Here is a 72,089-nt window from a genome sequence, read left to right as displayed (position 1 = left end):
ATCCTGTATTATCAAAATGAATCCCATGTTATCACTGTTGACTGAAAACAAGCTGAATGGATCTAACTTTAATAAGTGGAATGAGAACATTAACATTGCTCTCATAGGAGAAAGTGCCTTGTTTGTTTTAACTGAAGCCGTCACCTGAAGTGCCTGGGGACAATGCTTCCAAAGCTGTGAAAGAAAAGTATGAGCGTTGGCAGAAAGCAAATGACAAAGCTCTATACTTTATGCTTTCTAGCATGGTTGACACCCTCAAAACTCGGTTTTCTAAAACCGAGAAGGCTGCTGAAGTTATGACGAAGTTAAATGAGCTATTCGGTAAGGCATCACTTCAGTCACGCTTTGACGCGACTAAGAAGTACATTAATGCACGGATGGAACCTCATCAAAACGTGCGTGACCATGTTCTCCTCATGTCAAGTTATTTCCAAGAAGCCCAGGATCATGGTGCTGAAATGGACAGTGCTACTCAAGTAAGCCTTATCTTGAATAGCCTGACTCCAGCATTTTTACCATACACATCAAATTATGTCATGAATAAGAAGGAAATTGACTTTCATGAATTAGTCAATGACCTTCAAACTTATGAAAATTTGATTGGAGGACCCAAGAAGAAAGGGAGTAAACCTCACAATCCTGGGAATGGTAATGGGACGATGAAACTTGAAGCAAATGTTGCCTCTGCTTCGAAGCCCAAATCGAAGAAGAAGTGGAAGAACACCAAGAAGCGAACAAAAGCCATGAAGAATAAAAAGGCTGCTCCTTCTGGTGATGCTACACTTAAAGGAAAGCGTTTCTACTGCAATGAAAAAGGTCATTGGAAACCCTAATGTCCTAAACTTCTTGCAAAGAAACAAGGTATTTCTATTTATAAACTTTAAGAGTTTTAGTGAATTATTATCTAATTGGATTTATGATTCTGGACTAACTTTGTTTATTTGTTTTCTTCTTCTTATAGGCCAAGCTACTTGAACTCAGATGAGTTGGATCGGAAAGCTGGACCAAGGGTGAAATCGTCCAGATGAAGATGAAGCTCTTCAATTTTTCTTTTTTTTGAATTAATTGTTTTATTTTAGAGACAATTTGGATTTCAAATTTTAGTTAGGGATATTTATCCCTGTTTTTCTCATATTGTTGCAATACATTTTTTTTAAGTTATTATTTATAAAGTTTCTTTATTTTCGAAATTCACCATTGCAATTTATGAGATTGAGCTTCATTTATTTTATCTTTATCAATTACCACATTATATTTATATGTTTGTATGTGTGAGTGTTTTTATTATTGATGCAAATTCTATAATATTTACAACTCTTCATAGAGTTATATTAAATAAACACTAGAAACTATTTCTATGTTTATTAATAATTGTTAATTCTAATACAATTATTAAGAATTTGATTAATAAAAGGATCTATTGATCTGATAGGGGTGGAGAAAAGTTATGAAAACTATGCAGTTCAACGATCTTTTATATCTAATGAACTCTGGATAGTATTCAACTCCACATAAACTCTATCACACTTAGAGAATCATGATCTTTACAACCTTTAGGGGTGGATCATAATCTCTATATACTTAGGGGTGGAGGTTATCCACAAGTACCCTATATGTATATTCTTAGGGGTGGAGTCTATTCCACAATTCCCTATGTGACACATATTTTCTTTAAACATGGAAGTAATATAATGAGTTAGCTGTTATCAATATAAATTCTTGATCTTGATTGTATGTTCCATTTCGATTTTACTGTTGTAGGTAAAAGTTTGATGCCTATAAAGGTTCTTTGATAATGTATCACACTACCTTAATTGAGTGGGAGAATTTTAAAATTCTTTACCCATCTTCATTAGGTTGACACTTGTGATAGGAACTTAAGAACACTACTGAAAAGCAAATCTAACCATTCATGTGGATAGATATAACTTATCAGAATTATGAAAATAAGATAAAAGAACTCTAGTTCAGTCTATTCAAATGACTTGAGCCAAGAATTCTTAATCCTCATAACATTTTATGGTATCTTAATTTTGATTACTTAATCTCTGGCAAGTATTTTTCACTTCAAATACTAGTCTTCTATGTTGATGATTTAGTCTTAAAAGAAACTTAAAGTTTCAGACTAATACAATAAGTCACAACTAGATAACTCTCCAAACAATAAGAGGTTAAAAGCATTATTTAACCAGACATCTACTATTGAGTGGGAGCTATCTGAGATGTAATCAAATAAGGAACATTAGAAGATATTCAAGAAAGATTTATGAAAGTGATCTATATGTTAGATATTAAGGAAATGTATATCAGTTATCCTTGTATCTACCCCAACTCATTCGAATTCTTGAGATGGTGGTTACTATAGGGGTGGAGGAGTTATTCTATAATAATTCAAGCTCTACCAAAGAAGATTTATAACTTTGTAAATTCGAAATTACCAGAAAGTTATTTTACTGAAGAAAAGTCTACGCTGTATTATCTCAATTCCATATTTTAAAATATGAGAGATATGTCTTCTATTTATTCAGATGTACTTTAAAACAGTAAGGATTTCAGTATCCCTTGAGGAGTAAAGCATATAGTAAAGGATGTTTCATATTGTATTTATGAACTAGTTTCCAGAAGTTTGGGTGGATTCAAATATACTACACTTGATCTGAAGATCAAGACATCAGATTGATTTATTTACACAGCTTGTTTTATGTTAGTGCAAGTGGGAGTTTGTTGGGTTTTGTGCCCTAAATAAAATTCTTTACAATCTGATTAGTTATCATTATAAGAAATTTGAAGTGATTTATGTTTGCATGAATTTTACATGCTAATGGTTTAATATGTTTATTACATTTACACACAAAATCAGTTAAGTTCAGATCATATGTTTATTCACAATTACAGTATCGTCAACACAATGGAATGTGATTGTGATTATATGAATCAAAAGACTAAGTCCCTATTTCATTAGTGTTTTGGATTTACACTAATGTGATAATCAGCGATTATGTGTACTTACACTTTGAGTAAGTGTTATGTTCTTTCCAGGACATTGGTAAAGTATACTAGTTTCGAATGTATGGAGTATACATTGGACTGGACCGATATTGCAACTTAGTTAAGATATTATAAACTTACCGTCATATCTTTCCAAGTCAATATTAGTAGTTGATCTTAAGATTAAAAGAATCTAAATCCTGATATGCTTAGGCTCAACTCAGGAGTGCTATTCATGTTCTTTGATTTATTAGTTAAGCCTACTTTTGGGTCAGGGTGATACGTATATTTTGGGAACATGATAGTATGATTGAGTGGGAGTGCTGAACATAAATATGGAATCTATAGCTTCTACTGGTGTATAAAAGTCAAGTGATGATTCCCTTCGAGCTTAGCTAAATAGAAGTAAATGGATGAGCTCTTGTTTAAGTGACTAATTCTTAGATCACTAAACATCATTTACAGGTAGCTAAGTGTTTTAAGGTACAAAATACGTTGAGGGGTGAGTGTTGGAAATTTATTTTACCAGGATCTTAGATCTACTCATAAGTATGTTGTTTAAACACCCTAAATATGAACTTTCTAAAACGATAAATTAAACACATATAAAGTTAAGAAAACCTTACATTGATGCAGCGGAATTAATGTCTCCTTCCGCTCAGATCTCTAACCCTTGTATCCTTTCTGTAGCAGAGTATAATCAAGATCTGAGCCCGAATGTCCTTCTTCTTCAAGTTTGATCCTTCACAGTCTTCCAATCTATGATTGAGTTACTGCTTGCTGTGTGTAGGCACTTACTCTTTCACTAGGGTAAAAATTGATGAAGGGAAAAGAAGAGAGAGGGTTTCGGCCAGGTATAGAAAGTGGGGAAGGCTTAGTTTTTCTGAAGAGAGAAATTTCTGTTAGAAAAGGTTATTGAAAACTTATGAAAGCATGTATTGTGACTGAGCCATCACTTTCTATATATAGGCAACTACTAGGTTTAGGTTAGGAATTATTTGGCATTAAAATAATGAAAATATTAATTTGAAAAACCATCAATAAGTGGCCGGCCATGGTGTTATAGTGGGCCCCACTTGATTTTGCAGTTTTATCAAATTTTATCTCTATTTTCTCAAAAAACGCCAATTTTCCAATTCTAACCTTTTAAATGCCAAAACTAATTATTTAATAACTAAAATAGATTATTAAATAATATTGTCATTTAATTTAATTATTAATTAGACATATAAAGTCCATTAATAAATAAATAAACCTAGAAACTCTTTTCTTTACAATTTCACCCATGCTTAGTGAAAATTCATGAAATTAGACATAGTCTAACTTTAGAATTATAATTGATCAATCACGAATCAATTAATGAGTCTTACAAGCAGAATGTTCTCAACTAGAATGGGGACCATGGATCTATATGCTGAGCTTCCAATAAGTGAACCAAATTTACCAAGTAAATTCCTACTTATTAATTCTTCGTTGAATCCACCCTTAGAACTTAGAATTGCACTCTCAGACTCATATATAGCATATTGTATGTTCCACGATATCAATACACTATCTCATTTAACCATTGTTATAATCTTATTGTGATTTAAAGATCCTCTATATAGATGATCTACATCGAGATGAGATTTCTTTACCGTTCTCACCCCTCAATGTATTTTGCCCCTTAAAACACTTAGCTACCTGTAAATGGTGTTTAGTGGTCTAATAATTAGTTAGTTAAACAAGAGCTCATCCATTTACTTCTATTTGCTAAGCTCGAAGGGAATCTGTTGGAAATTATTTTACCAGGATCTTAGATCTACTCACAAGTATGTTTATTAACATCCTAAATAAGAACTTTCTAAAACGATGAAATTAAACACATATAAAGTTTAAGAAACCTTACATTGGGTGCAGCGGAATAATATGACTCCTTCCGTTCAGATATCTAGCCCTTAATTCCTTTCTGTAGCAGAGCATTATCAATATCTGAACCTGGATCTCTTTCTCTGAATCTTTGATGCTGAAACTCCTTTGCTGATGATCTTTCTTCACGATCTTCCTCACTATGATTGAGGTATCACTTGATGTGTGTGGGCACTACTCTAATCACTAAGGATTTCAAAATATTGAAGTAGAAGAGAGGGAGTGGTCAGCCAGATAGGGAGAGAGAAGGCTCAGTTTTTCTGATTCAGAAAGTGTCAGGAAAAAGTCTTATTTTTCTGAAGCCTTCACTATCTATTTATAGCATTCCACTAGGGTTAGATTTGAATTATATGGCATTAAAATAATGAAAAAATCAACTTAAAATACTACAATAGGTGGTCGGCCATACACTAATGGATTGGGCCTTGCTTTTTGCAATTTTGCAATTTTAACACCTTTTGTATCTGATTTTCTCAAAAATGCCAATTTCCTAATTCAACCATTTAAATGCCAATTCTAACTATTTAATAACTATAAATAATTATTAAATAATATTGTCATTTATCATATTTATTAATTGAACCATACAAAGTATCATAATTAACAAATATGCCCCTATAAACTCTTTCTTTACAATTTCGCCCTTACTTAGTGAAAATTTCACAAATAGACATAGTCTAATTTGAGAATTATAATTGATTAATCAAAACCAATTACATGAGTCTTACAAGCAATATTATCTCAACTAGTGGGGGGACCATGGGTCTATATAACCGAGCTTCCAATAAGTAGATCAAGAATTTAGCACTAAAATTCACTAACTTATTAATTCTTCGTTGAATCCACGCATAGAACTTAGAATTGCACTCTCAGTATATAGAATGCTCTATATGTTCCACCATATAGACACATCATTAGTTATCCATTGTTATAATCCTAATTTGATCAATTATCCTCTATATGAATGATCTACACAGTAAAGGGATTAAATTACCGTAACACCCTACTATGTATTTTATCCTTAAAACACTTGACCCCGTATAAATGATATTTCAGCTTATGTGAAATGAGATCTCCACCATTTATTTTCGTTTGGTCAAGCTCGAAGGAGATCATCCTTTGCTTACTATTCGCCAGATAGAAGCTATAGATTCCATGTTTATGCTAGCGCTCCCACTCAATTGCCTTTCTTTTGTGTTCCCAAAAAGTACGTATCACCCTGACCTAAAGGTAGGCTTAACTAACAATTCAAGGAACACGAATAGCCTTTCAAGATTGAGCCTAATCATAACAGGATTAAGATCATTTGATCTAGGATCAACTAGGCGATATTGACTTGAATAGATTTTACGGTAAGTTTAATTAAATCTAAGTCAAAGTTCAATATCGGTCCCTTCCGATGCATACTCCATGCATCCAACCTGAGCTTTACTTTAACCAATGCTCTGGAAAGAACATAGCACTTCTCCAAATGCAAGTAAACTCTGTTGTAGATTATCATATCAGTAAAACCCTGTGTCTGATAAATCTAGGAAAACTTTATTCACATAGTCATGTTTACTTTCCAATGTGTTGACGGCACAATAAACAGGATCAAGTATGTGAAAAGGGTTTCAGATGAATTTATACATTATGTACATATAATCATGAAATAAATCATGTGAACCATGCAACATTAAATGTTATTTCTGATCTATATTAATAAGGAAATCTGATTATATTGAAATGAGTTTTATTTAGGGCATAAAACCCAACAGAATTGTAACACCCTAACTATCTTAGGCGTATTACGTGATTTTTAAACGTACTGTGCAGCTCGTTGCTAATCAACGAGGTTTATGGAAAAACGTGATTAATTAAAATTTTGCTTTTTAATTAAACTTATAAACCATATTATAAAAGTCTCGGGATCTCGATTTATAAAATCATTTACAAACGTTTTAACTGTTTAACTTTTGCATCAAAATAAAGTCGTCTAACGACCAGTTACAAAAAAAACTCAGCCTTGCTGTCCCGAGGATCGTACGCTCCAGGCCTAACCGCCCCGACATGTACAATCTCATAAGCTCGCTCACGGTCCATCAGCTATAGCCTTGCCTTTACCTACACATGAACATAAACTGTGAGTCGACGGACTCAGTAAGAAAAGCATAATAATATCATACATAACTAACTGCCGTGTCCAACACGATACTGAGTCCCGCTACTGCCATGTCCAACATGGTACTGAGCCACTACTGCCATGTCCAACATGGTACTGAGTTTTGAACGTTCAGAGGGACGGTACTATTGACAAGTATCCTCTGATCGGTCGAACCGGTCATACTCCGGCTGCTGGTCATACTCCGGCTGTCACCAGACGGGATAGGTCAATAGCACTGAACCACCAACCAAATGTCAGCCTGATCGGTCGAACCGGTCATACTCCGGCTGCTGGTCATACTCCAGCCTGTACCGACGTGACAGGGTTGGATGGTTCTGTAACGCCCCGATTTTCCGAGACGTCACACTAGCTAGTCCGTTTAAAACCATTTAAGATAAAGACAATAAAAGACTTCTTTAATGAAAAATAACTAAGCATGAGATCTCATTATTTTTAAAACAAAACATTTATTTATTCATAACCTTAAAATATAAAGCTTTACAAAAACTATTTGAATCATAATCTTAAATGAAATATTTTTAAACCAAAACATCGTGACAATCCCCTAACATGTAATCCATGCCTCGAGCTCGCCACCCTCACTGTATAGTTTTGCCTTTACCTGCACACAGAGTACCCGTGAGCTAACGCCTAGTAAGAAGAGCTATGTAGGACATAACCCCCCCAACTTGATAACATAGTCATAAGTATAACAATATCACAACATCAAACCAATTCATACCATACTAGCATACATATACCAACATATCATATCACATACTATTCTCAAATACAATATAACATCATATCACAATGTAATCTTAATGCATGCTATACTCACACATATAACACATAGTATTTTATCGCACATTGTCCTCACATACGATAATCTACTCCCACTCATGTTGATCAGACATGAAGTGTAACTTGCCCTGCCTTGTGCTGTTCTCACACTCGGCATCCAATAGGGCAATCCCTTTTCACAAGTTGTACTCACCCATGAAAGGATAACCTGCAAGTAAACCCATACAAGCAGCCAAAAATATATCCTGCAGTGCTATGCTCACACCAGCAGCAGAAAACCTATCCAATAAGTGCTATCCTCACACAAACAGTCAAAAGCCTTATCACTATCACACACTAATAACATTAGCATAAAACAACAATCTACCATAGAATAAAACATGTAAATACAAACCCATAATACAGTTGTATGTTTCAACATACACCCTGTGCACAGATGTCCACTCTTCTTACCACAGTTATTAAGAACACCTTCTTGCTACTCCAAGCACCTCAATGAATTTTCTTGTTGAGGACAAGATCCTCAAATCCCGCTGCTTAAGACTTGTTATCTCGTCACTACTACCTATAACAACACATGGTTCAAGGCCCTAACATTAAAATTCGTACTCTAACAGTACAGCAGAAAGATCACTATTTTTGACCAACAACTATACTAATTCAGTGAAAGTTGTCTTCATAAAAATTATAGAAAATTTCATTATCTTTCCAATGATGTAAAGATCATTAAAAATGGCTTAAAACTGAGGGAGTTATGATTGTTTTACTGAAACTATTTCTGAGAAGGAATATGGAGTAACGAATTACACAACTTAGCAAAAATACAAACTTTTGACATTGAATGGTTTAGAACTAGAAGATAACATCTTCATCAAAGTTTTAGGAAATTAAATTCCCTTTCCAATGATACCAAAATCTTTGAAATTGGAATTATATTCAAAGAGATATTACAATTTTACCAAAACAGTTTTGCAAGAACAAGATTCAAGAAACGAATCACATGATATTGAATAAAACTAACTTTTTGACATAGTATGACTTCTAATTAACAAAAAGTTTCTTCATAAAACTTATGGGAAATCGAATAAGCTTTCCAACGATATAAAAATCTCTAAAAACGGATCAATATCAAGAGAGATATCATCACTTTACTGAAACTTGTTTTTCTGAAAACGAAAAAATATAATAGATCCGAACCCTAGATAACATTTAGCATTATTGAGCAAGAAAATATTTCATACCTCTTCACATATTTCTATTCGATGTCTCAAGCCCGCAAGCCTTGATTATAAATCCAAAACTTTAAGAATGAAGGTAGAAAATAAGAAGAATTGTGGAAGGTTTGAGAGGAGCAAACATGAAGAAGAATGAGGCTTTGACTAATTGGTTTGGAGAGGAAAAATAAAACTATGATAGTTTAGGGTTTGATAAAAAGATTATGAGATATCGTATTCTGATAGGTTTAGGTTAACTAAAAATAATAATATATAATAAAATGCTAAAATATTATTAAATCAACAAATATCTAAATTTTTAAATTTTAAAAGTAAGCCATTTATTTCGTAACTTTAGGCTCAGTTTTCACCTAGAAAAATTCCGAATTATGATATAACTATTTCTACAAAATTTATAGATCTTTGAATTATCTTTCCAACGCCACTGGAATCACCTCAATCGGAGCTCTAAAACTCTAGATATGATCATTTTAGTAAAACAGTTTTTAATCCTGCGAATTTATCAAAACCTACGAATTTTTGTGACATTAATTCCATTATAATGTTATTTAATGCACTCATACAATAGATTAAACCCACTAAATAATCTATAAAACTCTAATAGACTTTCATATTGGGCTTTAATTGAGTAATTAACCTAATTCGTAGAAACACCATAATTTTACCTTGACACTTACTTTAATTTCAACTATGTTTAGAAATCTATCAATACTATTCTAAGCAATAGTCTCTATTCACTATTAGTAGAAATAAATGAATATTTATTCTCACACAAATTGTATAACAAATAAAATTTAAAATATATGTATATTTTTACCGGGTATTACATTCTACCCTCCTTAAAGAAATTTCGTCCTCGAAATTTAACTACCAAATACACGAGGGACTTCATGTTTGTCACCACTGACTACATGACCTCCTTATCTACCTTATGGGCCCAACAAATATGTACTTAACTTTTTATCTTATTGGTCAAACTACAACACATATAACATATACAGTCTAATTTAAGTATTATTATTCCTTTATATATTACTTAAATAACAAACATACTCCATCACAATACTTACATATACGTGCAATAAATACATAAATTTTGCAATAACATGCTCGTAATTTTATATATAAAAAAAAAACTCTTCTCTTATGAACATCCTTATATGCCACTTGAAAACACATTATACAATACAAAAATAACAAACAACAAGGAGTAGGGTAGGAGAACTTATGCAAACTTCTCTTTAATTGTTCCCATTCTTTCATTGAATGTTATTTTTTTTTTTTAACTTAATTTCCTCCATAAAGCTACAATTCCGTTATTATAGTTACGTAGCATAATTATTAAGAATGTTGCCCTACACATAACGATCCAATATATCATCAACAAACCGATGTCATTCAAACAGACCACATGTCTTCTACAAATTACATGAACTACATGTAAGCTAAAGATCGTTAAAGGTCTTCTTACACATGCGAGCTAGCCAATATATAGGCTTAGAAGCATACAAGTTAACATACTCTCAAGAATGAGCTACATGCATATCACTATAAAAGAAACATTTACTAATCCATCCAACTAATGAAATATGAATAAAATTTACTATCAAAATCACTCTTTCTAAGAATAACTCGAGAACGAAAATCGCTTAATCCAATTCTCATATATATTTTTCTTTACTCGCTTAATCATATACCATTTATTTGTACTAAACGAAACCATTACATATATGTAGGGATCACAACCCTAACATCATACTCATAGCACAATCATAGCAATAACATATAAAAATTATTTCAATCATATCATGTCTTTACCATAACATTGGCATATCATAGCCATTACTTACATAACCTGGGCCTAGCCTGGCCTTACAATATCCTGGGCCTAATCTGCCCATATAATAACCTGGGCCTATGTAGCCCTACCATTGTTATAGGATAGGGTATCTCTACATTCAACAGTAACATCACTGTATCATACCCCACTATAACAATGTCATACACGACTCAGTAAAATGCAGGGTAGGGTATCTCTACATTCAACGGCCTTATCCCGTATCATACCCCACCATGGTCCCCCACTTTACCTGAGACGTTAGCATACAACATACAACATATAACATGCAACATACAAATACATCATACAACACACAACCTGAAACATACAAATACAACATACAACATATACAAGTCATACAACCATAATCTATGTATCAATTCACAAATTCATATTGTGTCCATACCACACATTCTCAGTACCATATACATATTCATAAAAACAAATCATAAGTCATATTTCAATACATAAAGAATTTAAATTTATGCAGATAAACACATACAAAACTATCTAATTTCCTTACGAATCACGGGGCTACTAACTGTCACAATCTATTCTTCTATTATAACCTTAATGATTAGATTTCACCCTTAACCAAAATTCAACTTAATTATTTATAACGTCCCCGCTTCAAGCCTCCATTGGGTTCTTACACCCACGGAATGAATGGCTCTTATACACGAGTACGCCACTCTGGCTGCTTCATGGATCGATGACTGACCCTACAGACCAACACGAGTGTTTCCAGCGTGCTTTGTCCTCACTCGCACGCTTCCTGGGAAAACTTCCCAGGAGGTCACCCATCCTGAAATTGCTCCCAGGTCAAGCACGCTTAACTGTGGAGTTCTTTCGTGATGGGCTACCGAAAAACAAGATGCACCTTGTTGATATAGGTAGTACCAATCAATCCATTTAAGCTCTCTTCAACTGTGTAGTCCCATACCTACACAGTCTCTGAATCATCCCACTTGACCTTCCCCAGGCGGTGTGGGATTGTACAGCTTACCCGGTATTTCCCCTTACGGATCACGGGACTACTGACTGTCACAATCTATTCTTCTATTATAACCTTAATGATTAGATTTCACCCTTAACCAAAATTCAACTTAATTATTTCTAATAAAAGAGTAGTGCTTAAAATTATCTATCCATTAACACTTAAAAAAAATAAACTTAAGAACGTACCAATAGTTATATATGTCTAATTTATTAAACCTGAAACATACACTCTCGTTAGAAATACTAATATAACAACTAAATTCTGTTTTTTTTTCCTAACATACTCTATTCCAATCTGCTTATAACACAATTCCTTTTGAAAAACACTCTTCTTATGCTCCTTATTTATGAAAATAAGTACAACTTATCAAAAATCAAACTTAAATTACGTAATATAGCAATACCTTGATTTTTTTTTCCAAAAATATCTCATAGATCGAATCCTACCCATAAAATTTTAAGACATATTCTTCTAAACACAAAGAAAACTTCTAGTTACACTAAAGATGTAACGCAACATAAAATATGTAAGACTAACATGAATAGATTAACTAAAACTTACAGTACAGTGAGTCGAGCTCGTCTCGTGGTAATGAACTTTACATGTTAGGGTCAACCACATCCTTTAGGACCGTATTGCTCTGATACCATATTGTAACGCCCCGATTTTCCGAGACGTCACACTAGCTAGTCCGTTTAAAACCATTTAAGATAAAGACAATAAAAGACTTCTTTAATGAAAAATAACTAAGCATGAGATCTCATTATTTTTAAAACAAAACATTTATTTATTCATAACCTTAAAATATAAAGCTTTACAAAAACTATTTGAATCATAATCTTAAATGAAATATTTTTAAACCAAAACATCGTGACAATCCCCTAACATGTAATCCATGCCTCGAGCTCGCCACCCTCACTGTATAGTTTTGCCTTTACCTGCACACAGAGTACCCGTGAGCTAACGCCTAGTAAGAAGAGCTATGTAGGACATAACCCCCCCAACTTGATAACATAGTCATAAGTATAACAATATCACAACATCAAACCAATTCATACCATACTAGCATACATATACCAACATATCATATCACATACTATTCTCAAATACAATATAACATCATATCACAATGTAATCTTAATGCATGCTATACTCACACATATAACACATAGTATTTTATCGCACATTGTCCTCACATACGATAATCTACTCCCACTCATGTTGATCAGACATGAAGTGTAACTTGCCCTGCCTTGTGCTGTTCTCACACTCGGCATCCAATAGGGCAATCCCTTTTCACAAGTTGTACTCACCCATGAAAGGATAACCTGCAAGTAAACCCATACAAGCGACCAAAAATATATCTGCCGGTGCTATGCTCACACCGGCGAGAAAACCTATCCAATAAGTGCTATCCTCACACAAACAGTCAAAAGCCTTATCACTATCACACACTAATAACATTAGCATAAAACAACAATCTACCATAGAATAAAACATGTAAATACAAACCCATAATACAGTTGTATGTTTCAACATACACCCTGTGCACAGATGTCCACTCTTCTTACCACAGTTATTAAGAACACCTTCTTGCTACTCCAAGCACCTCAATGAATTTTCTTGTTGAGGACAAGATCCTCAAATCCCGCTGCTTAAGACTTGTTATCTCGTCACTACTACCTATAACAACACATGGTTCAAGGCCCTAACATTAAAATTCGTACTCTAACAGTACAGCAGAAAGATCACTATTTTTGACCAACAACTATACTAATTCAGTGAAAGTTGTCTTCATAAAAATTATAGAAAATTTCATTATCTTTCCAATGATGTAAAGATCATTAAAAATGGCTTAAAACTGAGGGAGTTATGATTGTTTTACTGAAACTATTTCTGAGAAGGAATATGGAGTAACGAATTACACAACTTAGCAAAAATACAAACTTTTGACATTGAATGGTTTAGAACTAGAAGATAACATCTTCATCAAAGTTTTAGGAAATTAAATTCCCTTTCCAATGATACCAAAATCTTTGAAATTGGAATTATATTCAAAGAGATATTACAATTTTACCAAAACAGTTTTGCAAGAACAAGATTCAAGAAACGAATCACATGATATTGAATAAAACTAACTTTTTGACATAGTATGACTTCTAATTAACAAAAAGTTTCTTCATAAAACTTATGGGAAATCGAATAAGCTTTCCAACGATATAAAAATCTCTAAAAACGGATCAATATCAAGAGAGATATCATCACTTTACTGAAACTTGTTTTTCTGAAAACGAAAAAATATAATAGATCCGAACCCTAGATAACATTTAGCATTATTGAGCAAGAAAATATTTCATACCTCTTCACATATTTCTATTCGATGTCTCAAGCCCGCAAGCCTTGATTATAAATCCAAAACTTTAAGAATGAAGGTAGAAAATAAGAAGAATTGTGGAAGGTTTGAGAGGAGCAAACATGAAGAAGAATGAGGCTTTGACTAATTGGTTTGGAGAGGAAAAATAAAACTATGATAGTTTAGGGTTTGATAAAAAGATTATGAGATATCGTATTCTGATAGGTTTAGGTTAACTAAAAATAATAATATATAATAAAATGCTAAAATATTATTAAATCAACAAATATCTAAATTTTTAAATTTTAAAAGTAAGCCATTTATTTCGTAACTTTAGGCTCAGTTTTCACCTAGAAAAATTCCGAATTATGATATAACTATTTCTACAAAATTTATAGATCTTTGAATTATCTTTCCAACGCCACTGGAATCACCTCAATCGGAGCTCTAAAACTCTAGATATGATCATTTTAGTAAAACAGTTTTTAATCCTGCGAATTTATCAAAACCTACGAATTTTTGTGACATTAATTCCATTATAATGTTATTTAATGCACTCATACAATAGATTAAACCCACTAAATAATCTATAAAACTCTAATAGACTTTCATATTGGGCTTTAATTGAGTAATTAACCTAATTCGTAGAAACACCATAATTTTACCTTGACACTTACTTTAATTTCAACTATGTTTAGAAATCTATCAATACTATTCTAAGCAATAGTCTCTATTCACTATTAGTAGAAATAAATGAATATTTATTCTCACACAAATTGTATAACAAATAAAATTTAAAATATATGTATATTTTTACCGGGTATTACAGGTTCGAAGCCTATATACATAACTAATGTAATCTAGCAGGCTTCCTACATGCACGCTAAACATGTAATCTACATATGCATACTGTTATACTAATCTTACCTGGATTCCGATTTCAGGTGTGCCGGTCAACCTGACTGGAACTGAAGCTGAGCGGCGGATTACTGGCTCCTAAACCATAAAAATCACAACGCTATAAGTGACACGCTAAATCACTTCCCGGGGACTAAAACTTGGAACTAAAAGTTTCCCTATCGATAAAAAGCATGGCAATACCCCTAAAAACATAAAAACGAGGAAAACTAGGGTTCTGAAAAATCCCCCAACCGGTAGACCGGTTGCCCAACCGGAATTCCGGTTCTGGGAAATTCAGGACCCCCATCCGGAATTCCGAATGCACAACCGGAATTCCGGTTCCTCGCAAGCAGCAACTACAAAAATTCATAACTCGACCAATTCAACCCCAATTGGTACCAAACTTTCCAGACCTGCTCTAAACACCCCAAAGAACAAATCTAAGGCCTCAAAACCACCCAGAAAACACATACACAAAAATCACCATTGGAGCTCAAGCTTTGAGTTCCAAACTCAAGCTCGAGCAAGTCCACCTAAACATGCATTCCCCTAGCTTAATTCTACTCAATCTAGCATAATATCACCTCTGAAAACTATTAGAAACAACAGCAACATCACAGAACAGATTCACAATATTTTCCTTCCAAAAACCACATTTTTGCATAGAAAACTCAAAGCTTTGAACAACCTAACTAACATCAATTAAACATGCTTTGAACCTCAGAAAATAACAACCAAACACAGCAATAATAACAGCCACAAAAGCATGCATTTTACTCAACTTTTTCATCATCTTTTTCATAATTTTAAGGAAGAAATCAAGAGAGCTAACCTAGCTTGGAAAAATGCTTAGATTTGGATGAGAATCCACTTGAAAATTTGAGCAAAAACCCAGCTCCAAGCACCCACATGCACAGCCGAAATGGAGAGGAAAAAGGGAGCTTTTCTTTTTCATAGTTTACTTCTTATTTTTGTTAAGTGTTGAAAATGAAAGAAAATAAAAGAATGAAGCCACTTAACTATTTTATTTCAGCCATTAAAACACATAAAATAACTATTTAAATTCAAATAAACAATTCACATAAGACAAAACACTAATGGGGCAAAAAGACCATTTTGCCCCTTCACCATAAAATCATGAAAATCATACTAAAGGGGTATTTTTGGGACATTCTAAATTCCCGGCCATTCCCGACATTCCCAATGTCTAAAACCCGTCCCCAAACTACTAACATACTAAGTTGTGATTTCTACTGAGCCAAACGCCGAGTTCCAAAATACCGGGCACCGGAAATGCAAAATATGAAAAACTACTGATAACATAATCATGCATTTCTGAATTCCATAAATAACAGTAATAAATTATTTAAATAGCTATAAATAATTTCGTAATTAAACATAAACAACTGCTAATTTCCAAATTAACTAAGCGGGCTTTACAAGAATCATCACTTGACTTCTATACACCAGTAGAAGCTATAGATTCCATATTTATGTTCAGCACTCCCACTCAATCATACTATCATGTTCCCAAAATATACGTATCACCCTGACCCAAAAGTAGGCTTAACTAATAAATCAAAGAACGTGAATAGCACTCCTGAGTTGAGCCTAAGCATATCAGGATTTAGATTCTTTTAATCTTAAGATCAACTACTGATATTGACTTGGAAAGATATGTATAACGGTAAGTTTGTAATATCTTAACTTAGTTGCAATATCGGTCCAGTCCAATGTATACTCCATACATTCGAAACTAGTATACTTTACTAATGTAAAATCGAAATGGAACATACAATCAAGATCAAGAATTTATATTGATAACAGCTAACTCATTATATTACTTCCATGTTTAAAGAAGATATGTGTTACATAGGGAATTGTGGAATGGACTCCACTCCTAAGAATATACATATAGGGTACTATGGATAACCTCCACCCCTAAGTATATAGAGATTATGATCCACCCTAAAGGTTGTAAAGATCATTATTCTCTTAGTGTGATAGAGTTTATGTGGAGTTGAATACTATCTAGAGTTCATTAGATATAAAAGATCGTTGAACTGCATAGTTTTCTTAACTTTTCTCTACTCCTATCAGATCAAAAGATCCTTTTATTAAACAAATTCTTAATAATTGTATTAGAATGAACAATTATTAATAAACATAGAAATAGTTTCTAGTGTTTATTTAATATAACTCGATGAAGAGTTGTAAATATTATAGAATTTGCATCAATAATAAAAACACTTACACATACAAACATATAAATATAATGTGGTAATTATTGATGAAGATAAAATAAATGAAGCTCAATCTCATAAATTGCAATAGTGAATTTCGAAAATAAAAGAATTCTTTATTAATAAAATAAAAAAAAAATGTATTGCAACAATATGAGAAAAACAGGGATAAATATCCCTAACTAAAATTTGAAATCCAAATTGTCTTTAAACTAAAACAATTAATTCAAAAATAAATTGAAGAGCTTCATCTTCATCTGGACGATTTCACCCTTTGGTCCAGCTTTCTGATCCAACTTAATTGAGTTCAAGTAGCTTGGCCTATAAGAAGAAGAAAACAAATAAACAAAGTTAGTCCAGAATCATAAATCCAATTGGATAATAATTCACTAAAACTCTTAAAGTTTATAAATGCAAATACCTTGTTTCTTTGCAAGAAGTTTAGGACATTGGGGTTTCCAATGACCTTTCTCATTGCAGTAGAAACACTTTCCTTTAAGTGTAGCATCACCAGAAGGAGCAGCCTTTTTATTCTTCATGGCTTTTGTTCGCTTCTTGGTGTTGTTCCACTTCTTCTTCGATTTGGGCTTCGAAGCAGAGGCAACATTTGCTTCAGGTTTCATCGTCCCATTACCATTCCCAGGATTATGAGGTTTGCTCCCTTTCTTCTTGGGTCCTCCAATCAAATTTTCATAAGTTTGAAGGTCATTGAGTAATTCATGAAAGTCAATTTCCTTCTTATTCATGACATAATTTGAAGTGTATGGTAGAAATGCTGGAGTTAGGCTATTCAAGATAAGACTTACTTGAGTAGCACTATCCATTTCAGCACCATGATCCTGAGCTTCTTGGAAATAACTTGACATTAGGAGAACATGGTCATGCACGTTTTGATGAGATTCCATCCGTGCATTAATGTACTTCTTAGTCGCGTCAAAGCGTGACTGAAGTGATGCCTTACCGAATAGCTCATTTAACTTCGTCATAACTTCAGCAGCCTTCTCAGTTTTAGAAAACCGAGTTTTGAGGGTGTCAGCCATGCTAGAAAGCATAAAGTATAGCTTTGTCATTTGCTTTCTGCCAACGCTCATACTTTTCTTTCACAGCTTTGGATGCATTATCCCTAGGCACTTCAGGTGACGGCTCAGTTAAAACAAACAAGGCACTTTCTCCTATGAGAACAATATTAATGTTCTCATTCCACTTATTAAAGTTAGTTCCATTCAGCTTGTTTTCAGTCAACAGTAATAATATGGGATTCATTTTGATAATACAGGATACTACAAAATAATAGAAATCAACAAATAGAAATTAATAATGGTTTAACACAAAATCAATTCAGAAATTATAAGCACATAGCAAGTAGGAATGATATGAGAAAATACTTAAAAAAATTCAATCCTAAATAATTTCCAAGGTTTTTCAACAAACTGATATCAGTGTCCCGTTTAGGCGAGAGTCAAAGCTACCATCCATTGAATAGAGTTGTCAGCTCATCTAAAATGTTAAACATTCTAGCAACCTTTTATTCGATCAAGATTGGAATCCAGCGTTGTCCCGTTTAGGCGAGAGTCAAGGCTATTCTATCTTATGAGCTACTACCATTGTTTCGCAATTTGCAAGTCAAATATGGTCGCCACCATTAGGGTGATCCATACCATATAAAACACTTACAAACTACTTATCATTTGAGATTAAACGGTGCGAAATTGCTAATAAACGTTCCTCCATTAGGGAGGATTACTCACTAAAACAAACGCGGTGTAAAACGCACAATGGAGATCGAATATCTTAATAATAATAAAGTTCATTCTTTAAAATGTATTTTCTTTATTATTCTAATAAATAAATTCTCATTAAATTCGAAATTTAGAATTGAAATTCTAAAGGAAGAATTTAATATAATATTTATAAAATTATACTTAGATGGTGATTGAAATAAAATTAATTATTTCAATCTTAGTAATAATCTTAAATATAAATATTAAGGAAATTAATTTAAGTTGAATTAAATTAAATAATTAGAAACTTAAAAATTTCCTTTGAGAATATATTTATTGAGTTCGAAAATTTAAAGTATATAAAAAATACAATTTTCGAAAATAATAAAAATAGAAAAGAAATACTTCAAGCAAAAATATCACCTATCTAGATTTTCTTTTGACTAATTAATTCAATTTCTAATATTATATATATATATTTTTTAAAATTCATTTATTTTAAATTAATTAATTAAATGAAAAAATCATTGATTGTAGTTGGTCCAAGAATTAATTAAAATAAATAATTAATTTACAACTCAATCTATTTTTCAAAATTAAAAATTCGAAAAATATTGCATAAATAAAATGAAATGTTCGAAATTGATTAAGAAAATAAAGAAAAAATATATATTGAAAATTATTTAAATTTAAGTTGAAAAATTAAATTTCAACTTAAAATAATTTTCTATTTTATTAAGTGTCATGAAAAATCAATAAATATTTAAGTATCATGATGAAAATCAACTTAGATATTTAGATTTTTCAAGTTAATTAAATGTGTTAAATTCAAGAAATAATAATTAAGTGTAGAGAAGGCTTAATTATTTATTTCTAGTTTAATACTAGGAAAAATATACTTAATAAAATTGTACCAAAATTAATTATTTAAATAATTAATTTCACAAAGTATAATATTTTCCTATTTAAATATTAGAAATAATAAGTAGTCTAGAAATTACTATCTAGAAAATATCTTATTTGACTAAGTATCTTTTCAACAAAAATTTGAAAAATATCTAATTTAAGTTATATAGAAAAAATCTAAAACTTAAATAATTTCAAATTTACATTTAATTAAATATCAAAAATTAAGTTATAACCACTTAATTTGAAGATATCTTTCTAAGTTAATATTCGAAAAGATATTAACTTAAAAAATATCTTAAGAATCTTTAATAACTAATTCCTAGGATTCCTCAACTTAATTTAAAATTTAAATCAAATATTAAAATTTAAGTTAGATAAGAAAAATCAGTTGATATAACTAATTTATAACTTAAATAGGAATATTTAATTAAATAAGCTCTAGAAAGAATCTAGTTAGTTAAAATTCTATATTTAATTAAATACAAGAAAAATACAAATAGTTTGTCTAGAAATAATATCTAAACTAAAAGTGTTTTTCTTAAAATTAACTTTAAAATATTAAAATAAAAATAAATTTCATATATTTTAAAAGTTAATTATGTTGCTAATTCAATTTTATTAGGTCAAACTAATATAATTAACCTAGTACAGTTACTTAAATTAGGCAAATGGGCCTTCACAATTGGGGTAGTTCATGTGAGGGGGTGTTGGGTTCAGTATGTCGTACCCACTTCTATGGCTCTCAACTCTCACACAAGGCCCAAAAGAGAGGAATTTAACCTTAAAATAAATAACTGTTATTAATTGAATAGGTCCAATAACTAAATGGACCTAAATAAAATCTATCATGGTGTGACATTTTATTTAGCAACAACTTATATGCATCTATATTAAAACAAAATAAACATATAGGCTCACACAGGCACACTTTAGATGGATCCTATCATGTTGCTAGGTCATACACAGATGAAAGAAGATTGTAAAATTTACATGTTACAAATTATTAACTTGACCAAGGGAGCCATCAGATCATTAGATCTGGCAAAAAGTAACCATGGCTATTTGCAATCAAGTAATAATAGGTTTTGAAAACTTACATACAAGCTAAAACCACATACTCCTGCAACAAGGTTAGCTGGATAGTTGGAAGTAGGATTTATTTAATTTTAAATAAATAATTTCGAAAAAAATAAATAATTAAATAAATAAAAAAAATAAAATTTAATTTTCGAAAAAATGAAATTAAAATAAAATAAATATTATTTTCGAAATTAAAAAAAATTATTAATTTAAATTTCGAAATTATTTAAAAAAAATATTTAAAATTAAACCTACAATTTTGAAAAATTAGGTTTCAACCAACCTAAATATCATTTCAAAATTTGCTAACTACTTTTAAAATTTAAATGTTATTTTATAAATAAAGATAAATGAAATATCTTTTTCAGATTTTTAAATTTAATTTAAATAAATGAAATAACAAAATTTAAAAGTTAGCAAAATATCTTACATCAATTTAAAATTACATGATTATAATTATCTTATTTTAAATTTAAATAAGGTCAAAATATTTAAAAAAAAATTAATTTTAAAATAGTTAAAATCTGACCTTAAATTTAAAAATAAGATAAGGTATAATCAAATTTAAAAATAAGATAGATTATTAAGCAAAAAGATAGATATTTACGAATTTCAAATTCAAATTACACTAATATCTGGAATTAAATTTAAAAAATATTAAATTAATTCATAATGATAATTATAATTGAATTAGGAATAGTAAATATATAAATACAAAACTACACAAAAAATCGGAAGTTAATTCCATGAAAAAACATGAAAAATCAAAGAAAAACGAAAAAATTGCGAGTTGTACGGACAGTTTTCGCGATCGCAGGAAAATTTCAGCACAACTCCGATTTTTTCGAATCTTCAAAAAATCATAACTAATTCAAATTAAATCGAAATTGAGTTCTGTAAAAAAGTAACTTGCTTAATTTTTTTTCATACTATCCAATAAAAATAATTCCAGAAACAGAATCGCAATTATTTTTCACGAAAATTTACAAACACCAATCAATCATCAAATAACACTCAATACAACATGATACCATCCAAAAACAAACAAACAATCGTTTTAAAGTCCAAATTTCATGAAAGTAAATCAAATACCATGGCTCTGAGGCCAGTTGTTAGAAATTTATTTTACCAGGATCTTAGATCTACTCACAAGTATGTTGTTTAAACACCCTAAATATGAACTTTCTAAAACGATAAATTAAACACATATAAAGTTAAGAAAAGCTTATATTGATGCAGCGGAATTAATGTCTCCTTCCCCCTTGTATCCTTTCTGTAGCAGAGTATAATCAAGATCTGAGCCCGAATGTCCTTCTTCTTCAAGTTTGATCCTTCACAGTCTTCCAATCTATGATTGAATTACTGCTTGCTGTGTGTGGGCACTTACTCTTTCACTAGGGTCGAAATTGATGAAGGGAAAAGAAGAGAGAGGGTTTCGGCAAGGTATAGAAAGTGGGGAAGGCTCAATTTTTCTGAAGAGAGAAATTTCTGTCAGAAAAGGTTATTGAAAACTTATGAAAGCATGTATTGTGACTGAGCCATCACTTTCTATTTATAGGCAACTATTAGGTTTAGGTTAGGAATTATTTGGCATTAAAATAATGAAAATATTAATTTGAAAAACCATCAATAAGTGGCCGACCATGGTGTTATAGTGGGCCCCACTTAATTTTACAGTTTTATCAAATTTTATCTCTATTTTCTCAAAAAACGCCAATTTTCTAATTTTAACCTTTTAAATGCCAAAACTAATTATTTAATAACTAAAATAGATTATTAAATAATATTGTCATTTAATTTAATTATTAATTAGACATATAAAGTCCATTAATAAATAAATAAACCTAGAAACTCTTTTCTTTACAATTTCACCCATGCTTAGTGAAAATTCATGAAATTAGACATAGTCTAACTTTAGAATTATAATTGATCAATCACAAATCAATTAATGAGTCTTACAAGCAGAATGTTCTCAACTAGAATGGGGACCATGGATCTATATGCTGAGCTTCCAATAAGTGAACCAAATTTACCAAGTAAATTCCTACTTATTAATTCTTCGTTGAATCCACTCTTAGAACTTAGAATTGCACTCTCAGACTTATATAGAGCATATTGTATGTTCCACGATATCAATACACTATCTCATTTAACCATTGTTATAATCTTATTGTGATTTAAAGATCCTCTATATAGATGATCTACATCGAGATGGGATTTCTTTACCGTTCTCACCCCTCAATGTATTTTGCCCCTTAAAACACTTAGCTACCTGTAAATGGTGTTTAGTGATCTAATAATTAGTCAGTTAAACAAGAGCTCATCCATTTACTTCTATTTGCTAAGCTCGAAGGGAATCATCACTTGACTTCTATACACCAATAGAAGCTATAGATTCCATATTTATGTTCAGCACTCCCACTCAATCATACTATCATGTTCCCAAAATATACGTGTAACGTCCCCGCTTCAAGCCTCCATTGGGTCCTTACACCCACAAACTAATGGCTCTTATACACGAGTACGCCACTCTGGCTGCTTCATGGACTGATGACTGACCCTACAGACCAACACGAGTGTTTTCAGCGTGCTTTGTCCTCATTCACACGCTTCCTGGGAAAGCTTCCCAGGAGGTCACCCATCCTAAAATTGCCCCAGGCCAAGCACGCTTAACTGTGGAGTTCTTTCGAGATGGGCTACCGAAAAACAAGATGCACCTTGTTGACATAGGTAGTACCAATCAATCCATTTAAGCTCTCTTCAACTGTGTAGTCCCATACCTACACAACCTCAGAATCATCACACTAGACCTTCCCCAGGCGATGTGGGATTGCACAGCTTACCCGGTGTTTCCCTTTACGGATCACGGGACTACTGACTGTCACAATGACCTTCCCCAAGCAATGTGGGATTGCACAGCTTACCCGGTATTTCCCCTTACGGATCACGGGACTACTGACTGTCACAATCAGCCCCCCTTACGGGGTCTGACGTCCTCGTCGACCACACTTCCGGCTGGGTCTAAGCTCTGATACCATTTGTAACGTTCCCGCTTCAAGCCTCCATTGGGTCCTTACACCCACAGACTAATGGCTCTTATACACGAGTACGCCACTCTGGCTGCTTCATGGACTGATGACTGACCATACAGACCAACACGAGTGTTTTCAGCGTGCTTTGTCCTCACTCACACGCTTCCTGGGAAAACTTCCCAGGAGGTCACCCATCCTAAAATTGCCCCAGGCCAAGCACGCTTAACTGTGGAGTTCTTTCGAGATGGGCTACCGAAAAATAAGATGCACCTTGTTGACATAGGTAGTACCAATCAATCCATTTAAGCTCTCTTCAACTATGTAGTCCCATACCTACACAACCTCAGAATCATCACACTAGACCTTCCCCAGGCGATGTGGGATTGCACAGCTTACCCGGTATTTCCCTTTACGGATCACGGGACTACTGACTGTCACAATGACCTTCCCAAGCAGTGTGGGATTGCACAGCTTACCCGGTATTTCCCCTTAAGGATCACGGGACTACTGACTGTCACAATACGTATCACCCTGACCCAAAAGTAGGCTTAACTAATAAATCAAAGAACATGAATAGCACTCCTGAGTTGAGCCTAAGCATATCAGGATTTAGATTCTTTTAATCTTAAGATCAACTAGTGATATTGACTTGGAAAGATATGTATAACGGTAAGTTTGTAATATCTTAACTTAGTTGCAATATCGGTCCAGTCCAATGTATACTCCATACATTCGAAACTAGTATACTTTACTAATGTCCTGGAAAGAACATAACACTTACTCCAAGTGTAAGTACACATCATCGCTGATTATCACATTAGTGTAAATCCAATAACACTGATGAAACAGGGACCAAGTCTTTTGATTCATATGATCACAATCACATTCCACTGTGTTGACGATACTGTAATTGTGAATAAACATATGATCTGGATTTAACTGATTCTGTGTGTAAATGTAATAAACATATTTAAACCATTAGCATGTCAAATTCATGCAAACATTAATCACTTCTAATTTCTTATATTGATAACTAATCAGATTGTAAAGAGTTTTATTTAGGGCATAAAACCCAACAGTGAGAATGGTAAAATTATCCCATCTCGATGTAAATCATCTATATAGAGGATCTTTGATCACAATAAGATTATAACAATGGTTAAATGAGATAGCATATCTATATCGTGGAACATATAATATGCTCTATATAAGTCTGAGAGTGCAATTCTAAGTTCTAAGAGTGGGTTCAACGAGGAATTAATAAGTAGGAATTTACCTAGTAAATTCGGTTCACTTATTGGAAGCTCAACATATAGATCCATGGTCCCCATTCTAGTTGAGACTATACTGCTTGTAAGACTCAATAATTGATTTGTGATTAATCAATTATAATTCTAAAGTTAGACTATGTCTAATTTGTGAATTTTCACTAAGCAGGGGTGAAATTGTAAAGAAAAGAGATTCTAGGTTTATTTATTAATTAATAGACTTTATATGTCTAATTAATAATTAAATTAAATGACAATATTATTTAATAATCTATTTTAGTTATTAAATAATTAGTTTTGGCATTTAAAAGGTTAGAATTGGAAAATTGGCGTTTTTAAGAAAATAGAAATAAAAATTGTGAAAAATGCAAAAACCTAGTGAGGCCCATTACACACCTTGGCCGGCCACTTAAGCAAGATTTTCCAATTAATATTTTCATTATTTTAATGCCAAATAATTACTAACCTAAACCTAGTAGTTGCCTATAAATAGAAAGTGATGGCTCAGTCAATTAACAAGTTTTTCAATGCTTTTTGTCAGAAAATCAGAAAATCAACTTTTTCAGAAAAACTGAGCCTTCCCTCTCTCTCTATAGCCGAACCAACCTCTCTCTCTTTTCCTCTTCTAAATTTCGAAACCCTCAGTGATAGAGTAGTGCCCACACACAACAAGTGGTACCTCAATCATAGATTGGAAGACTGTGAATGATCACACAAAGAGAAGGACATTCGCGCTCAGATCTTGATAATACTTTGCGACAGAAAGGATACAAGGGTTAGAGATCTGAGTGGAAGGAGATATTATTCCGCTGCAACCAATGTAAGGTTTTCTTAACTTTATATGTGTTTATTTATCGTTTTAGAAAGTTCATATTTAGGGTATTAAACAACATACTTGTGAGTAGATCTAAGATCCTAGTAAAATAAATTCCAACAGAAAGAAAGATACAACCTAAAAAATTACAAGCCAAAACAGGTACTTCAATATGAATATTTTCTTTGAATTTTTTTTTTCTTGAAAGAGATCCTATCCAAAAAGAATAATTATTATAAATTAAAGTAAGATAAAAAATATGTAAGAATGTTAATAATATATATAAAAACAAGAGTTAGAATATATACCTTTGTGTTTCTTTTGTCTCTTTCAATACAAAATCAAATATCAATATAGTCTATAAGTTTGTAATAATGATGGAATTGAATGAGAGCTCTTAAATAATGGTAATTGCTAAAGGAGAATGAAAATGAGTAAGAAAATGGAAGAAGAATAAATGAAGTTAGTGAAAAATAAAAGAGAAGGATATATATATATATACATTATATTTATTTATTTATCTAAACAATACATCCCTAACGGCTAATTAATAAAAAATAAATAAATTTTGAATAATATTTGTGTAGTCTAATTAGATTTCATTTTCTCCACAAAATAGGTACTATTTAAGTATTAAAAGATAATAAAAAAATAAAATAATAATAATTGGAGGTTACTTATAGTAGTGCCTCAACCGTGTATACTATCTCATTATTATGATTTGATTTGTTCTTTTTAGTTTGAAAATATCAAAGTAAATATATATTTATATAATATGAGCATATAAGTAAAAAAGAAGGGCCTTTTTCATTCATGGGCCTTGGGCAGTTGCCCTTCTTGCCCATAGCTTGGGCCGGCACTGCTCGTGAGTATGTTCAAGGAATGAAAACGACTTCAAAGCAATATTTTATATGAGCATTGAGATCTTCGCAAACAAGCCGTGGCATCCCATTTTTATATATAAATGTATTTATACATAAGAATGTTAGAATTTGGGATAAGGTTGCTTCTTAAAATTAATTAGTAATATGAGTAGTAGTCCATTCATCTTATATATGGTAATTTATTTTTGTACATTAGCAATGTAGGATTAACTCTAATACACCATCCTCACGTTTGGGTCTAAAAAGTTTGAGTATAACGAACAACCTTTAAGAGACTACAAGACCGAACGTGATATTTGAAAGAATCTCACAAGATCAAATATCAAGAAATTTGTAAATTTTGAAATAGGTCAAGAACCCCAACACTTAACACTGGTACGTATGGATCGAAAAGTCCCAAATAAAGATTAAAAGCATAAACTTTTTAAGAACTTTTGTGTAATTTTTTCTTTCTAAAATTAAGTTTTTGATTCCACGGCCAATCAAGCCTAAATAAATTTGTAATGTAATAACGTGTGATGTTGCCACATATTATTTATTCTTTTTTATTTTTCAGCATGATCTCAAAATTCTGCCCTACTTTTATAAGTACCACAGTTGCCATAATGTCATTGGTCAGACAATCTCAAAAAAAAAAAAAAAAAATAAAAAATCGGAGTATTGATTCTTCGAAATGGGAACGAAGTGCAGTTGTGTTGTGTTTGACAAATCCAAAATAATAATTTTCAATTAATAACTTTTGACAAATCCAAAATAATAATTTTTGGAAAATTCTACAATGCACCCCCTTAAAATGGATATATTGATGTACCTCTATCTGTTTTAGCATCTGAAATAATTTTTTAGTCAAATTTTTTCTCATGGTCATGTATGTTATAGTTATTTAAGACATCCTGTAAAATTTTAAGAAATTCGGAAAAGTTTAACACGCCGAAAATTATGTTCAAACAGTATGTTGCACGCGTGACTATTTTATTTTATACGCGTGTAAAATAGACTGTTTGAACATTGTTTTCTATATTGTAAATTATTCCGAATTTTTCAAAATTTTGTAGGATATCTTAAATAGCTATAATGTACATGAATATGAAAAAAAATTAGACTAAAAAATTTTTCTAGATACCGAAACAAGTTAAGGGTGCATCAGTACATCTCTTTTAAGGGGGTGCATTGTAGAATCATCCATAATTTTTAATGGCTTACACAAAAAGTTCATAGTAAATTATTACAATAGTTATTACTTTCTAAAAGGAATCATATCATTAAAGAGAGAGAGAGAGAACTGGCACTTAGTAAATGCCAAACTCGGAAGTGATTCAAGTGAACAGTGTGAATTGTTGATTAAGAATGGCTGAGCAAAGAAAGCAAGAAGAAGAAGTGGAGGAGGTTGAGGTTGAGGTCATTCATGCATGGTCTCCTCCAAGATCTCTCAGTACCAGCCTTATGTACTCTTTCAACCAGGTTCACCTTCCATTCTTTCATTTTAATCTCCTTTTGGATTCCCATTGTTCGGAAAAACAACTTTATCATTTTGTGCAGATGGTTTTTGTTTTTTTGAAAAATAATTTGAGTAACCAAAGTAGGAATTTTGTTTTTACTGTCTTCCTGGTAAGATTTCAATTTCTGGGTGAAATCTACGAGGTTGGGGCACGATTGTATGTATTGATGTCAGAACGTAGAGATAACAGAAATGATCTACACTACACTAGTGTTGATTCGATTCTGTACCAAACCAAGTATAGTGGTGAATGCTTGAATTTAAAGTAGTACACACCTGCCTTCGAATTTGGATTTAATCAATGCTGTTCTTTTAACAGGAGTCTTTGTGTGTGTGTGTGTGTCTCTCTCTCTCTCATTAGAATTAGAGAATAGATTGATAGTTGTGAAATTGGGATTTGATATAATTTGCGAACCATTATCAAAGTTTGTATTTCTAATTGAAGTATCATTTATTGCTCTAAAGTAATGTTTTTTATTTTGTGATACTAATGAGTTGTATAGATTAATTTATTATGATGCTTATAGCAGTAGTACTCTTCCAGTAGTTCTTGAATGCCAATCACGATGTAAATCGCTAGTCAAGCTTTTTAATTTACCATAGAAACAATTTCTTTTACCAGTGGGTTTTTTCTAGTTTACCTTACTTCCGACATGATATCTTGATATTCCTTTATTATTGTTGAAAACTTAGTGATTATAAGATAATGTACGCTACCGTTGTTTTGTTTTGGATTTACTCAGAGAGATGATACAGAAGTGCTTGATGAACCCCTGTATGCAAATTTTATTCGGGTCACAGGCTATGATAGGCCCTACAGAGAGGAACTACTATCAACAATGGTATGCAGCTAACTCTCCATCTCTTTTTGTTTCTCATCATAACAACATATTATTAGGCTATCTAATTCTGTCTCAATTATATGATATCTCTTTGTGTTTCCATCATAATACCTTATGTTAAAATTTGCTCTACAAGCCCCCCTCCCATTTAGACTTGCAGCTTGCTTCATCTGTTATTCTAGCTTCATTTTTCATTAGACATAAGTTCATAACTTATTGCTTTTTATTTTTCACCCCAACAGGAATCTGATGGAAATAAAGTTATAGATGATATCCTTTTTAGTCCTGGAAAAAAGAAGTACAGGTACTGTAAGGTAAGGAAATATAGGTTTTAAGTATTTAGATGAAAACCTGAAGCTGCTTATCTAATGTTTAAATTTTCTGCAGCAAATAGCAAAGCATTTGGTGTCTGGTTTATCAAGTGATTTAATAAAGAAAGGAAAGCACTTCATACTGATACGCAATCCACTTGATATTTTGGTGAGCTTTTAGGTTTTCTGTTGTTTTTTTTTTTTTTCAATTGATATTTTACTGTTAATGTCTACTCATTTTTTTAATCCTCACTTACTGTGGTTTACTGATTGCTTAATCTGATGCTTTTTCAGCCATCCTTTGACAAGGTTGTGCCACCATCATTTAACGAGTTAGGTTTTGGAAGCCTGATCAGTATATACGGTGAGCTTTCAGCGTTGGGAAGGCCTCCACCAATCATTGATGCAGCTGAGCTTGAAGCGAATCCTGAGGTTTTAAGCTACCTAAATTATTCTATCTCGAAAATTCCGTGCAGAAAGCATAGCAATATGGCAGATAGATAGCTTATGAACTTATCTGTTTTCAAGATGCTTTGTCATATAGATATCTATTAACAAATATTGCAACAATGATAAAAGAATGTGTTTTTCTAGCGATATAGTTCTCTTGGATCTAAGTAATTTTAACTTTCAGCCATACATAAAGAAAACAATATTACACTCTTGAACTTAGAAGTTGCAAGGCTCACCGGGTTCTGTTTTTTCTAAGAAAACTTTAACTGAATATTTTGAGCTCGGTGATTTTCTCAGGTATTGTCTAATATTTTTGTTACACCAATCTTGTTTTTATGTAGGTTACATTACGTGGTCTTTGTGAAGAATTGGATATTCCTTTTCAAGCCTCAATGCTTAAGTATGTTCTGTAAATTTTCCGCTTAATATATAACATAAATTTGCTGTTTCTACTTTATAGAACAACTGTGTTCTGCACTCAGTAGCTTGTCCATGAAATAAATATCAATTTAATTTTTTTTTTCAGATGGGAAGCTGGCCCAAAACCAGTAGATGGCATTTGGGCTCCGTGGTGGTACAAAAGTGTACATAAATCAACTGGATTTGAACGAGTTAGGAAGTATCCTGTGGTATGCTGTTTGTGTTTCTTAGCCAATGGTTCAAACATGTTGAAATACAAATTGTCATTATCTATTGAAGTATTAATAATGTTATATTTTTCTTATTTTTGTCATTTTAAATTACTTCCATGTGCTTATAAAATCAAAGCAATATTTTCTTTTGATGTTAATTTGTAATTTCCATGTTTTCGTTAATGCAGTTCGACATTTTCTTTCTTGTAAATCAATTGTTTATACCTGCTTAGATCTTTAGTGGTTTAATGCATCTTTTTTGTGGTGCTTATCAGGGTTTTGAATAGCAACTTAAGTGTTTAGGAAGAATGGTGCCTTTGACTGAGCTTATTCTATATTCTTATTTCTCAGCCTTTTCCCCTGTCTCTGTATGATGTATTGGAGCAAACTCTACCTCTGTACAATTGGCTTCGGCGTCATTCGAAGCACACATCACATTTGCTAAAGTCCCCCTTGCCTCCTCCTGATCTTCCTAATCCTGAAAATGCAAAGCTATTTGCATGGGTTGGTGATGAGATTCTACCACGAGAAAGTGCGAAGGTACCTTAAGATGAGTCGTGTTGTAACCAACTGTTGAATAGTTAAAAGATCTATTATGTGCTAATGTCTAGAGACTTATCCATTTCGTCACCAATACAAGGTTTCTGTGTTCGACTCTGTTGTCCAAGGAGGTGATTCAGCTTGGGAGGGACTCCGAGTTTACGATGGAAAGATATTTAAGCTTGAAGAGCATTTAGATAGGTCAGCGAAGAAAATTGGCTTTGATACAAATGCATGTATAAAATGTATATTTAACATTAGTTCGGCTGTATCTTGGGTCAGAATTGCAGTATGCAATAAGTATGAAATCAAATAATCGTTAGTAAAGGGAAACTAAACAATTTGGTCCATTTTACTACTGTAATTTATGTTCTAATCAATTAGAATTGTGAATTTCATGAGAGTTCACTGCTAAAATTGAAGAATGTTCCCAGGGCATTTCAGCAGAGCACTGTGATACTTATATGTAACAAACATGAATTTCTTTCTTATTAAGCACGTGTAGATATTTTTGTATAATTTAATGATGATTCAATCTATACCATTTCATTATAAACGTCTCATGAAAATTGATTTAAGTTTACATTCAACAGGTTGTTTGACTCGGCAAAGGCTTTAGCTTTCGAGAATGTGCCTAGTCGTGAAGAGGTAAGAATGACTAGAATTGATATATGGCTTGGATAAAAGACGTATGCTTCCTATAGTTTGCACAACTCAAGCATATATATATATTTAATTCATAGATAACATATAAATATGCTTCATGTTTGGGCTTAATAAAAAGGAATTTCGCTTCATTTATTTTTTTCCTTAAGTTTGAGAGGAGTTGTCCCAGTAGAGTATGAATGTATAATTGCAGGTCAAAGAAGCCATCTTCAGAACTCTTATTCGGAATGGTATGTTTGATAATACACACATCAGGCTAAGTCTAACGCGTGGCAAGAAGGTATGCTGAGAAATTCCCACCCCTTTTATATTTCTCCAGCTCTGTATGCACATGAGTTGATAAGCCAGATTTACCATTTGAATATCATTCTCTTACTATGATTATCAACATACTAATTAATAATAATTCTTATCATCGTTGTTGCTGTCATCATTCATTGCTGTCATTTTTTTTGAATTCACTAAGTAAAACTACTACAATAGTTCCACTTCTTGGAAGGTTTATCAGGTGCATTAAGAGGGTTGTCAGCATTAAACCTGTAGAGTTTTATACACTTAAGTTAGATATCTTTTGACCATGAAATTAAATGGGAGTGGTAAGTAAAGAACTCCCACTCTGAAATTGCTTCCTTATTCATTTCTCTGCTTTACCTATGGATGGTCATAGGATGAGTACATTCACTTGATCCTTGACTCGTTTTACACCTCTGAGTGGCACAAAGGCATCATTTTTAACTGATCTAAAAATCTTGTCTAGCTTATGTTTCTTTAGGACTCACTCAGTCTACATATGTCTTTAATGATGATATTTATGTCTTTTTCAGGTTACTTCTGGCATGAGTCCAGCATTCAATCTCTATGGTTGCAACCTTATAGGTAAGTCGATATTTTATTTTTGTGTCACTTAATAGTTAATAGTTAACCTTTTAGTAATTTCCATATACACGTGTATTAGACTTCTGATTATACTTCCATCAGTATTTCCCTTCAAAATGGGTTATAACTGTTCAGCTGACTATGAGAAATCGTTCTTCTCTGTCTCAAAATTTTCCTATTTGCTCCCTTCTCCTTCTGACATTTGGTACGGTCACCAATTAAAGGAAGTTTGTTTCAATGCTTCACAAACTAATATTTTTCAAATGCTCTTTATTGGAGTTCGTTCCATTGTTAATGGATTGTGCAAATACAAAAGAGAAGCTGTTTGTAATTGTGATACATCATTTTCTGTGCTTAGTGCTTTTTTTTTTTTTATTAAACTTGCAGTACTTCCTGAATGGAAACCCCCTGTCTATGATAATACACATGGTATAACTCTGGTCACAGCTTCTACTCGTCGTAATTCACCAAATGTAAGATGCTACTTTCTGCTTCCTATTTGACGTAGCTTTGTTTTTCAGTAAATAAGAAAGAAAAAAATTACATGCCACTTGATGCTAAGTGATTGGTTGAGTGGTGAGTGTTTTAGTGGTGGGGGTTCAAATTCACGAAACTAATTTCTACTGTTAGAGCATAACATAGTTGCAAGGTCTGCTTAGAGCTGTTGGTGTAGAAAGTTTTTTTTTTCTCATACCATCTTATTGTTTGGGAGCCTTCAAGAGAAAGTTTTAGGCTTCAGACTGTGACAATAATGCATAATTTAATACCAGCGGAATAAGCATCTACGTCTGATATAAATAAGTGGGTAAGTGTGCAAATGGGAGATCTGGTGACTCCAGAATCATATTTCTAAAATGTTGGAATGTCTCTGTTCTACTCCTCTGTTTTATTTAATGCCTGACCAGAAAATTATTCGTCTCTGCATTTGTGGGTTTTCTTTCTTTGATTTTGGTGGGGTGGAACAACAAATTTAGATGCTAGGAATTGAATTGATAATACCAAGCTGGTGACTATTAAAGTTATGAGGAAAAATTGATCATAGAACTTCAAAAGCAGTCCAATAGTCAGTAGTGGATGTCAGATTAAATACAGAAGTTAGGAAATGTTAGAATATTAGCTGTAAATTAGCTAGAAAATAAGGTCAGTTGTAATTATTTTCTTTTCCTATTTTCTCTGGTACTTTCCTATTTTAGTTTCTCTTAGGTTGTATAAACACATGCTAATTATATGAATAATATAGACAATTCATTAACCATTTTCTACATGTTATCAGAGCAAAATTCAAAACTCGAAATTATGGTTTTTCACAAAATTGAGATTTGCAATTAGGGTTTGTTCTTCATCTTCCTTAAGGCTCATTTCTCAAAAAACATATTTAGAGAGCACGTGAACTTTCACTGTCGGCACCATCGGATTATCTGCAGAACCCCGGAGTTTGGTGGTGGAATTCGTGCGCGTGAGCCACATGCACCGCCTGAAGTTTTTGCGACAATCCCACGTGCTGACACGTGGAGGCGCTGTGTAGCGGCGATTTCGATGGCAATTTGTCTCTGGTGGTCAGTTTTGAGCTGGTCTTTCACTTCTGGTTTTGGGTCGTTCGGTGCTCATGTATTTTGGGCAAGTTTTAGTTCTCCTAGTTTTGGGCTTCTGATCCTTTTGTTTGCCTCTTCATCTTTTTGTTCTCCTATTGGATTTTGATTGTTGGCTCATTATCTCATTTTGTTCTCTACTTGTTGTCTCAATTTGTTTGCTCCTTTATCAAATTTGTTGGTTGGTTTGTTGTTTCAGTTAGTTTGGTGGGACGAACATAATATTTGTAATGGCTTCTGGAAGACCAATTCTTGTTTCTGCAGATGAATATGCCAAATTCTTACAGTATCAAGAGTCTCTTAAGTATTCATCCTCTTCTATCACTACCATTGCTGATTTAGGTAAACCAAATTCGTGTCTTCTTTCCTTGTCTTCCAAATGGGTTATTGATTCTAGTGCTACAAACCATTTGACAGGTGATTCTAGCTTCTTTTCTGATTTTTAACCTCATGCTTCAGTTTCTACTGTTACCTTAGTCGATGGGTCACCATCTTGTGTTCTTGGGTCTGGTAAAATTACTCCTACACCAATGCTTCCTTTGTTGTCCGTCTTACATTTACCTAATTTTTCTTTTAATTTGATCTCTGTCAGCCAACTTTCTTGTGATCTTAGTTGTTGTATCTCTTTTGCACATGATTATTACTTATTTCCGGATCTTATGACGAAACAAATTATTGGTAAAGGACATGAATCTAGAGGTCTCTACATTCTTGATACACCAATACCTAAATCAGTTGCTTGTTCTGGTGTACAATCTCCCTTCGAGGCACATTGTAGTTTGGGTCACCCTCTTCCTCAGCTTAAAATGTTTTGCTCACAATATAGTAAGTTGTCTTCGTTAGATTGTGAATCATGTCAGTTTGCTAAATATCACCGCCTCAGTTCAAGTCCTACAGTCAATAAACGTGCCAGTGCTCCTTTTGAATTAGTTCATTCTGATGTTTGGGGTCCTTCTCCTACCTTGTCTAAACTTGATTTTCGTTATTTTGTTACTTTTGTGGATGGTTATTCTCGTGTCACTTTGTTGTTTTTGATGAAGAACCGTTCTGAATTGCTCTCTATTTTTTGTGCCTTTTATGCTGAAATTCAAAATCAATTTAATGTGTTTTTTCGTACAGTGAGAAGTGATAATGCCAAAGAGTACAATCAAGTTTATTTCAATCTTATATGGTTCAAAATGGCATGATACTCCATCTGAAAATGGTGTAGCAGAACGGAAAAATAGACATCTCCTTGAAAAAACTCGAGCTGTCTTATTTGAAATGCTTGTTCCTAGACCGTTTTGGCTCGATGCTGTTTTCGTTGCATATCTTTTAAATAACCGCATGTGATCTGTTGTTTTCAAGGTGGGATCCCTTACAAAATTCTTTTTCCCAATAAGCTCTTAATCTTCCTATTGAGCCAAGAATTTTTGGCAGCACTTGCTTTGTCGTGATGTTCGTCCACATATAACCAAATTAGATCCAAAGTTATTGAAGTGTGTATTCCTTTGTTATTCTTGTCTTCATAAATGATATAGGTGTTATTGCCCCGATCTTAACAAATATCTTGTTTTTATCGATGTTACTTTTGTGTAAATTACAATTTATTTTTTGTCTTCACCTAAATTTACTCATCAGGGGGAGGATGATGATTTGTTGGTATATTCTATCACATGTTCTACACTTGACATATGTTTTGACGAGTCTCTTATTCCTCCATCTGTCTTGGTCACAGCTCTTGACATGCCTACACCTCCTCCACCTTTTCCGCCTCCTATTAAAGTGTATTTCAGGTGTCCACCCCCTCTGTCTCCTCTACAACTTGTTTCATGTCTTGCACTTGCTTCTTCGTCATCACATCCGGACCCCAGGGATGATCTTCCCATTGCATTACATAAAGGCAAACGCAAATGTACCTATCCTATTTCTTCTTTTGTTTCTATAATCATTTGTGCTCATCTTCTTGCTCCTTCATTAATTCTCTTGATTCTATTTCGATACGTAAACCTATTCGTGAAGCTCTATCTCATCCTAGTTGGCTTGCTGCCATGATAGAAGAGATGGATGTTTTAGATGCGAATGGCACTTGAGACTTGGTTGTTTTACCTTCAAGAAAACGGGTCATAGGGTGCAAATGGGTATTAATCTAGATGGAACAGTTGCTCGATTAAAGGTTTGTCTTGTTGCCAAGGGTTATGCTCAAACTTATAGAGTCGACTATTGTGATACTTTTTCTACTGTTGCTAAATTGACATATGTTCGACTTTTTATTTCCATTGCAGCTACTCATCATTGACCTTTATATAAACTTGATATTAAAAATGTTTTCTTCATGGAGATCTTCAGTAAGAGGTGTATGTGGAGCAATCTCCTGGGTTTGTTGTTCAAGGGGAGTCAGGGCGAGTTTGTCGTCTTCGCAAATCTTTACATGGTTTGAAACAAAGTCCTCGAGTTTGGTTTGGTAAATTTAGTTAGGCTATTGAGAAATTTGGTATGTTGGAAAGTAAGTCCGACCATTCTGTGTTTTATAAATGATCAACTACTGGTATTATTTTGTTAATTGTGTATGTGGATGATATTGTTATTACTGGAGATGATACTAGAGGCATCTCATCCCTTAAATCATTCCTTCTTACCCAATTTAACACGAAGAATTTGGGGTGCTCAAGTATTTTTTTGAGAGTTGAAGTCACTCGGAGTAAAAAAGGTATTTTTCTATATCGAAGAAAGTATGTACTTGATTTGTTAACTTAGACAGGAAGATTGGGAGCAAAATCTTGTAGTACTCCAATGAGTCCTACTATGCACCTAACGAGTGATGGAGAACTATTTGAAGTCCCTGAGAAGTATTGTAGATTCCTCCAAGTATTGCAGTCTCAGTTAGTGTTGTCACTCAGTTTATGTCATCTCCAACGATTTATCATTGGGCAACATTAGAACATATTTTGTGTTACTCGAAAGGAGCACCCAGACGAGGTATTGTTTACAGGGATCACGGGCACACCCAAATTGAGTGTGTTTCTTAGATGCAGATTGGACTGGTTCCAAGGTAAATAGAAGATCCACTTCAGGTTATTTTGTCATTGTTGAGGGTAATTTGGCATCTTAGAAGAGTAAGAAGCAAAATGATGTGTCCAGATACAGTGCAGAATCAGAATGTAGGGCTATGAGACAATCTGTGTGTGAGATAATGTCGATAGATCAACTTTTGACTGAAGTAGGATTGTAGTACTAGCAAAATTGTGGTGTGATAAACAAGTTGCTCTTCATATTGCCTCAAATCCTGTGTTCCATAAGCGTACTAAGGGCCAGTTTGGCACAGCTGTGCTGTGGGAAAAAAGCAGCTGTAGTTGTGCTGTGAAAAAAGCAGCTGTTCTAAAACTGTGAAAAAAAGCTGAGCTGAGTGTTTGGTAAATTATAAATTTCAAAGTACTGTGAGTTGTTAAGATCTATCATAATGATAATGTTATAATCTAGTTTATTATAATAATAAATATATAAAACTTATTTTGTATAATATTATATTTTTTTTTACATTTTTTTATTTTTTTTTCAAATATAAATTTATATGCATTTGATAAAAATAATTTATAATATTTTTTATTATGTTTGATCAAATTTAAAAAAAATTAGAAACTGTATAAGAAAAATTCTAGGTTGATGTTGTTTGTTAATAATAAAATAAAATATAAATTATTTTTTTTAAAAAAATAAGAGATTTAATAATTATTTTTTTTCTTCAAAAACAATTATTTATTTTATTATAAATAGTTTATTTTAATTATTTTTTTTAATATGTAATAAATAAGTAAATATGGTTTTAGTACAAAAAAAATTATTATAGTTTTTTAAATAAAACAGCTTTTTCTAAAAGTTGGGTTGGAGCAGCTTTAGCTTCTAGCTGTAGCTTCTCTAAAAATTCTTCAAAAAGCTGTTTTTTAACTGTTTACCAAACACATTTTTATCACAACTTTTTCAAAAAGCAGCTTTTAGGTTGTGCCAAACGGGCCCTAAGCACATTGAAGTTGATTGTCATTTTGTTTGTGAGAAAATTCAATAAGGCTTATCTCTACAGGATATGTGAAAACTGGAGAACAATTAGGAAACAATTTTACAAAGGCTTTGAATGGGGTGCGGGTTGATTATCTTTGTAACAAAGTGGGCATGATTAACTTTTATTCTCCAGCTTGAAGGGGAGTTAGAATATTAGCTGTAAATTAGCTAAAAAATAGGGTCAATTGTAATTATTTTTTTTCCTATTTGCTTTGGTACTTTTCTATTTTAGTTTTTCTTAAGTTGTATAAATATAAGCTAATTACATGAATAATATAGTCAATTCATTAACCATTTTCTAAAGGAAATAAAGTGTTAAAATATTAAATTAATAAGTTTTTATTGAACAATACCTAGAGACATTATCAATTATTCTCCTTTTGGTGGCTTACATTAATTCTCTGCAGTAAAATTTTCTCTTACAATGGTATAAAGTTCAGTCGCTAATATATTGCACAATATTTTTTTTTCATAATTGCAAGAGATTAATAAATTATTCTGTTCTGCTGGCTCAGTTTTTACATTGTCTTTTAACAGAATTTGGACTCAAAGATTCATCACAACAACCTTCTTAATAATATTCTAGCAAAGGTAATTTCTTATTCTCTATGATACAAATCCATAGAATGTGATAATGTGTTGTTGTGTAATGACTGATCATTCTTTTGATACATATACTGTTGACTGCTCCTAAATTTGCTGAAATTGAATGTTGGGTTCATAACTGTGTAATATAATGAACTAGAAAGTTCTAGGGTAGAATATAAGGTGAGATTTTCAGTGCAAGAATGTGCAGAACATGATTTGGTAAAATCAGTGACACTGTAACAGCCTGGTAGATTTGCATTCTTCTATGCCACTAATGTGTTGGTGCTCATGGATTTATTCTTGTTTTAATTTGAACATGTTTATTGGATGGTGCAGATAGAAGGAAATAATGGAAATGCTGGTGATGCAATCATGCTTGATTATGAAGGTTTCGTGTCTGAAACAAATGCTACAAATATTGTAAGGTTTATGCTTAAGTAATAATAAATATCTGAGTGTTTGTTTTAGTACTTTCCAGACAACATTTGTTAAATTGTGGAAAGCATTCCCACTGTGGATAGTTATGATTATGATTATGAATATCAAATGTATATAATTGTAATGCGAAAAGTTTGGTCATTAATTTCTGACAATCCAATTGTTTTGGTGTGCAGTTTTTAGTGAAGAAAGCCCGTGTTTCGACACCTCATGCTGATTACTGTCTTCCTGGCATTACCCGTGCTACTGTAAGCTGTTTTAACTTTCCATCTGCAGATTGCATTAGCGTCTCCACTGACTGAGGCTTATTTCATATAATATTTAATAACAAGAGATGAGTAGGTCAAGAATATTAAGCTATCTATGTCTAATTTTAATATTTCACTTATGAATGTCAATAAAGGTGCTTTAAGTCCACATAGCAAAAGTAAATTTTGGTCTGGAATGATCCATTCATTTTCTTGGAGGTGTAGGTTATGGACCTTGTAGTGAAGGAAAAGTTTGTGTTAGAGGAGCGCAGAATCAGTCTTTCAGAGTTCCATACTGCAGATGAGGTATGCATTCATCAATACGTATTACATATACTAATTATATAAATGTACCTACAGATAATTTCTATCAAACGAGCATTTTACCTCAAGTATCTACATATCCCTCTTGTTAACTGCTCTTTCAAGTGTATTAAATTGAGCAATGACCAGAAGTAGAAAGTAACATTTTTAAGACATAAAAATCTCTTGCCAGTTGCCATGAACAAGATGGGGATGACATGTCTTGAATATGTTAACCTCTGGTTCTTCGAGTGCATTATAGAGTGAATCACTGACCCATTTATAATATAGGCTGGACTGCTGAGATTAAATTATTTGTTGTCTTTGTGAGAATATTGTTGCTCCTTTTCATCCCTCTGTGTTCTGCAGGTATGGACTACAGGGACTATGGGGGAACTCACACCGGTAAGTCCCTTATTAATATTCCAGACATTTATAAATGAGTGTTCTCACCACAATTTACAATGCAGAAACATATTTAGTGTGAAGAAAATGACCATCAACATTAGTATGTACTAATTAATTGAAGTAGTATCTTTATAAATATATGTAGACAATACATTATGAACTCAAATTCATCAAACTTTTTTTTTGAAAATGTAATTATGATTCACATTCTTGTCATATTGTATTACTTAATTGGATTTGCTATTCTTTAAGAAAAACATTTCACTATTACCAGGATCAGATAAGGTTGGGATTTTCTATTTGCACCATTTAATTCAGTGATTTTGAATAGTGACAAAGACAGGTTCCTACAAAGGAAAACAGCTTAGATTCATTTGTCTTTAAAATACGCAGTTTTTTTCTCCTGTTTAAACCATGCAACAATTTCTTCCTATCAATAAGAAATAAAATCTTAAAGACTTCTGGATTACATTTTTCAGGTTGTGAAGATTGATGGGCGTGTAATTGGAGATGGGAAAGTGGGGCCTGTGACCCAACATCTGCAAGAAGCTTACAAAAAGCTGACAGAAGATTCAGGAGTACCCATCCCAACATACCAAAAGACTTAATAGTCACTGCTTCTAAAAGGTGTGATTTCTACACTGGCGTGAACCATATCAGTTCGTCAGTTACTGAGAAATGTTTCCCTATTCCATTATCTCCTCAGTTGTGAGATTCATAACTGGTAACTCTACACTAACATAACAAACTTCGTTGCTAGTTATATAGTTTATTGTCATCTTTATTCAAGTAATCCTCCATCTTTACCAATAAAAATATGTTTTATTTAGCAGGTTTTTCTGCTATCTTAGGTCTTTTGGGCCAGTGGTGGAGATGTGAATCCAATGATTCATAGCCTGGAGTTAGAATCTACCACTACGGAGAACGCCTACAGAGACCTGCAAGTGTAGTGATATTCATTGCCATCATACATGAAGCTTCATTGTGTAATCTTTTATCATTTGTGTTTGTTTCAGATTATTGTTTTGCACTAAATAAAGACTGTTCTTTGAGCTTTAAGCCAATCCAAGCTAATTGATCTATGTCATTTACACTGTAACGTGTGGGAAATGCTAGCAATGATAAATAAATCCTTTTTTTTTTTTTTTTTTTTTTTTTGAATAAGCAATGATAAATAAATCTGATAAATCTGTTTTGCATCCTTTTCTTTGTTATAGAATACTTCGTTCCCAAAATTTTCAAAATTAAAACCTTTACATGCAATTTTGGTCATTAATTTAGATGTTCGGTACAATTAATCTTTGAACTGAAATTTTGAGAATAAATTCCTTTAAACTATAGTTCTGTTGTAATTTCTACTGTTCCATCTACTTTAATTTGTTAAGTACCAAGATAGATATACATGTGGTAGATTTTTATTGGTCAGCCTTATTATAATTATTCAAATAATTAATTTTTCTTGTAAAATATAAAAATAATTAGAAATCATCTTAAATATAAAAATAAATGATAATAAACTAAAATAAAATAAGCTTTTTTCATAAATGTACAACAAAAATAAAATAATTACAAAAAGGGCTATTTACAAAAATATGAGAAAATAATTATTTTATAAACCGGGTGGCAGTTAAATTTCTCTGTGGCAGTTAAATTTCTTCTGTGGCAGTTTAATTTCTTCTTCAATTTTTTCTTTTTCCTTCAAAGAAAATTTTATATAATTTTTGAGATGATGTTATCTTTTTAATCGATTTTGGGTATGTTGCTTGTTGGAAGCGGCAACATTAATAATTGATTAATGAGATCTACATAACCACCATGCGATTTCAAGACACCGACTCTCAGATATGTATTCTCTTATTTTTACTTTTTTGGCCATAAACGTTTCTACAATTCCTTATTATTCTTTTTTGTTTTTCTCATTTGATTTATCATAGAATTTTCATCTTATCTATGTGTTTTTTATTTTTTATTTATTTTTTTTTACTGTCTTTTTCTTTGTTCTGTATATTTTATTTTTCCAGAGGTTCTTTTATACTACAATTTGAAATAGTGTCAGTCCTTTACAATATTTCTTGACTGCACTTTTCATCTTGGGTTCAATCAAACTCCTTTTTCTATCTCTGGATTTCCTACCATTAACACCATATCGCCACTTTTCGGTATGTTGATCTGAATGGAGATTTCAGTGCTGTTCCAAGAATGTCTTTCCAACCTATGTTTTATCATTATTATTATTATTATAACAATTTTTAAATATTCATTTTTAATATATATATATTTTTTTTTTGTTGTGTGACCAAATCACTATGCGTCAATTTTTTGGTGGTTCTTATTTGTCACTAATGATCAGGGGTGATTACTCATGCAACAGTTTTTTATGGCTGGTTGGGTAGTTCGTTGAAAGTGGTGGAGATTTTCTTGGTTATTTTTTTTTACGTGTCTAATTAGTTTTTTAATTTTTTTACAGAATTATTGGTAGTTTTTTTTTTTTTTTTTTTTTTTTTTTGAAAACAGAATTATTGGTAGTTATTAACCTAAATATATTATTTTAGGTAGCATTTCTTATTTTTTATTGATTTATTATTTTAAAATATTGTTATTTATTTTTTAGTTATTAGATTATTTTAGTTTTTTTTTATATTACTCTTTTTCAATTTTTCATTTATGTTGTTAAGTTTTATCCAATTTTTCTTTTAATAAGTTATTTTATTTGTCTTAACATTGCAAGTATTTTTTATATATTGTTGTGTTATTTTGTACGGTAATATTATTATATTATGTTAATGTTCATTAGTTTATTATGTAAAATTTTATCTTTTGGAGATGACAAAAATTTAACAAGTTTGAACAAGATCTCTCTCCAAGTATTCGAGTTAGAGATAAGTTTCTATCTTTTTTTTTTTTTTTTTTTTATTTTATCTATTACATTATTATTATTATTATTATTATTATTATTATTATTATTATTATTATTATTATTATTATTATTATTATTATTATTTTTATTATTTTCATTGGTATAATATGTTCTAATCATTATTATTTTTTCTTTGGTTTTGTAGGGAGGTTCACAGATTAGTAGCAGCTAAACTTATGTAGCTTTAGTGGTTGCACTGGATTGGTCTCTTGCATCGGGCTACCTAATAAATCTTTTGAGTCTAATTGATTATTTTCAATTACTGTATTATCTAGGAGATCCTTCTTTTTTGTTTTGAAGTAGGATCTTTCCTAGATTTTTTTTGCTAGTTTGTTATCCAGTTTTCCTGAGGCATCTCTAATTCATGTTTATTGTACACATGAATTAGTAGTTCGTGCACTCAGGGTGGATGATAAACTAATTTGAATAGCTGATTTTTCATCTTTTCTCTATGTATAAACTTTTGAATATTTTTAATGAAAGTTCATTGTCAAAAAAAAATAAAATATGAGAAAATAAAGCTATGTTTTGATATATATGGCATAAAAACTTAATTACCCTAAATATGACATTTTTTTAAAAAAACTTACAAATATGAGAAAAAGTCATGGTGAATGCCATAAAAAACTTTAAATTTGTGTGTTTTTTTTTTAAAAAAAATAAAACACTAAAATAAATAAAAAAAATGATCTCAACTGTAGATGTTATTTTTTTTTTTTACAGAAATTAAACTTGTTTTTTTTATTTGAACTACTGTTTGTTTTTTTTTTTAATTAAAAACTAATTATTTCATTAAAAGCAGCAGAAAAAAAAAACTAGTTTCATCAACATCATCCTGAAAAAAAAAAAACAATTTTAAAAAATATAATCTAAAAATACAAACTTTAAAAATCAGTTTCATCAGCATTGAAAGAAAGTAATAATTTTATTAAAAGAATAAAAAAATAGTTGCATTATGTTATTACAAATTTTTTATTTTAAGTTACTTTTTTATTATTTTGTTTCTAGGTTCGAAACTTACACTTATATTTTGTTTTTAATATTGGTATGCATTGTGTGTTGTTTTGATTATATTTGTGATTAGTATTTTTGTGTGTGTGTATTTTTTTTATTTGATTGTCTGATGAAACTGGTTTCAGTTAACTTTATAATTAACATTTATATTTTGTTATGATTTTTTATAGCGTCAAAACTGGTTTCACAGGTTTTAACTGTTCTGTAATGGGGTTGCTCCATTTTTATGATATTATTGTATTTTTTTAGTTTGTATAAAACCAGTTTTATTATTGTATGATATTTGAACAATAATTTTTATTTTATTAAATAATTAGTTTCTGACACACATATTATTTTATTATTTTCATAACTGATTTTTTTAAAGTAAATAGTTTTCATAAATGGTTTTTTTATTGTTGTTCATAATTGAGTTTTAAGTTTCAATTTTTTATTTGATTATTTCAAGAAACTAGTTTTTATTTGTTTGTTTTTATTTTGGTTGTTTTACTAACTGGTTTCTCACATTCCACTGTTTTTTTTTTGTTATTCTTTTATGGTTTTTATTGCATTTTCGTCTCTTTAATTTTCTTTGTTTCTTTTTTTTCTCTTTGATTTTAATTTCTGTTTCTCTTTGTTATATTTGCTACATAATGTATGTTTAAATTAATTCTATTTTTTGAGCAAGCAAATAAAAATTAAATGCCAAAATAAAGAATGAAGTTAGAAGTTTGGTTATTAGGTATTCATATAAAATTTATATGTTCAAAACTGGTTTTTAAATTTAGTATCGTTTGTAAAAGTTTAGTTATTAGACATTGTGTATTTTTCATTATGTTATTGATGAAACTATTTTTTTTTTGCCTCTTTTAATGAAATAATTAGTTTCTTTTAATATTGATGAAACTGGTTTTTAAAGTTAGTATCGTTTTTAGATTGTAATTTTTTTTCATTATCTTATTGATGAAACTATTTTTTTTATTCTTTTAATGAAATTATTAGTTTCTTTCAATGTTCATGAAATTAGTTTTTAAAGTTTGTATTCTTTTTAAATTATGATTTTTTATATTGTTTTTTTTTTTTTCATGATGATGTTGATGAAATTGGTTTTTTTTTTTCTGCTATTTTTAATAAAATAATTAGTTTTTAACAAAAAAACAAAAAAAAAAATAAATAGTAGTTTAAATGAAAAAAATAAGTAATTTCTATAAAAAATAAGATATAAAAATGTACACTTATTATATCTATTTATATGTATACAAAGAGAAAAAAAATAGTTTGAGAAAAAAATTAAAAAAAAAAGAGAGACACAAAGAGAAATTAGAAAAAAAAAAAAAATTAAAGAGAGAGAAGAGAAAGAAAGAAAAAAAAAGGTCAGCAACTAACTTAAAAAATTGAAAAGAAAAAAGAGAGCCAAAATTGACTAAAACATATATATAAAAAAGACAAAAAAAGAAAAAGCTTTTTAAAGCTTTAATAAGTAAAAACCAGTAAAAAAGAAAAAAAAATTAAGAAAAATATAAATGTAAAAATTTCTTTGTCAAATTATAAAGAAAGAAAAAAAAAATAAACTAAAAAAATAATAAAACTAATTAAGTTAGAAACAAAAACATTAATATGGGTTTGGATAATACGTTTACAAAAATATGGCATATTAAATACCATAAAAAATCTTAAATGTGAAAAAATACCATAGAAGAGTGGCAAACCTATAATGCCATATTTTTTTTAACTTTTTTACAAAATCACATATTTCATGTAATTTTCACTTACAAAAAATGTGCAAAAAAAAATTATTTGAAAAAATTATACATTTTGAAAACATATTACATAAAACCATACATTTTAATCATTAAATAATATAAATCATTAATGATTAAACTAATTACTATAAATAGATTAATATAATTAATGTTTGTAATATTATTTTGTAATATCTTATTGTTGACCGAGGTTTTCGGCAACTAATAAAATATTATAGAATTAGAGAAGGATTTTTACGTGGTTGGGGCGTTAATGAGCCTTAGTCCACGAGTCTTTGTTATTTATGGATGTATTTAATAGAGAGACTGCATTTGGGGAGTGTTTCACTCTTATAAATACAGAGAATGTTCTTGGTGAGTATTTACTCTACTTGCTCATATGCAGCCCAAGATTCTCGATCCCATTTAATGAGCTTTGAGGGGGTATTTATAGTGTTTTTGGTGGGGTGATCCCCAGAATCATCCTTACAAATGTATCTGTAAGTATCCATAAAGTTGGGCATTCCCAATGAATATACCATGGGTAATGCATGGTCAAATCCCTAGGTGCTGTAGGGTTTTTATGTGGAATGTCCTTATTGTCTTTTGACTGATGTGACTCTTCACAGTGTAGCCGTCGCTAGACTTAAATGATCATTACTTTGTAGCTGCTGGTTGGAGGTTGTGCCGTCAGACTTTATTGCGTGTAGCAGTCCCAACACGCTTCCTCCCATGCAGCATTAAATGCGACTTGATTGCTCAGGAGAAACCTGACACGTCCCGGAGATGCCTTAACGTTACTTCGAGCTTCCGGGAGCATATGGGGTTCCGTATGCTTTCTCCGAGAGCTACCTCCTGGAACCTACCTTACAACATAAAGACTTAGCAAATATTTTGGATTGTACATTGCTTGATCCACGTGTCCTTAGTCGGTTGGTCCACGTATATTGGGAAAAATCAGGGGCAACATTTACGCCCCAAGCCTTGCTTATTTGAAAAAATAAGACAAGGCTTGCTCAAGTGCTTCCGGTTGACGCCTCGGTTTCCTGACACGAGCTTTGAATGCGTGAGGGTGTATTTAATGATGGCCTTTAATGCAGCGATTCACTTTTTGCAGAGGTCGATTCGTTTCACGCCCATTGATTGATACGACGCATTAATGGTGTCAGACGGATACTCAAACGTTCCCACCGCCTTAATTGCAAATCAATCTTGTTCGTTGACTTCTAAGAATGCGAATCGTGCGTTTCCCCCACCGTTCGATTGGTAGGTGATGACGCCTGTTCCTCATGCAGCTTTGCCTATAAAAGCCACTATCTTTCCTTCATTTCGGTTACTTCCCATTTCTTGCCAACTTTGCTCAAATTTCCCAGAGAGAAACATTCTCAGACCTAGAAAAACACCTTTAAACACTTTGCAGTTTTCTCCAGTTCCTCTTCGTTTGTTACTGTTAGTCCTTCTTGTCTTCATTCGATTCACAGCAGGACCCCCAGCCTCAACACTTCATTGTAAGTTCTTTACACCCTTTGCTTCATTATTAATATGCATGGCATGCTATTACTTATCTGTTTGTTCTTTTTTGGGTTTGTATTCGAAGTTTCTGGGAATGCAAGTGTTTAAATCCTTCATATAATCGGTTTGAGTTTACTGCTCTAGTGATAGGATTACTGTTGTCACACATTTGTTGTTATTTTTTGTAGAAGACCATACGTTGTTTGTATAATGGTCGCTTAGGGCATAAGATAGACTGTTTTCTTTCTATTTTCTGTCTTTTCTTTTCCTTTAGTGCGCAATGCCATCTTCTGTGAATTTATTGCACCCGACTCTTGTCCAGGGAATCCTCCTAGGGTTTCCTGTATGACAGGTGTCCGGAGGGGGCCTCTTTCCAGCGGTTAGGGGACCCCATTCCCTTTTTCTTGGTGTAGGGTTTGGTATGGGGCCTAACTGCTGGAATCTTAACTCTTTTTACAGAATCGAAAAATGTCTGCTTCTGGCTCAAAATCATCGAAGAAGAGCGGTAAGCGCCTGGCTACCCTCAAGGAGGTCTCCCTGGGTCCTGTTGCCCAGGGGGGGTACAAGTCTCGGGCGACCGGATGGGAGGCGGCCGAGCTTCACTCCACTCTAACCTGTCCCCATCAGTTGGAGAACATCGTGGAGGTAGCTGGGATCAAGCCTTCCACATTAGGGACCTACCACCGGCCACCTCGCGACGCGGAGACGCCCAATCATAACTACGGTGGTTTTGGGGCCTGGAGCCAGACGCATTTGATGGCCGGGGCCATGCTTTCTCTTCAAGATTATTTTGTTAATTTCTTAGTTTTTGCCGGCCTTGCGCCATACCAACTTATTCCCCAAGCATACCGCCTGCTTTCAGGCTTATTTATTTTTTATTCCGCCCGGGGATGGGGATCTCCCCGCCCGGCGGAAATATTGTATTTTTACGAACTTGTTTCCGTCCCCAAGAAGGGGGACAAACTTAAGGACGGTTTTTACGGGTTCCTGGCCCACCCTGCCAATGAAGGGGTGGTCCCGTATAACAGGCAAACTCATGTTAAGGAGTATCCCCATCGTTTTTTCTTTTCCTCCGGGTTCCGAGCAGTGGACCATCCGGAGCTCCTCACGGAGTGGGTCAGGATTCCCCCTTATGAACGGACCGTACCTACTTAGGTCTTTCTTCGGAGAGCCCAGGCCTTTGCCTCTTACGACCGGGTTGATCTTGACGTCGGGGGCCTGGTCACTACGGAGAACTGAGGAAGGCAAAACTCATCCTTCCGCACCAATCCGTTGAGGACTCTAACCTTTCCCGGGTTATCTGTCCCAACGTGAGGGCGCCGGTCGCGGAGAAGACCTTCCGGGATGAGATCATCGCCACTGCCGAGAAGAAGTACCAGGAGTATCTCTACCGGAAGGCTCAAGAGAAGGCATACTCTAAGGCCCAGGCAGCTTCCGGGAGGTCACTTCGCGTGGGGAGCCCGGTTGAGAGAAGGAGCCAGGCGATCGCCGGGAAGCCCCTTCATATTGGGGACTCAGCGGAGAGAAGGGCTCCCAGGCCACAGCCTTCGGCTCAGGAGCCGAACACTGGGGCTCCTGGTGCCAGCACTTCCGGCTCCGGTGGTAAGTCTCCTTTAGCAGTTCATTATGTCCCTTATGTTGGCGAGTATGCCAGTCTTAGGCCCGTAGGGTTCGACGAGCGTCTTTATAGGTTTAGGATGCCCTCGACCCGGTGGGGAGACCATTTGAAGGAGTTTTATTTTTCCAACTTAGGAGATTTCCTAGGTCGGTCCCGGATGGGTTCTGGTCCTCCAGAGCCCGTTCCCTTAGGCCCTTCAGCTTATATTACCTCCAGCTGGTTCCGGCCTTCGGACAGCTATCTCGGAGATGATGCTGCCAGCATCAAAATTCGGAACTTTGCTAGGGCCGAATTAGAGAGTCAGGGTAGGACTAGCTTGCTTGTAATATCTGAGTGTTGGTGGTTTCCCACGGATGTTCTAACACTTGCTTTCTTTCTTTTGTTGCAGCAGGTGCTCCCATGGACGCCATTTTGGCCGAACTTGCCGGGGTTCACACTCCTGAGGCCCCTCCTCCCTTTACTTCTTCCCCGATGGCCCCCCCTCTAAAGATTTCTTGCAGTGCTCCTCCAGACACTATTGACTTAGTGGATGACGGGGAGGTGCTGCCGGGAGAAGGTCAAGAAAAGCAATGGGGCTTTTCTGAGGAAGTTGAAGAAGGTGCAGGAGGGCTCCGGGCTCTTCCTGAGGAAGCTGAAGAAGGTGAAGAAGAGCAAGAAATTGCTCTGATTCGCAAACGTAAAGGCAAAATGATTGCCCAGGAGGAGCCCAAGCGGCCTTGGAGAGCTGATACTCCGGCCCACGGTCTCGATGGTGGGGTCTCTCCCAGGGAAGAACACATTGCCCCTCCCAATATTGTGCTGACTCCGGTTCCTGGAGATGAGGCGAGACAGGAGCTCCGGATAGCTAAACACAACTACGCCATGGACGAATACTCCCGGGGGTATGCTGAGGTGGAAGCCCTTAGGAGGGTCTTGCGGGTTGAGATGCAAAATACTATCAACAACCCGGAATACCAGAATCCGTGGGACCTAAATTTGGACCCCCTTTCAGACTGGTTCGGTCGCTTCCTTGGGCCCACCTTAGCTCCCTTTGCTGCGGAGATGACTGGCGAGTTTGCGTCCCAGCTTACCCGGTGTGCACCTAAGCGGTTCGCTGCTTGTGCATCCTTGAACTCCATCTACCAAGTCCAGGATCTCAGCCACTCCCTCACTGTGGTAAGTGTTTTGTAGTTTGCTTTTCCCCTTATTGTTTTCTTTTTTGGAGATTCTTACTTATACTTGCATTATTTTTTAGCTCGCTGCTGAAGCCGACCGTCTCTCCAAGAACATAATCAACCATGGCTTCGTCCTGTCTGATTTTGGGGACATGGACGAAGTCAGGAAGATTCTTCAGGATCTTACTGCTGAGAGGCGGCTTTATCAGGAGGCTGCTGAGTGCCGGGAGGCTGCTGCCAAGGCTAACGAGGAAGAGGCTAAGCGGAGGGAAGCCCAGGCGGAGGCGATGATCCGGGAGGAGGCCCTGCGGAGAGACAGGCTGGAGGCCAGGCACCAGGAGGAGCTGAGGGCGGAAGGCGAGGCCACTGCAAAGGCCAGGCGGGAGCTTCGGGAGGCCAGGGAAGCCTTGGATGAGATGGCTGCCAAGGTGAGGTCCTTAGAGGAAACTCACCAGGAAAACTTAGAATCCAGGGCCACTCTGGCCGCGGAGCTGAAGGAGCTCAGGGACTTCAAGGAACAAGCCTTAAAGAAGGCAAAAAGAGCTGAGCTTCTTTCTCCCGTTTCCTGTAGCCGGTGCACCAAGCGTTTTGATGATGGCGTCTTCATGGCTTGGTCTACCAACGACCAGAACATCAAGCTTACCTTCTACCCCAAACCTGAGGAGATGATCGCCAAATTCTGGGAGAAGAAGAAAAAGCTTGATGCCATGGTAGAGGCACGCATCGGACCTCGTCTCCCTCTGCGCATCGATTAGGCCGCTCCGAGATTAACCCAGTACAACCAGGATTTCACCCACTTCTTTTTTTTTTTTCTTTATATATATATTTGTTTATATACAACTATTTTTCTTTTATTTAAGACAATATTTATATAGCTATTTTTATTTAATAAAGGAGACAATTTCTAAGGCCTGTCCCCGGGCCATTTGTATATATTTTGACCTACCTTTTAGGGCTAGGATATTCATACGTGATCTTTTTTGATGCACATATTTCTCTTTTTGGACCTGTCCTTTGGATCAGGATGTTTATACTTATGCTTTTTTATTTTTGTGCATACTCTTTTTGACCTGCCCTTTGGGTCAGGATATTTTACTTAGTTTGTTTTTTATCTGTCCGTGCGGTATACCCTAGTACCCCCCTGAGTGGCATAGAAACTTTGTTTTTAAGGCACTCAGTTTTATTTAACATGCGGAGGTTGTATACATTTAGACAGTACAAACTCTTTAAACAGAGTCTAAGTTACATTCTTGGCTATTGGTAATATTTTATGAGGTGATCGGCATTCCAGGCCCTTGGCACAATGGTTCCATCCATTCTTTTTAGCTTGTAAGTGCCTGAGCCGATTTCGTCCTCGATTTCATATGGTCCTTCCCAATTTGGCCCAAGTATCCCCACTCCGGGTTCTTGGGTGGCTGGGAAGACTCTTCTTAAGACCATATCCCCAATAGCAAATTTTCTGTTTTTAACTTTAGAGTTAAAATACTTGGTCACCTTCTTTTGATAAGTTGCCATCCGTATTTGAGACTCATCCCGGAGTTCTTCAACTTGATCTAAGGCTTCTTGAAGCAAAGCCTGATTCGCGGCTGGATCGTAAGTCGTTCTCCTGTGGGATGAGAATAACGTTTCTACCGGGACCATCGCTTCACAACCGTACGCCATTGAAAAAGGCGAGTGACCGGTCGTGGTTCTGGGGGTCGTCCGGTAGGCCCATAACACTCTTGGCAACTCTTCAGGCCAGTTGTTTTTGCAGGCCAGCAGCTTTTTCTTCAGGGTGACCTTTAGGATTTTGTTGACTGCTTCCGCTTGACCGTTTGTTTGAGGTCTGGCCACCGCGGAGAAGCTTTTCACTACTCCGTGTTGGTTGCAGAAGTCAGTAAATTCCTCGCAATCGAATTGCTTTCCATTGTCAGAGACTATTTTGTGAGGCAAGCCATATCGACACACTATGTTTTTGATAACAAAGTCTAGTGCTTTTTTAGCAGTTATGGTCTTCATGGGCTCAGCCTCCGTCCATTTGGTGAAGTAGTCTACTGCTACTATTGCATACTTTACTCCTCCTTTTCCTGTTGGCAGGGACCCAATAAGATCTATTCCCCATACCGCGAAGGGCCAGGGACTAGTCATCAGGGTGATTTCATTTGGAGGAGCTCTCGGTATGTTCGCGAACCTTTGACACGAATCACACTTTTGGACGTAGTCTATACAATCTTTTTTCATTGTTGGCCAGAAGTACCCCTGTCTCAATATTTTCTTTGAGAGACTGGGTCCTCCCGCATGATCTCCACAGAACCCTTCATGGACCTCTAGCATGATTTGTCTAGCTTCAGGGTCCGATACACACCTTAAATAAGGCATGCTGAGTCCTCTTCGGTAGAGAATTTGATCCATCATTACATAACGATGAGCCTGATACTGAATCTTTCGAGACAGTGCCCTTCCTTGGGGCAACTCACCTTTTGTTATGTATTTTATGATGGGGACCATCCAGCTGGGTTCTTGCCCAACCGTTATTGTGGTCTCTTTTATTGATGCTTGGCTCTGCCAACAGTTCCACTGGTACTACCCCCAACTCTTCGATTTCGCTATCTGAAGCTAACTTAGCCAGACAGTCCGCGTGAGCATTCTTTTCCTGGGGGATTCTTTCTATTTTGTAGTCCGTGAACTCGTGGAGCAGCTCTCGGGCTATTGTTACGTACGCGGCCATTCGCTCGCCGCGTGTTTGGTATTCTCCTGATATCTGGTTTACGACCAGTTGGGAATCACTATAGACTTCCACTCTTTTGGCTCCTACAGCTTTTGCTAATTTTAGCCCTGCTATTAGGGCTTCATATTCGGCCTCATTGTTTGAAGCTGCGAAGTTGAACCGTAGGGCCGCCTGGAGTCGCAGTCCGGTTGGTGATATCATCGCCACTCCGGCTCCGGAACCATTTTCATTGGAGGCTCCGTCCACAAATACTCTCCATGTGGGGATTGGCGGTATCGGCATATTCGCGGTTGCCTCGGCTTCGTTGCATTCAGTAATGAAGTCCACCAAGGCTTGGCCTTTTATAGAAATTCGGGGCATGTAGTGCAAGTCAAATTGACTTAGCTCCATTGCTCACTTGAGGAGCCTTCCGGATGCTTCAGGTTTTTGTAGGACCTGACGGAGCAGGTGGTTGGTCAGTATCTTGATCGGATGTGCTTGGAAGTATGGCCTCAATTTCCTTGATGCCATCAGGAGGCAAAAGACCAGCTTTTCAATGATTGGGTACCTCGCTTCGGCTCCTATCATGCGCTTACTGACATAGTACACATGATGCTGAGTTTTCTCTTCTTCCCGGACTAGGGCAGCGCTGACCGCGTGTTCGGAGACAGCTAGATATAGAAATAGGTCTTCTCCGAGAACGGGTTTTGACAGGATAGGAGGCTTGGCCATGTGCTCTTTTAGTTTTTTGAATGCCTCCTCGCACTCGTCCGACCATTCAAACTTTTGACACTTCTTCAATATGTTGAAGAAGGGTATGCACTTGTCCGTGGACCGTGAGATGAAGCGGCTTAGGGTAGCTACCTTTCCGGTCCGGCTCTGCACATCTTTATGCTTTCTGGGGGATGGCATGCTCAGGAGAGCTTGGATTTTTTCTGGATTTGCCTCAATCCCCCTTTGACTGACGATGAAGCCCAGAAACTTTCCTGACTTGACCCCAAAGGTGCATTTCTTTGGGTTGAGCTTCATGTCGTATCTCCGGACTACTTCGAAACATTCCTCTAAGTCGCTTGCATGGCTGTTGCATGCTTTGGACTTGACGAGCATGTCATCTACATAAACCTCCATATTTCGTCCCAGGAGGCCTTTGAACATCCTGTTGACCATTCTCAGATAGGTTGCTCTGGCGTTTTTCAGTCCGAAGGGCATGACTAGGTAACAGTATACCCCCTTATCGGTCCTGAAGCTAGTGCACTCCTGGTCTGCCGTATGCATCTTTATTTGATTGTACCCAGCGTAGGCGTCCATGAAGGATAGTAGTTTGAATCCAGAAGTGGCGTCTACCATCTGGTCGATCCTGGGCAGCGGGAAGCAGTCCTTTGGACAAGCTTGGTTTAGATCAGTGAAATCTATACAAACTCGCCAAGTCCCGTTCGGCTTGGGCACCAGGACTGGATTGGCTAGCCACTTCGGATAGTATACGTCACGGATCATGCCGTTAGTCAAAAGTTTATCCACCTCTTTCTCTAGAGCCTCGGCTTTCACCGAGTCGAGCGGGCGTCGCTTTTGCTGGACGGGGGGCATGTCCGGATTGACGTTGAGTACGTGGGTGATGACATGAGGGCTTATGCCAGCCATGTCTTCTTGGCGCCATGCAAAGATGTCGATGGCGCCCTTCAGTGTTTTTATTATTTTCTCTTTTTCCTCCGGATCTAGGTTCTTCCCCAGCTGGAGTACTTTAGTGGAGTCGAGGTCACACACTGATAATTCCTCGACATCCTCCATCGGTTCCACAATTCTTTCGAACCCCACACGGGGGTCTAACTCATCTTCTTCAGCCACTTCTGGCTCAATGGATTCCTGGACCATCAGTACGGGCAGGTGGGTTGCGACATTGTAACATTGCCTTGCTTCCCCCTGATTTCCTCTCACCGTCCCGATCCCAGCTTCCTGGGTAGGGAACTTCAGGCACAGGTGCCGAATGGATGTGACTGCGCCAAAATCTACCAAGGCCGGCCGGCCAAGGATCGCGTTGTAAGCAGTTGGACAGTCCACCACCACAAAGGTGTAGTATTTAAATGTGCTCTGAGGGGTGTCCGGGCACAAAGTGACTGGGAGCCTTACTTTTCCCATTGGGATAAGTGTCATCCCATTAAACCCTGTGAGTTGGGACCCACTGGGCGAGAGGTCTCGGTCCGTCAAGCCTATTGCGGTGAAAGCCTCCTTGAAGAGTAGGTTCACGGAACTTCCATTGTCAATTAAGACTCTGGCCACCACTTTATTTGCGATGGGGGTCTTTATGACCAATGGGTCATGATGAGGGAAGCGCACTGTCTTAGCGTCTTCTTCCGTGAACGTGATGGGTTGGTCCATCAGCCGGGGCCTTTGAGCTGGGAGTTGAGTAACCTCCCAAACCTCATTGTGTTTCACGGCCCCTACGTATCGTTTGAGCTCCTTGCGAGTAGTTCCCCCGATATGGGGACCTCCGGAGATCATGGCTACCCTCCCGTTAGGTCTGGGCGGCAGACCGGGGATGTGCTGGGCGTCGCCCGCGGGAGCAGTTGGAGCTAACGCTCCTGCTGTACTCCCCGGTGTTCCCTGAGGCACACCCACAGTCGCCTGGCCCGGATTAAGGTGAGGCAACCTATTTTTTATCCACTCATAGAGGTGGCCCAACCGGATTAGGTTTTCAATCTCGTCCTTGAGATTCTTGCATTCATTTATGCTATGACCAATATCGTTGTGGTACTTGCATCTTTTGCTCGGATCTCTCCGGAAGCTATCCTTGTACAACGGTTGTGGTCTCCGGTAGTGTGTATTTTGCCTAGTATCAAAGTATACACGTTCTTGGGAGTCCGACAGCTCCGTGTATTGAGTGTACTGGGGAGTGTACCCCCTTTTCTAGCGCTTCTCCCCCGTCTGGGTGCTACCCTTGGAGGACCTTTTACTCCTCGAGCCCTGGGAAGGGCCTGCCAGGCTAGCAGCCGGAGCAGAGTGCGAAGGAGTTTGTCCATTCATTCCGGACGGGTTGCCGAAATGGGATGATGCTGGCGCCAAGGCCTGGCCCTGACTATATCCGGGGGTAGCAGAGAATTGTATGCCACTTGTTTGTGGAGTTGCGGTCGGGGCAGTACCCGAGGGCGATACTCCGGGCATGTACCCTGCTATCCCAGTGGGATAGTATCCTCCACAAGCCACTATTTGGGCTTCTTCGAGGTTGATGTATTTTTGGACTCTCTTCTGGAAATCCTGAAGGCTAGCAGCTCCTTCTTGCTGTAGTTCATTCCAGAAAGGAGTCCCCGTACGGATGCCTGCTTGGAGAAGCGCAAGCTGTTGTCCGTCGTCAACTTTCTTGGTTTTCGAGGCTTCCTCTCGGAACCTCTTTATATAGTTCTTCAAGGTCTCGGTGGGCAGTTGCTTGATATTAGTCAAGGCACTGACCTCCAGGTTGACCTTTCTTGCGGCGACAAACTGTCTCCGGAAGTTGGTCTGTAGCTTGTTCCAACAGCCCACGGATCCTGGTTCCAGCTTCTTGAACCATTCCTCCGCGGACCCACTTAGAGTAAGTGGGAAGCACAGACATTTGGCGTCATTGCTGACTCTCATGATCGTCATGACACGGTTGAACCGTGATAAGTGGTCGCTAGGATCGGAGTTCCGATATAAGCTGCCATTTCAGGCATCTTGAAGTTCTTAGGGAGTTCTGCCTCCAGGATGTGCTTAGCACATGGCTCCCGGTCCTCGCTGTCTGAGTCGGAGTCGTCCCCTTTCTGTCTTCGGGAGACTCGGGCAATGTCCTTTTGAAGTATGGTGAGTTCCGCCATAATTCCTTCATTTATCGTACCCGTGGAGACCGCGGGTCCGTATCTTTTTTGGTCAAGGTGATCTCGGAGATCACCTTGGTTCCCATTGATTTGATTTCTCAGATCAACGGGAGGACACCTCTGTCCTCTTCTTCCTCTACCCCCGGGCTCTTGGTGCACGGAAACGCTTTTTTGGTCCTCTCGATCCTGAGGGCCAAAGCTCCCTTTGTGGGGCTTGCCCCTTTGCGGACCTTTCCCTTTAGGGAAATCTGAGCGGACCTTTCGCGGATCCTGCGTCTTTTTCTTTCGCCCTGGGGTAGAGGTAGGGTTTTTTGTTTGGTTCCCTTCAACAGGGTACCTTATAGGGCTAGGCTCCCTTGACTTCTGCTGTTGGGAACTAGGCGAGGACGTCTCTGGTTCCTTGCCAAGTCCAGCAGTCATTGCCTTGGGATGCACGTGAATGCCAGCCGCCTCCATGGCTTTTTGCATGGCCAGCATCACTTCTTGCATTTTCTGGTTTTGTGCTTTCTGAGCTTCGATCTCGGCTTCGTGATCGATAGCTTTTTGTCTGAGAAGCACCAAAATGTTGACCGAGGTTTTCGCAACTAATAAAATATTATACAGTTAGAGAGCTGTAAGAAAATTAGAGAAGGATTTTTACGTGGTTGGGGCGTTAATGAGCCTTAGTCCACGAGTCTTTGTTATTTATAGATGTATTTAATACAGAGACTGTATTTGGGGAGTGTTTCACTTTTATAAATACAGAGAATGTTCTTGGTGAGTATTTATTCTACTTGTTCATATGCAACCCAAGATTCTCGATCCCATTTAATGAGCTTTGAGGGGGTATTTATAGTGTTTTTGGTGGGGTGATCCCCAGAATCATCCTTACAAATGTATCTGTAAGTATCCATAAAGTTGGGCATTCCCAATGAATATACCATGGGTAATGCATGGTCAAATCCCTAGGTGCTGTAGGGTTTTTATGTGGAATGTCCTTATTGTCTTTTGACTGATGTGACTCTTCACAGTGTAGCCGTCGCTAGACTTAAATGATCATTACTTTGTAGCTGCTGGTTGGAGATTGTGCCGTCAGACTTTATTGCATGTAGTAGTCCCAACACGCTTCCTCCCATGCGGCATTAAATGCGACTTGATTGCTCAAGAGAAACCTGACACGTCCCGGAGATGCCTTAACGTTACTTCGAGCTTCCGGGAGCATATGGGGTTCCGTATGCTTTCTCCGAGAGCTACCTCCTGGAAGCTACCTTACAGCATAAAGACTTAGCAAATATTTTGGATTGTACATTGCTTGATCCACGTGTCCTTAGTCGGTTGGTCCACGTATATTGGGAAAAATAAGGGGCAACATTTACCCCCAAGCCTTGCTTATTTGAAAAAATAAGACAAGGCTTGCTCAAGTGCTTCCGGTTGACGCCTCGGTTTCCTGACATGAGCTTTGAGCGCGTGAGGGTGTATTTAATGATGGCCTTTAATGCAGCGATTCACTTTTTGCAGAGGTCGATTTGTTTCACGCCCATTGATTGATACGGCGCATTAATGGTGTCAGACGGATACTCAAACGTTCCCATCGCCTTAATTGCAAATCAATCTTGTTCGTTGACTTCTGAGAATTCGAATTGTGCGTTTCCCCCACCGTTCGATTGGTAGGTGATGACGCCTATTCCTCATGCAGCTTTGCCTATAAAAGCCACCATCTTTCCTTCATTTCGGTTACTTCCCATTTCTTGCCAACTTTGCTCAAATTTCCCAGAGAGAAAAATTCTCAGACCCAGAAAAACACCTTTAAACACTTTGCAGTTTTCTCCAGTTCCTCTTCGTTTGTTACTGTTAGTCCTTCTTGTCTTCATTCGATTCACAGCAGGACCCCTAGCCTCAACACTTCATTGTAAGTTCTTTGCACCCTTTGCTTCATTATTAATATGCATGGCTTGCTGTTACTTATCTGTTTGTTCTTTTCTGGGTTTGTATTCGAAGTTTCTGGGAATGCAAGTGTTTAAATCCTTCATATAATCGGTTTGAGTTTACTGCTCTAGTGATAGGATTACTGTTGTCACGCATTTGTTGTTATTTTTTGTAGAAGACCATACGTTCTTCGTATAATGGCCGCTTAGGGCATAAGATAGACTGTTTTCTTTCTATTTTCTACCTTTTCTTTTCCTTTAGTGCACAATGCCATCTTCTGTGAATTTATTGCACCCGGCTCTTGTCCAGGGAATCCTCCTAGGGTTTCCTGTATGACAGGTGTCCGGAGGGGGCCTCTTTCCAGCGGTTAGGGGACCCCCATTCCCTTTTTCTTGGTGTAGGGTTTGGTATGGGGCCTAACTGCTGGAATCTTAACTCTTTTTACAGAATAAAAAAATTTCTGCTTCTGGCTCAAAATCATTGAAGAAGAGCGGTAAGCGCCTGGCTACCCTCGAGGAGGTCTCCCTGGGTCCTGTTGCCCAGGAGGGGTACAAGTCTCGGGCGACCGGATGGGAGGCGGCCGAGCTTCACTCCACTCTAACCTGTCCCCATCAGTTGGAGAACATCGTGGAGGTAGCTGGGATCAAGCCTTCCACATCAGGGACCTACCACCGGCCACCTCGCGACGCGGAGACGCCCAATCATAACTACGGCGGTTTTGGGGCCTGGAGCCAGACGCATTTGATGGCCGGGGCCATGCTTTCTCTTCAAGATTATTTTGTTAATTTCTTAGTTTTTGTCAGCCTTGCGCCATACCAACTTATTCCCCAAGCATACCGCCTGCTTTCAGGCTTATTTATTTTTTATTCCGCCCGGGGATGGGGATCTCCCCGCCCGGCGGAAATATTATTATTTTGTTTATTAAATTAGTATGTTTAATAAATCGAAAACAAAATAAACATATATATACCAAGTATTTTATATTATTAGTATGTTTATTATAATTGTAAATATAAAAATAGACATGACCAATTTATACTATACTAAAATAAATATATTTTCTTTCTATTGTTTCTATACATTCATTATTTTCTCATGAGTTAGTGAACGAATTTTGTATTGAAATAAAATTCTTACATCAAAATATTAATAAACAAACATAACTTTATACACTCTAAATATTATTTAATTAGAAAATATAAACATGACACAATAAACAAAAAAAAAAAGATAAACAATTTTATATATATATTATTTATTTTCTAAAAAATTACTAAAAAATAAACATGACACACATAGAGTGATATAATAAATCTATGTGAATATTATTATTTTGTTTATTAAATTAGTATGTTTAATTAATAGAAAATAAAATAAATGCATATATACATACAAAATATTTTATATTATTCATATGTTTATTATAATTGTAAACATAAAAATAGACATATCTAATATTTATACAATACTAAAATAAACATATTTTTTTTCTATTGTTTCTATATGTTGATTATTTTTTAATGAGTTAGTTCACGAATTTATCTATTGAAAAACAATTCTTACATCAAAAAATAAATAAACAAACATAACTTTATAAACTTCAAACATTATTTAATTAGAAAAAATAAAATATAAATTGTAGATAAGTATATATGCATATAATTTACCTAATGAACACATAATTATTTATAACTCTGTTCAAAAAAATTAAAAATCATATTGAGAATCATATATTTTACAATAAATAAAAATGTGATAATATATCAATAAAATATAAACAAAAAAAAAAATTCATACATTTATAACACAAATAATAATAAAAAAATACAAATAAAAAGAAAACACTTGTAAATAAATAAATAAAAAAACAAATCTTCTTATTATATTTTTTATAAACATAAATGTTTAAAATTTGAGTATATTGTATTTGTATATAGTATGTATTTGAATAATAGTTTTATAGGGAAGAATTAAATAATGATTTAATCTAAATACAAACTTTTAATATTTGGATATAGTATGTATTTTGCTCAGATACGCTCTTATCTTTTCTCCCCGAGCTTCGTATTCTCCGGATACATGATTCACCACCAGCTGTGAATCACTACAGATTTCAATGTGTTCGGCTTTCATCTCCCGGGCTAGCTTTAGCTCAGCAATTAGAGCTTCATACTCGGCTTCGTTGTTAGATGTTTTGAATCCAAACTTGACTACAGCGTGCAGGTGTTGCCCCCAAGTGTGACAAGGGCAATTCCTGCACCAGATAACTGATCTGTAGCTGACCCATCTACATGTAGTTTCCAGGTCAGCTTATCTTCACTGTTACTTGGCTGAGGTGTTTGTACCGGCTCGGGGTTGCTTTCTGGTATGCTTTCTTTCTTGCCCGTGCATTCTACCACAAAGTATGCTAAAGCTTGGCCTTTGATTACTGTTCGGGGTTGGAAAGTGATTTCATACTGGCCCAACTCTACCGCCCACTTGAGTAGCCGTCCAGAAGCATCTGGCTTTTGCAATATTTGGCGTAATGGCTGGTCGGTGTATACCCGAACAAGATGAGCTTGGAAAGAAGGCCTTAACTTTCTTGTTGCTAGAATAAGGCAGTATGCGAGCTTTTTTATTAATGGATACGGGCCCTCGGCCTCAATAAGTCTTTTACTGATGTAATAGATTGGGTGATGTACGCTGTTCTCCTCTCTGATTAGCACGGCGCTTACAGCATGTTCCGTGACAACTACGTATATTCCAAGTTCTTCTCCATCTAGAGGTTTTGAGAGTACGGAGGTTTTGCGAGTTGTGCTTTTATCTCTTGGAAAGCTTTTTCACATTCCTCCGTCCACTCGAACTGCCCATTTCCTCGCAAGATGTTGAAGAATGGGACACACTTATCTGTTAATTTTGAAACAAACCTGCTAAGCGCGGCGATCCGACCAGTCAAGCTTTGCACTTCTTTTGTTTTTGTTGGCAAGTTCATATCCAGGAGGGCTTGAATCTTCTCCGAATTAGCTTCAATTCCTCGGGCATTGACGATGAAGCCTAGAAACTTTCCCGAGCTGACTCCAAAGGATCACTTTGAGGGATTTAGTTTCATATTGTATTTTCTGAGGACTTTGAAGCATTCATCCAGGTTGTCTATGTGCCCCCCAACCTTTCTAGATTTGACGAGCATATCATCCACGTACACTTCCATATTTCCCCCAATCTGGTCTTTAAACATTTTGTTTACCAATCTTTGGTATGTCGCTCCAGCATTTTTTAGACCAAACGACATTACTTTGTAGCAATATAGACCCATATCTGTTCGGAAACTTGTATGTTCTTGGTCTGGTGGATGCATTTAGATTTGATTGTAGCCTGAATAAGCGTCCATGAAGCTTAATATTTCATGCCCTGCTGTTGCATCTATGAGCTGATCGATCCTTGGTAGTGGAAAACAGTTTTTGGGGTATGCTTTGTTGAGGTCTGTGAAGTCAATACAGACTCACCATTTCTTGTTCGGCTTGGGTACCAATACGGGATTTGCGACCCAAGCTGGGTAGAAAGCTTCAATTATAAAATTATTGTTACGCAGCTTTTCTACTTCTTCCTTCAGGACTACTACTCGTTCTTTGTCCAGTAACCTTCGTTTTTGTTGGACTGGCCAAAAATTGGGATCAATATTCAGGACTGCAAAATAATAGAAGGATCAATTCCAACCATATCCGCATATGACCAGGCAAAAACGTCTAGGTGTGCTCTCAGAAATTTTACCAATTCTGATTTTACTTCGAGCAACAAACCCTTTCCGATCTTTAGCTTTCTGGTTGGGAAATCTGGATCGATCTCGATCTCTTCTAACTCTTCCACAAGTCCAACATTTCTGCTTGGGTCCCCAAGTCGAGGATCCACATCTTCATCCCCGCCTTGGAAATTCCCTACTTGGGAATGCTTTTCCCCTTGTTTGTGCTCTGGCTGGAGGATACTTCCTTCTTAGCCTTGGCCACTGCAAGGTTATAACATTCCTGAGAAGACTGTTGGTTTCCTCTCAGATACCCTACCCCATTCTTTGTTGGAAACTTCAGGCATGAGTGGAATATTGATGTGACAACTTTTAAGTCATACAAGGCCGCCCGACCTAGCATTACGTTAAAAGCTGAAGGAAGATCTAATATCAGGAACTGTGCCACGATAGTCATGCTCATCGCAGCTTGCCCAACAGTGAGGGGTAGGCTAATTTGTCCTAGAGGTGCAACTCCTTGACCAGAGAAACCATAGACAGGTTGGAGGCATGGGGTTAGTGTTGGAATTTATTTTACCAGGATCTTAGATCTACTCACAAGTATGTTGTTTAACACCCTAAATATGAACTTTCTAAAACGATAAAATAAACACATATAAAGTTAAGAAAACCTTACATTGATGTAGCAGAATTAATGTCTCCTTCCACTCAGATCTCTAACCCTTGTATCCTTTCTGTCGCAGAGTATTATCAAGATCTGAGTCCGAATGTCCTTCTCTTTGTGTATGTGATCCTTCACAGTCTTCCAATCTATGATTGAGTTACCACTTGCTGTGTGTGGGCACTTACTCTATCACTAAGGTTCTAAATTTATGAAGAGGAAAAGAGAGAGAGAGAGAGAGAGAGAGAGAGAGAGAGAGAGAGAGAGAGAGAGAGAGAGAGAGAGAGAGAGAGAGAGAGAGAGAGAGAGAGAGAGAGAGAGAGAGAGAGAGAGAGAGAGAGCGAGAGAGAGAGAGGTTCTGCCAAGGAATAGAAAAGGGAAGGCTCAGTTTTTCTGAAAAACTGTTTTTCTGAAAAGTAGTGTGTTATTTGACTGAGCAATCACTTTCTATTTATAGGCAACTACTAGGTTTAGGTTAGGAATTATTTGGCATTAAAATAATGAAAATATCAATTTGAAAAACCTATATAAGTGGCCGGCCATGGTGTGTATAATGGGCCCCACTTGGTTTTGCAGTTTTCACAAATTTTATTTCTATTTTCTCAAAAACGCTAATTTTCCAATTCCAACCATTTAAATGCCAAAGCTAATTATTTAATAACTAAAATAGATTATTAAATAATATTGTCATTTAATTTAATTATTAATTAGACATATAAAGTCTATTAATAAATAAATAAACCTAGAATCTCTTTTCTTTACAATTTCGCCCCTGCTTAGTGAAAATTCACAAATTAGACATAGTCTAACTTTAGAATTATAATTGATTAATCACAAATCAATTATTGAGTCTTACAAGCAGTATGTTCTCAACTAGAATGGGGACCATGGATCTATATGCTGAGCTTCCAATAAGTGAACCGAATTTACAAAGTAAATTCCTACTTATTAATTCTTCGTTGAATCCACTCTTAGAACTTAGAATAGCACTCTCAGACTTATATAGAGCATATTATATGTTCCACGATATAGATATGCTATCTCATTTAACCATTGTTATAATCTTATTGTCATCAAAGATCCTCTATATAGATGATTTACATCGAGATGGGATAATTTTACCGTTCTCGCCCCTCAATGTATGTTGCCCCTTAAAACACTTAGCTACCTGTAAATGATGTTTAGTGATCTAAGAATTAGTCACTTAAACAAGAGCTCATCCATTTACTTCTATTTGCTAAGCTCGAAGGGAATCATCACTTGACTTCTATACACCAGTAGAAGCTATAGATTCCATATTTATGTTCAGCACTCCTACTCAATCATACTATCATGTTCCCAAAATATACGTATCATCCTGACCCAAAAGTAGGCTTAACTAATAAATCAAAGAACATGAATAGTACTCCTGAGTTGAGCACAAGCATATCAGGATTTAGATTCTTTCAATCTTAAGATCAACCACTGATATTGAATTGGAAAGATATAATGGTAAGTTTATAATATCTTAACTAAGTTGCAATATCGGTCCAGTCCAATGTATACTCCATACATTCGAAACTAGTATACTTTACTAATGTCCTGGAAAGAACATAACACTTACTCCAAGTGTAAGTACACATCATCGTTGATTATCACATTAGTGTAAATCCAAACACTGATGAAACAGGGACTTAGCCTTTTGATTCATATGATCACAATCACATTCCACTGTGTTGACGATACTGTAATTGTGAATAAATATATGATCTGGATTTAACAGATTTTGTGTGTAAATGTAATAAACATATTAAACCATTAGCATGTAAAATTCATGCAAACATAAATCACTTCATATTTCTTATATTGATTACTAATCAGATTGTAAAAAGTTTTATTTAGGGCATAAAACTCAACAAACTCCCACTTGCACTAATATAAAATAAAGTGTGCAAATAAGTCAATCTGATGTCTTGATCTTCAGATCAAGTGTAGTATATTTGAATCCAGCCAAAATTTTACGAAACTAGTTCATAAAAATATTTATGAAACACCCTTTACTATAAGCTTTACTCATCAAGGGATACTGAAATCCTTACTGTTTTAAAGTACATCTGAATAAACAGAAGACATATCTCTCATATTTTAAAATATGAAATTGAGATAATACATCGTAGACTTTTCTTCAGTAAAATAACTTTCTGGTAATTTCGAATTTACAAAGTTATAAATCTTCTCTGGTAGAGCTTGAATTATTATAGAATAACTCTTCCACCCCCACCATCTCATAATTTCGAATGAGTTGGTGAGATACAAGGATAACTGATATACAGTTCCTTAATATCTAACATATAGATCACTTTCATAAATCTTTGTTGAATATCTTCTAATGTTCCTTATTTGATTACATCTCAGATAGCTCCCACTCAATAGCAGATGTCTGGTTAAATAATGCATTTAACCTCTTTATTGTTTGGAGAGTTATCTAGTTGTGACTTTTGTATTAGTCCAAAACTTAAAGTTTAGACTAAGTCATCAACATAACAGACTAGTATTTGAAGTGAAAAATACTTACTAGAGATTAAGTAATCAAAATTAAGGTACCATAAAATTTTATGAGGATTAAGAATTCTTGGTTCAAGTCATTCGAATAGACAGAACTAGAGTTCTTGTATCTTATTCTCATAATTCTGATAAGTTATATCTATCCACATGAATGGTTAGATTTGCTTTTCAGTAGTGTTCTTAAGTTCCTATCACAAGTGTCAACCTAATGAAGATGGGTATAGAATTTTAAAATTCTCCCACTCAATTAAGGTAGTGTGAAACATTATCAAAGAACTTTTATAGGTATCAAATTTTTACTACAACAGTAAAACGAATTGGAAAATACAATCAAGATCAAGGATTTATATTGATAATAGCTAAGTCATTATATTACTTCCATATTTAAAGAAAATATGTGTTACATAGGTTATTGTGGATGAATCCACCCCTAAATATATAGAGATTATGATCCACCCCTAAAGATTGTAAAGATCATGATTCTCTAAGTGTAATAGAGTTTATGTGGAGTTGAATACTATCCAGAGTTCATTAGATATAAAAGATCATTGAACTGCATAGTTTTCTTAACTTTTCTCCACCCCTATCAGATCAAAAGATCCTTTTATTAAACAAATTCTTAATAATTGTATTAGAATTAACAATTATTAATAAACATAGAAATAATTTCTAATGTTTATTTAATATAACTCTATGAAGAGTTGTAAATATCATAGAATTTGCATCAATAATAAAAATACTTACACATACAAACATATAAATATAATGTGGTAATTATTGTGAAGGATAAAGTAAATGAAGCTCAATCTCATAAATTGCAATTTGTTTGAAATAGAAAAATAGAATAAACTTTATTAATAATAAAAATGTATTGCAACAATATGAGAAAAACAGGGATAAAAATACCTAACTAAAATTCGAAATCCAAATTGTCTTTAAACTAAAACAATTAATTCAAAAATAGATAAAAGAACTTCATCTTCATCTTGGACGACTTCACCCTTGGTCTAGCTTTTCGATTCAACTCATCTGAGTTCAAGTAGCTTGGCCTATAAGAAGAAGAAAAAAATAAACAAAGTTAGTCCAGAATCATAAATCCAGTTGGATAATAATTCACTAAAACTCTTAAAGTTTATAAAAAGAAATACCTTGTTTCTTTGCAAGAAGTTTAGGACATTGGGGTTTCCAATGACCTTTCTTATTGTAGTAGAAACACTTTCCTTTTAGTGTAGCATCACCAAAAGCAGCAACCTTTTTGTTTTTCATGACTTTTGCATGCTTCTTGGTGTTTTTCCACTTCTTCTTCGATTTGGGTTTAGAAGCAGATGTAATATTTGCTTCAGGTTTGACCGTCCCATTACCATTCCCAGAATTTTGAGGCTTACTCCCTTTCTTCTTGGGTCCTCCAATCAAATTTTCATAAGTCTGAAGGTCATTGACTAACTCATGAAAGTCTATGTCCTTCTTATTCATGACATAATTTGATGTATAGGGCAGAAATGCTGGAGTCAGACTATTAAAGATAAGGCTTACTTGAGTAGTATGATCCATTTCAGCGCCATGATCCTAGGCTTCTTGGAAATAACTTGCCATGAGGAGAACATGATCACACACGCTTTGATGGGGTTCCATCCGTGCATTGATATATTTCTTAGTCGCGTCAAAGCGAGACTGAAGAGATGCCCTACCGAATAGCTCGGTTAACTTCGTCATTACTTCAGCAGCCTTTTCGGTTTTAGAAAACTGAGTTTTGAGGGTGTCAACCATGCTGGAAAGCATAAAGTATAGAGCTTTGCCATTTTCTTTCTGCCAACGCTCATACTTTTCTTTCACAACTTTGGATGCATTATCCCCCGACACTTCAGGAGACGGCTCAGTTAACACAAACAAGGCACTTTCTCCTATGAGAGCAATATTAATGTTCTCATTCAATTTAGGAAAGTTAGATCCATTTAGCTTATTTTCAGTCAACAGTGATAACATGGAATTCATCATGGTTATACAGGATACTACAAAATAATAGAAATCAACATATAGAAATCAATAATGGTTTAACACAAAATACAATTCAGAAATTATAAGCACATAGCATGTAGGAATGATAAGAGAAAATACTAAAAAAAAAATACAATCCTAAATAATTTCCAAGGTTTTTCAACAAACTGATATCAGTGTCCCGTTTAGGCGAGAGTCAAAGCTACCATCCATTGAATAGAGTTGTTAGCTCATCTAAACTGTTAAATATTCTAGCAACCTTTTATACGATCAAGATTGGAATCCAGCGTTGTACCGTTTAGGCGAGAGTCAAGGCTATTCTATCTTATGAGCTTCTACCATTGTTTCATAATTTGCAAGTCAAATATGGTCGCCACCATTAAGGTGATCCATACCATATAAAACACTTACAAACTACTTATCTTTCGAGATTAAACGGTTCGAAATTGCTAATGAACGTTCCTCCATTAGGGAGGATTACTCACTAAAACAAACGCGATGTAAAACCAACAATGGAGATCGAATATCTTAATAATAATAAAGCTCATTCTTTAAAATGTATTTTCTTTATTATTCTAATAAATATATTCATTAAATATCAAATTTAGAATTAAAAATTCAAAATAAGAATTTAATTTAATATTTATAAAATTATACTTTGATGGTGATTGAAATAAAATGAATTATTTCCATCTTAGTAATAATTTTGAAATATAAATATTAAGAAAATTAATTTAAGCTGTATTAATTTAAATTAATTTGCAACTCAAATAAATTTTCATGAGAATATATTTATTGTATTTTGAAAAAGAAAGTATAACTTAATTTTCGAAAATACTTAAATAATAAATACTTAGAAAAAATACTTCAAGCAAAAAATATCACCTATCTATATTTTCTTTTGACTAATTAATTTAATTTGTAATAATATACTTTAATTCATTTATTTTAAATTAATCAATAAATGAAAAAAATCATTGATTTAAGTTGGTCCAAGAATTAATTAAAATAAATAATTAATTTACAACTTAATCTATTTTTCAAGATAAATTCAAAAAACATCTTGCATAATTAAAATGCAATTTTCGAAATTGATTAAAAATAAAGAAAAATATATTTTGAAAATTATTTAAATTTAAGTTGAAAAATTAAATTTTAACCTAAAAATAATTTTCTATTTAATTAAGTATCATGAAAAATAAATATTTAAGTATCATGATGAAAATCAACTTAGATATTTAATTTTTCAATTTAATTAAATGTATTAAATTCAAGAAATAAATAATTAAGGGTAGAGAAGGCTTAATTATTAATCTCTAGTTTAATACTAGGAAAAATATACTTAAATAAAATTGTACCAAAATTAATTATTGAAATAATTAATTTCACAATGTATAATATTTTCCTATTGAATATTAGAAATAATAAGTAGTCTAGAAATAACTATCTAGAAAATATCTTATTTGACTAAGTATCTTTTCAACAAAAATTTTGAAAAATATCTAATTTAAGTTGTATAGAAAAAATCTAGAACTTAAATATTTTCAAATTTAGATTTACTTAAATATCAAAAAAATTAAGTTGTAACCACTTAATTTGAAAAATATTCCATTTTAAGTTTAAAACTAACTTAAAAAAATATCTTAAGAATCTTTAATAACCAATGCCTAGAATTCCTCAACTTAATTTTAAATTTAAATAAAATATTCAAATTTAAGTTAGATATGAAAAATCAGTTATAAATAGGAATATTTAATTAAATAAGCTCCCGAAGGAATCTAGCTAGTTAAAATTCTTTATTTAATTAAATACAAGAAAAATACAAATAGTTTGTCTAGAAATAATATCTAAAACTAAAAGTGTTTTTCTTAAAATTGACTTTAAATATTAAAATGAAAATAAATTTTCATATATTTTAAAAGTTAATTATGTTGCTAATTCAATTTTATTAGGTCAAACTAATATAATTAACCTAGTACAGTTATTCAAATCAGGCAAATGGGCCTTCACAATTGGGGTAGTTCCTGTGAGGGGGTGCTGGGTTCAGTATGTCGTACCCACTTCTATGGCTCCCAACTCTCACACAAGGCCCAAAAGAGAGGAATTTAACCTTAAAATAAATAACTATTATTAATTGAATAGGTCCAAAAACTAAACGGACCTAAATAAAATCTATCATGGTGTGACATTTTATTTAGTAACAACCTATATGCATCTATATATAAAATAAACATATAGGCTCACACAGGCACACATTTGGATGGATCCTATCATATTGCTAGGTCATACATAGATGAAAGAAGATTGTAAATTTTACCTGTTACAAATTATTTACTTGACCAAGGGAGCCATGAGTTAAAATCAGATCATTGGATTTGTCAACAAGTTAACCATGGCTATTTGCAATCAAGCAATAATAGGTTTTAAAAACTTACAAACAAGCTAAAACCACATACTCCTGCAACAAGGTTAGCTGGATAGTTGGATGTTGGATTTATTTAATTGTAAATAAATAAATTTCGAAAAATAATTAAATAATAAAAAAAAATTAATTTTCAAAAAATTTAAAGAAAATTATATATATTTAATTTCGAAATTATTAATAAAATAATATTTAAAATTAAACCTACAATTTTGAAAAATTAGGTTTCAACTAACCTAAATATCATTTCAAAATTTGCTAACTACTTTTAAAAATTAAATGTTATTTTATAAATAAAAATTAAATAAAAAATTAAAAAAGACAAATAAATATCTTTTTCAGATTTTATAATATAATTTAAATAAATAAAATAAAAAAATTTAAAAGTTAGCAAAATATTTTACATCTATTTAAAATATCATGATTATAGTTATCTTATTTTAAATTTAAATAATGTCAAATTATTTTAAAAAAAAAATTAATTTAAAAAATTTAATATCTGACCTTAAATTTAAAAATAAGATAAGATATAATCAAATTTTAAAATAGGATAGATAATTAAGCAAAAAGATAGATATTTACTATTTTCAAATTCAAATTACACTAATATCATTAATTAAATTAAAAAAAATTAATTAATTTAATTATGATAATTATAATTGAAATAAGAATAGTAAATGTCTAAATACAAAACCACACAAAAAATCGGAAGTTAAATCCATGAAAAAGCATGAAAAAATAAAGAAAAATAAAAAAAATTGCAAGCTGTACGGACAGTATGCTGAGCATACATGTCCGCGCGCGCATCTTGGGTTGCCTGCCGAGAAACCTCGGCGCAGGGAGGGATGTGCAGCATTTACGCGTGCGGAGAGGGTGTGTTCAGACACCATGTGCGTGTTGCTCGGACAAAATCCTGTCCGAACACGCGTATGACCGAGGTGCACTCAGTTCCGCGCGCGCGTGGGTGATGCTTCATCCCGATATTTTTTCGAAACTTCAAAAAATCATAACCAATTCAAATTAAATCAAAATTGAGTTCTGTAAAAAAGTAACTTGCTTAATTTTTTCCAAACTATAAATAAAAATAATTCCAGAAAGAAAATTTCAATTAGTTTTCACGAAAATTTACAAACATCAATCAGTCATCAAATAACACTCAATACAACATGAAACCATCCAAATAACAAACAATCGTTTTAAACTCCAAATTTCTTGCAAGCAAATCAATTACCATGGCTCTGAGGCCAGTTGGTGGAATTTATTTTACCAGGATCTTAGATCTACTCACAAGTATGTTGTTTAACACCCTAAATATGAACTTTCTAAAACGATAAAATAAACACATATAAAGTTAAGAAAACCTTACATTGATGCAGTGGAATTAATGTCTCCTTCCACTCAGATCTCTAACCCTTGTATCCTTTTTGTCGCAAAGTATTATCAAGATCTGAGCCTGAATGTCCTTCTCTTTGTGTATGTGATCCTTCACAGTCTTCCAATCTATGATTGAGTTACCACTTGCTGTGTGTGGGCACTTACTCTATCACTAAGGTTCAAAATTTATGAAGAGGAAAAGAGAGAGAGAGGTTCCGCCAAGGAATAGAAAAGGGAAGGCTCAGTTTTTCTGAAAAATTGTTTTTCTGAAAAGTAGTGTGTTATTTGACTGAGCAATCACTTTCTATTTATAGGCAACTACTAGGTTTAGATTAGGAATTATTTGGCATTAAAATAATGAAAATATCAATTTGAAAAACCTATATAAGTGGCCGGCCATGGTGTGTATAATGGGCCCCACTTGGTTTTGCAGTTTTCACAAATTTTATTTCTATTTTCTCAAAAACGCCAATTTTCC

General features: G+C 34.5%; 1 protein-coding gene across 6 annotated transcripts; it reads left to right on the top strand.

Annotated features, from left to right (window-relative positions):
* The first annotated feature begins 28,311 nt into the window (after positions 1–28,311).
* LOC115719285 (branched-chain-amino-acid aminotransferase-like protein 1) lies at positions 28,312–41,697 on the top strand. Of its 6 annotated transcripts, none has more exons than XM_030648263.2 (20): positions 28,312–28,583; positions 29,364–29,462; positions 29,705–29,776; positions 29,850–29,942; positions 30,068–30,205; positions 30,568–30,626; positions 30,753–30,855; positions 31,210–31,398; positions 31,499–31,599; positions 31,992–32,046; positions 32,258–32,344; positions 32,889–32,940; positions 33,328–33,413; positions 39,102–39,155; positions 39,489–39,572; positions 39,767–39,838; positions 40,064–40,144; positions 40,511–40,546; positions 41,029–41,176; positions 41,383–41,697. In XM_030648263.2, the coding sequence occupies exons 1-19, from the start codon at positions 28,470–28,472 to the stop codon at positions 41,155–41,157; spliced, it is 1,704 nt and encodes a 567-aa protein (XP_030504123.2). In that variant the 5' UTR covers positions 28,312–28,469; the 3' UTR covers positions 41,158–41,176; positions 41,383–41,697. The 6 variants fall into 6 exon arrangements, 3 of the variants coding, with proteins under 3 accessions (XP_030504123.2, XP_030504125.2, XP_030504124.2); XM_030648265.2 differs by having other exon boundaries at positions 28,322–28,583; positions 41,401–41,697; XM_030648264.2 differs by having other exon boundaries at positions 28,322–28,583; positions 41,380–41,697.
* Positions 41,698–72,089: the final 30,392 nt, after the last annotated feature.

This window comes from Cannabis sativa, chromosome 2 (assembly GCF_029168945.1).
Source record: "Cannabis sativa cultivar Pink pepper isolate KNU-18-1 chromosome 2, ASM2916894v1, whole genome shotgun sequence".
In the NCBI taxonomy this organism is placed as follows: domain Eukaryota; kingdom Viridiplantae; phylum Streptophyta; class Magnoliopsida; order Rosales; family Cannabaceae; genus Cannabis; species Cannabis sativa.
Note: the sequence above shows the minus strand (reverse complement) of the source record. Positions and strands in the feature narration are given on the sequence as shown.

Excerpts from the sequence above, each read along its gene's own strand:
- LOC115719285 (XM_030648263.2), top strand. The coding sequence starts at position 28,470 with ATGGCTGAGCAAAGAAAGCAAGAAGAAGAAGTGGAGGAGGTTGAGGTT. Across the intron at positions 33,414-39,101 it reads CTCGTCGTAATTCACCAAAT|AATTTGGACTCAAAGATTCA; the intron begins GTAAGATGCTAC and ends GTCTTTTAACAG. Across the intron at positions 39,839-40,063 it reads CTGGCATTACCCGTGCTACT|GTTATGGACCTTGTAGTGAA; the intron begins GTAAGCTGTTTT and ends TTGGAGGTGTAG.